At 35.1% G+C, this 72,089-nt stretch overlaps 1 long non-coding RNA gene across 2 annotated transcripts; it reads right to left on the bottom strand.

The window, feature by feature from the left end:
- Positions 1 to 20,551: 20,551 nt before the first annotated feature.
- Positions 20,552 to 51,762, bottom strand: LOC141540855 (uncharacterized). 2 transcript variants are annotated; one of them, XR_012481592.1, is made up of 4 exons: positions 51,500 to 51,762; positions 33,518 to 33,752; positions 26,448 to 26,613; positions 20,552 to 21,199 (listed from the first exon to the last, which is right to left on the bottom strand). It is a non-coding gene; the product is annotated as an uncharacterized LOC141540855 (long non-coding RNA). The 2 variants fall into 2 exon arrangements; XR_012481593.1 differs by having other exon boundaries at positions 33,518 to 33,581.
- Between the last annotated feature and the right edge of the window lie 20,327 nt (positions 51,763 to 72,089).

The raw sequence follows: 72,089 nt of genomic DNA, 5'->3' as shown, positions 1-72,089 counted from the left end.
GGAAGGAGGGGGAAAATTAGAACAAAAGGTTTGGCAATTGTCAACGCTGTTACCCATGCATATATCTGGTAAATAAAAATTATAAAAATTTTTTTAAATTAAAAAAAAATAGTCACTGCCTTCCCAAGGTTTATAGACTATTGAGGGAGACAATGTGAAAACAATTATATTCATACAAAATACATACAGTATATATGGAAGGTAGTCTCAAATGAAGGGAAAAGATATTGGAGATGTGGAGTTAGGGCAAGTTCAAACTTATCTCTACCCCTTATTCTAAGCTGTCTCAAAGCTAGTGTAAGCTATTCTAAGGAAAGTAAAGAGTGATTAGGCTGTATCCAGAATGTTTATAAAGGGTTAAAAAAAAAAAAAAAAAAAAAAAAAAAAACAGGAAATTTTGGCTTTCTCATAAAAGAATAATTCACTGAACATGCTTGAGGAGAGCAAGGGAAATACCAGACTCATACTTTATGAATATTAATTTGAACAGCTGTGTGGCAGATGAATTAGAGAGAGAAGAGACCAATTGATAGGGAACTAAAAATCGTTGAGATGATGAGGTAAAGAAAAGATATGGACTCTGTGAATGGAAAGAAGGGAAAATATAATAGTGAGACATTTTGGCTATAAAATTAATAGGACTTAAAATTAATTAAATATCAAGGTTGGAGGGGATTGGACAGTAAATGATAACTCCTAAGTTGTAAATTAGGGTGACTGAAAGATGATGTTGCCTTTGACAAGCATAGGGAAGTTTGGACGAGTTTGTTGTTATGTTTGTGTTAAGGGAGATGAATTATGTTTTGAATTATTGAGTTTGAGATACCTTTGGGATATCCAAGTGTAGATGACTAAGAGACTAGTAAGAATATATTACAGTCCTGGGGAGAGATGAATGATGAATATGTAGAATATGAATATTCTCTGAATAGGAGATGCTAATTAATTTTCTGTATTAGGTGAAAGGGTGATCTTTGCCTGAAGGAGTTACTTTAGTAAACTCAAATCCCAGAATATAGTCTGAGGTATCAAATGTAGGTTATGGACATTTTAAACCTAAACCTCAAACATCTTAATGCTGTTTCTTACAACAAAAGAAACAATGCCAAAATCACTACAATTATGAAGCAAAATGAATAGAGTATTTGATGTTTAAAATAAATAAGAAACAAGAACATAGGATTTTGTCCTTAGAACTATAACTATCTGTTAGGATTACTAGGTGAGAACTCAGGTTGTCTGGACAGTGACAAGGTGAGAATTCAGGTTGTCTGGACAATTACAAGGTGAGAACTCAGGTTGACTTGATAGAAGGAGCAAGCTCATTGGCTGAAGTGGTTCTTCCCAGAAGCCCTTGCATTATCCCACGCCCATTCTCTGGGAGGATAAAAGAGGCAACAGTGGGCCTGGAAAGCAGTCTGCCTGGAGAAGGATAAGAGCTGGAGGAGATTCAGAGCCAGGATTCAAGGAGAAGTCTCTGCATTACATCAGGCCTGACGGGGCTCTCTGCAGGAAGGGAAGTCACTTCTCTGGACAAGAGTTAACAGCAACTACCTGGAGACAACGGTTCACTACAGGAAGAAGAATCTGTCTGAGAGATTTGAGTAGACACAGCAGATCTCTTCCCAGAGAGGGATCCAGCAGCTTCTGGAGAAGACAGCTCGCTACAATTGGCGCCCAACGTGGGGCAAGGACTTTCCTTATCCTGACAAGAGGAGCTAGACCAGACCTTTGAAATTTGGTGCCTGGACACGGTCCTGATTCCAGTGGAAAAGCCTCCCATCCAGATCTCAGTCTCTCTGACCCAGAACCGTGAGTAACGAGGAAACTTTGTTAAAGATTAAGTGAGCGTGCTAATAGATAAATAAGGAACTTAACTTGTTAAGGGCTAAACCAGCAATCTCTTATAGCTGAAATGGGGCAGATGTTAGCTAAATTCAATCCCTGGACCTCAGCCTACTCAACCCCAGCCCCAGAAGCAACCTCAACTCCACCCTCATTCAGGAGTGGTACTATAGAGAGTATAATCAAGATAATTGAGGAGCAGAGTTTACTTGTAACCTGGGTACAGATTGCTAAACTCTTGGCTGCATTAAGACGCACATCCCCTTGGTTTTTAGAGGAAGAAAAGATAGATGTAGATAAATGGAAGCTAGTGGGATTTGAAATGAAAGAATTTCATGCAAAAAATGGGCCTCGTTCAATTTCTGCAGAGGTATTTTATATCTACAACATAGTTCAATTATCCTTAAACTATCAAACAAGTTGTAGGAGAAGGAAAAGTTTTAAAAATGAACAGAGGAGGAAGTGTGGAGAAAGAAGGAGAGATCAAGTTCTTGCCCTAGAGCAAGAGGATTTAAATGAGGAATTATGGTATGATTCTATTGAAGAAGCTTCAACCCTGCCTAGAAAACAGATTATTGACAGGCCCACATCACCCCCACCTTCAGAGGTGGAGGAAGAAGGAAGGGAAGAGGCAGAAACACAAACAGAATTGCCTGTGAACAGCCTAAGCCTATGCCAAGATTAGAAAAAGCATTGGTTAAAGCTAAGAGAGAAGGACAGGATATAAGTGATTTTATACATGCATATCCTGTGATTCAAAATATTGACTCTGTAGGTCAAAAAAGGAGAAGATATGCACCTTTAGATTTGAATAAAATTAAAGATTTGAAAAAAGGTTGTACCCTTTATGGGGCTACATCAGCTTATGTTAAAATGTTACTAGATGGTTTGTCTTATGAATGCCTAACCCCAAATGATTGGAAATCCATAGCAAGGATATGCCTGGAACCTGGAGAAAATTTATTATGGCTTGCGGAATTTCATGAATTATGTAAAATTCAAGTCAGATGCAATTTGGAAATAGGAGTTAACACACAATTCACTTTTGAGCACTTGGCTGGTGAAGGTCGGTATGGAGAGAATTCAGAACAGACTAATTATACCATGACAATATATGAACAAATTGCTAAGGCTGCAATAAAAGCTTGGGGTGTCCTCCCTGGACAGAAAGATCGCGGAGAGGCTTTCACTAAAATACAGCAAGGTCCCAATGAACCTTTTGCAGATTTTGTGGGACGTTTGCAAACTGCTGTCAAAAGAACTATTGGAGAAAATTCAGCTACAGAAATAATGACCAGACATCTGGCTAAGGAAAATGCCAATGAGATTTGCAAAAGAATTATATGGGGGTTAGAAAAAGATGGTCCTTTAGAGGAGATCATAAGACGCTGTGCTACAGTGGGAACAAATGCTTTTTACACCCGGACAATGATGAATGTGGAAAGACAGGGTCCCTCCTGGCAAGGGCCTTCTAGAGAAACTCGGCGATGTTTTCAATGTGGAAAAATTGGACATCTAAGAGCTCAGTGTAGATATGGAGATACAGTGAGAAGACAGGGTGAGAGAAGACCTAAAACTCCATGTCCAAAATGTCACAAGGGCCTCCACTGGGCCTCCGAATGTAGATTGACCCAGAGGAATGACAGGTGGGGCTCAGCTTCAGCCCCCCAAGTGGGGCATGATGGCAGCCGAGGTTACATCCAGAGAATTTTAAGACATGATCAATCAGCCAAAAGGCAATCAGATGGAAGAAAGGGATTGAAATTAGGAAAAATAGAGTTGTGTGCAGTAGAGACTACCGAGATACTCCCTGGAGAAGTGAAATCTGTTCCTGTTGAGCCTATGGATCCTTTGCCTCCAGGCACAGTAGGCTTGACCATTTCACCTTCTGAGAGTGCCTACAAAACAGTGTCCATCCATACACTGATGTGTGAAACTGGAGAACGTGTATCTAATATCCCAGTCACTAACACAGGCAGACAATGTGTGATTTATCAACCAGGAGAAGTAGTAGCATCAGGCTTATTGTTACGTACCCCTAATAAGCAACCTAGTGATAGTCGCCTAGATTCTGACTCCAATGAACAAAATCCAGTAATATATTGGACAGCAGCTGTGACAGCTGTATGCTTACTATTTATATAAACGGAATACCATTTGAAGGATTGGTAGACACGGGTGCAGATTGTACAGTTATTAGAGGTGCCAATTGGCCCAGTCACTGGCCAAAGATTAAAGCAGACACCTACATGTGTGGGGTGGGAGGATCAATAGCAGCAAAAGTTAGTGTTAGGCCTTTGAGATGGATATTTGAAGGAGAAACAGGAGCTTTTACTCCTTTTGTGGTTGAAAAAATCCCCATCAATCTGTGGGGAAGAGACATTTTACAGCAGATAGGATTACAAATAAGCACTTCAGCTTTTTAGGCAGGGCTGCTGTTGAAGGCCTACCTGCACTTTCACTGGTTCCTATTCAGTGGAAAACTGATTCACCAGTGTGGGTAGAATAGTGGCCCTTAAGAAGTGATAAAATTCAGGCCTTATTAGACATAGTGCAAGAACTACTTGACCAAGGACACTTGTGGCCTTCTCTAAGTCCTTGGAATTCCCCAATATTTGTGGTGAAAAAGAAATCTGGAAAATGGAGGATGTTAACTGATCTAAGAAGAGTAAATGAACAAATGGAAACTATGGGAACTCTTCAGCCTGGACTTCCATCTCCTACTCTGTTACCAAGAGAATGGCCTCTATGGGTTATAGACATTAAGGATTGTTTCTATTCTATCCCTCTACATAAGGAGGATATGAAAATATTTGCTTTTTCAGTGCCTAGTGTTAATTTGGCCGAGCCTTATAAAAGATATGATTAGACAGTTTTGCCACAGGGAATGAAAAACAGCCCTACTATGTGCCAAATGTATGTTACTGCTGCTCTTGCTCCAGTAAGAAAAGCCTTTCCAAAAGTAATATTGTTACATTATATGGATGATATTTTGGGATGTGCACCTGAGGAACAAATGTTAGAAGCATGTCTACAAAGGACTATGGAAACATTAAAGTACTACAAACTGCATATAGCTACAGAAAAAATTCAAAGACATGCTCCTTTTCAATATTTAGGATATGAAGTATATCCTAAGACACTCACAGTACAAAAGCTTTCTTTAAGAACAGAGAAGTTGAACACCTTAAATCACTTTCAAAAATTAATAGGAGATATCCAATGGATGCGTCCAGTGTTAGGCTTAACTACCAATCAACTACAACCTCTATATGACATTTTAAGGGGAGACAGTGCTTTAAATTCACCACGCCAGCTTACAAAAGAAGCACAAGAGGCTTTGAGAGAAGTTGAACTGGCTTTATCCAATGTGGTTGAAAGAGTCACTCAAAAACTCTTGGAAATATCAGTTTTTGCTACAAAAGAGGCACCCACAGCAGTCCTTCATCAAGGAGACAGAGTGATTGAGTGGGTGAACCTCCCAGCACAACCAGAACAAAGCCTTACACCTTACCCAGTGCTTGTGGCTAGGATTTTATTAAAGGCTATTAAGAGAGTAACACAATTATCTGGAATGAGCCCTGAAAAAATATACACATTCTATACTAACACACAAATTAATGTATGCTGTGAGACCATCCCAGAATGGCAAATTTTATTGGCCACCGCTCCAATTTTGCACATGGATCTCCATTAAAGATAACCCGGCTACTACATAATTGGCGATGGATCTGTGAAGAAAAGGTTTCTAAGGTTCCTCTTAAAGGACCAACAATCTTTACAGATGCCTCCAAAGAAAATATTTGTGCTGTATACTCTCGGATTTAACCATAAAGAGAGCAGTCAGGACTCCTTTTCAGTCCACTCAACAGAATGAATTATTTGCTATCATGCTAGCTCTTACTTATTACCCAGGAGACGTAAATATAATTACTGATTCAGCCTATTCAGTAGGTGTAGTACAAAGAATCGCCACAGCCCAAATAAAATTTGCAGCTTCCAATATTTATCAGCTCTTTAAGGAACTTCAAGAGCAAGTGAGAAAACATCCAGGCAAGATTTATATCTTGCATGTCCACTCATATAGTGGACTTCCAGGTCCCATTTTTGATGGAAATTCAAAGGCAGATAGCCTTCTAACCATGTTAGCCAGTAGTCCTTTATTTCAGGAAGCACAAGAATCTCATTCTAAATATCATCAGGCTGCTTGAGCTTTACGTTTACAATTTGGAATCACAAGAGAGGAAGCTAGGAGCATAGTAAAAAGCTGTACAGCTTGTCTTCCTTTCCACACTCCTACACTCCCTCCAGGGAAGAATCCTCGTGGTTTGAGACCCAATGAAATCTGGCAAATGGATTTGACCCATTATAAATCTTTTGGTCGTCTATCTTTTATCCATGTCGTGGTAGACACCTTTTCAGGATTCACATTGCAATGCCAGCAGCAAAAGAGACAGCCCGAGTGGTCACTGAATTCCTTATACAAGCATTTGCAATTATGGGTGTGCCACAAGCAATAAAAACAGACCATGGACCTGCATATATGTCCAAACATTTTACACACTTTTGTGCACAGTGTAAGATTTTACATACCACGGGCTTATCCTTTAATCCTCAAGGGCAAGCAATAGTAGAGAGAAGAAACAGAGATATTAAGACACTCCTCCAAAAACAAAAGAAAGGGGGAGCCACAGGTAACCCTAGAGAACTTCTAAATTTAGTTCTCTATACCATTAATTTTCTAATTTTTGGCCAAGATGCACTGGCTCCGGCAGACAGGTTTTATAACCCACCAGAAGGATAGTGTCCAGTGCGAGCATCTCCACTGTCCTTAGATAATTGCCAGGTGATGTGGAGAGATCCAGAAAGTGGTGAATGGAAGGGACCAGATAGGTTAACTGCCTGGGGGAGAGGGTTTGCTTGTATTTCTTCAGCAGGAGAAGGAATCAGATGGGTGCCAACAAGTCGTATTCGCCTTGTCCATCAGAGAGAGACAGAAAAAGAGAAAGACCTCAAAATAAAGGAGAAGATCTAAGAAACATCTTACACCGAAAGAGCATGGCTAATAAAAAGACTGTTAGAACTTTAAAACCAGCAGGAATCATTGGACTTCCTCAGACAAGATGAGACTAATGGACAATGGACTTATGGACATTTATAAATTTTCAATTTTTGATTATTTGATTATGTTATATACTTCTAGCATGTGTTATGTTACTGTGTTACTATGTGCTTATGTAATTTATGTAATTATCTGTAATACTTCCCATATTGATGGATTTATGTTTCAAGGTCATGACTGTCCTATGTTCTAAATCAAAAGAAAGGGGGAGATGTTAGGATTACTAGGTGAGAACTCAGGTTGTCTGGACAGTGACAAGGTGAGAATTCAGGTTGTCTGGACAATTACAAGGTGATGAACTCAGGTTGACTTGATAGAAGGAGCAAGCTCATTGGCTGAAGTGGTTCTTCCCAGAAGCCCTTGCATTATCCCACGCCCATTCTCTGGGAGGATAAAAGAGGCAACAGTGGGCCTGGAAAGCAGTCTGCCTGGAGAAGGATAAGAGCTGGAGGAGATTCAGAGCCAGGATTCAAGGAGAAGTCTCTGCATTACATCAGGCCTGACGGGGCTCTCTGCAGGAAGGGAAGTCACTTCTCTGGACAAGAGTTAACAGCAACTACCTGGAGACAACGGTTCACTACAGGAAGAAGAATCTGTCTGAGAGATTTGAGTAGACACAGCAGATCTCTTCCCAGAGAGGGATCCAGCAGCTTCTGGAGAAGACAGCTCGCTACAACTATCTCTTGTGAGATTTGGGTGAGAAATAGAGCTTCATGCACCACTTCACTGCACTTTTCCTTTGAATAAGTATTTTGAATTTGACCTAGATATCTTGTAGTAAAAATTGTGTCATATTGATCATATTGATTTGTTTGGTTTCTGTGGTATTTGTTGACATAACCCCTCTTCATTGAATCAGTGACTCAGAGTGAAAATCAATCAGTTATCATTTGATAGTTATCTGTTATATCTTTCTATGTACTGCATAAGGTATTGAAAATATAACACAAAAGTAAAACTTTCAGCTATCAAAAAAATGAAGGTACTTCAGAGTTTTCAATATTATCCACACCTGAAAAGAAATATCTTACTATTATATCACTGACCTGTGGTGATCCAACTTTGTTCAATCCAATTTTGTTCAAACATTTCCAATGATAAGAAACTTACTTCTTTCTGAAGTAACTCATTACATATTTGGACATCTTTAATTACTTAGCAATTCCCTGACACATCATCTTGAGTCCTAACTGTACCCCTATAATATTTATACATCCATCCTAGCATGATTTCCATCCCAAACTAAGCAGAATATATTTAATTCTTTAACTTCATGACAAGTCTTTAAATATAGAATACAACTATCATGCTATATTCCTATCTATAATCCAATGGTCCTCTAAACTTTTTAAATAGGGGACCAGTTCACTGGCTCTCAGGCTGTTGGAGGGCTGGACTATAGTAAAAACAAAACCTCACACCCTGTCTCCACCTCTCAGCCCAGTGCATTGCTAACTCTAGTTTAGGTACAATGTCACTTCCTGTCTGATTTTGCCATAACCCAGTGGCTGCATAACCTCCTCAGTGGGCCACATCTGGCCCAAGGGCAGTAGTTTGAGGACCCCTGCTATAATCTAATGCAAATCTCTGATCATGGTACAATTTTGCTTGACACTTTCTTTTTACATATACTATTTAAATTAATATTCAAGATAATTCTCTATAGTCTAGGGTGTAGTTCTGAATGGACTCTGATGTAATGACATCAAAGAAAAAAAATGTTAGGGGGTGGGAAAAGGTCTGTACTTGAAAAAGAGGAAAGGAAAAGTATAATGGGACCATTAGTTTACACAGAGAGGCTTAAAAGACCTATTACATTAAAGATAAAAAAGGGAGGGAGATAAGTATTGTCTGAAGCTTGATCTCATCAGTTTTGGCTCTAAGAGGAAATAACAATCATTCCACTGGGTATAACAATTTATTTATCCTATAAAGAAATAGGAGGAGAAAGAAGAAAAGAAAAGGAAGGGACAGGAGAGAAACAAGGGCAGAAATACTAAGAAAAAAATGGTAAGGGGGAAAGAGTTAGTGAAAGATAAAGAAGTGAGTAGAGTGGGTAAAAATATATGTGCAAGGGAAAGGGAAGGGGTTATAGATGAAGTACTTGGTGGGATGGGTTAAAAAAAAAAGACAAAAATAAAGACAGGGTGGAAAGAAAGAACAAAAGTATATATAGGAAAGCAAATAGGGTGGAGAAAAATTCAGAGCTGGTAATCATAACTGTTAATGTGAATGGAATTAACTCTTCTATAAAATGGAAGCAAAAAGCAGAGTGAATTATAAAACAGAATCCTACTATTTGTTGTTTAAAAGAAATACATTTAACATAGAAAGATACATACGGAGTAAATGTAAAAAGCTGAAATAAAATTTATTACACTTCAACTGAAGTAAAAAAAGAAAAGCAATTGTAATCTCAGATGAAACAAAAGTAAAATTAAATCTCATTAAAAGAGATAAGAAGGTAAAGTACTTTTTGATAAAGGGTATAGTAAATAATGAAATAGTAATGATAGTAAACATTTGTGTACCAAGTGGTAGAGCAGACAAATTCCTAGAGAAGAATTTAAGCCAGTTATAAAAAGAAATAGACAGCAAAACTATTCTAGTGCTCATTTGTTTAAATTTTTAAAAGTTTCACTTTTTAGTAAAATAATATATGTACATAATTTCCATAGTTCCTATTTTTGTTCAAGTAAAATTAATTTTGATACTATTAGTCCTCAAATTTGGATTTCAGCAAAGGCCTCCTTTTCCATCTCAGAATCAGCCAAAACTAAACAAAAAATAAATAAGAAATAAAATAGGGAAATTAATAAGATCATAGAAAAACTAGATATGATAGAGCTTTGCAGAAAATTGAATAGAGACAGAAAGGAATATATCTTTTTCCTGGCAGTACTTGGCACTTAAACAAAAATTGACCATATATTTGGTCATAAAATCTGTACAATCAAATGCAAAAAGACAGAAATAATAAATGCTTCCTTTTCAGACTAAAATGCAATAAAAATTATATTCAACAAAGGTTCAGAGACAGACTAAAACTCAATTGGAATTTAAATTATCTAATTCTAAAGAATGAGTGGGTCAAATAATTTATAATTTTATCCAAGAAAAATGACAATAATGAGAAAACATACCAAAACCTATGGGATGCAGGCAAAGTAATTCTTAGGGAAATTTTTATATCTCTAAATAACTACATAAATAAAATAGAGAAAGAGGAGATCAATGAATTAGGCATGCAATTAAAAAAGCTAGAAAAAAAATTAAAAACTCCAAATTAAATACCAAATTAGAAATTTTGAAACTCAAAGGAAAGATTAATAAAATAGACACTAAGAAAACTACTGAACTAATAAACAAAACTGAAAGATGTTTTTATGAAAAAAAAAACAAAAAACTAAATAAAATAGATAAACTTTTGGTTAATTTGATAAGAAAAAGGAAAGAAAAAAATTACCAGCATCAAAAATGAAAGGTTGAACTCACCACCAATGAAAAAGAAATTAAAGCAATTATTTGGAGCTATTTTGCCCAACTGTTAAGTAGCAAGTCTGATAATCTTACTGAAATGGATAAATATATACAAAAAAGCAAATTGTCCACATTAACAGAAGAGGAAATAAAAACTTAAACTGTCCCATTTTAGAAAAAGAAATTGAACAAGTAATTAATGAAGTCCCTAAGAAAAAATCTTCAGGACTAGGTGGATTCACAAGGGAGTTGTACCAAACATTTAAATAACTATTAACTCCAATACTATGTAAACTATTTGAAAAAATAGATAACAAAGGAATAATGCCAAATTACTTCTATGACACAAACATAGCACTAATACTTAAACCAGGAAGGGCCAAAACAGAGAAAGAAAATTATAGATCAATCTTACTAATGAATAGTGATGCAAAAATTTTAGATAAAATATTAACAAAGAGATTACAGCAATTTATCAGCAGTATAATAGCTCATGACCAAATAGGATTTATACCAAGAATACAGGGCTGGTTCAATATCAAGAAAAGTATTACCATAATCAAGCATATCAATAACAAAATCAACAGAAATCATAATATAATCTCAATAGATACAGACAAATCTTTTGACAAAATATAGCGTCCATTCCTATTAAAAACACTGAAGAGCAAATGGATAAAGGCAGCTTTCCTTGAAATAATAAGCTAATAATAACTCATAGTAAGCATTGTTTGTAATGGAGAAAAACTGGATGTATTGCCAAAAAGATCAGGGGTGAAACAAGGATGCCCATTATCTTCATTTATTATTCAACATTGTTCTAGCTTTAGCAATAAAAAAGAAAAAAAAATATGTTAAAGGAATTAGAATAGGCATTGAGGAAATAAAACTATCACTCTTTGCAGATGATATGATAATATACTTAGACAATCCTAGAAATTCATCCAATAACCACAGGAAATAATATACAGCTTTAGCAAAGTTGCAGGATATAAAATAAACCCACAACAATCATCAGTATTTCTGTACGTTACTGACAAAGCCCATTAGAAAGAGATAGAGAAATTCCATTTAAAATTACTGTAGACAAAATAAAGTGCTTGGGGGTCTACCTGCCAAAAGAACCTCAAGAACTATATGAACATAATTACAAAACACTTCTCACATAAATAAAAGCATATCTAAACAATTGAAAAAAATATCAATTTTTTATGGGTACACCAAGCTAATATAATAAAAATGACAATTCTGCCTAAATTGATCTAATTGTTCGGTGTTATATCAATCAAAGTGACAAAACATTATTTTATAGAACTAGAAAAAAAAAATTAAACAAAATTCATCTGGAAGAACAAAGTGTCAAGAATACCAAGGTAATTAATGGGAAAAAAAAAAAATAGAAAGGATGGTGGCTTAGCAGTACCAAACCTAGAACTATATTATAAAATAATAGTAATCAAAAACATTTTTGAATGGTGGATCAGTGAAATAGATTAGATATACACAATAATCAGAATTTATAGCAATCTTGTATTTGATAACCCCCTCTTCCCCAAACTCCAGCTTCTGGAATAAGAACTCACTATTTCACAAAAATTGCTGGGAAAACTGGAAAATAATATATCAGATACTCAGCATAGATCTACATCTCACACCTTATGCCAAAATAAAGTCAAAGTGGACTTGAAAATAAAAAGTTATACTATAAATAAATAAATGAGGAAAGCAAAGCAGACAAAATGAACAACTTTGATTACATCAAATTAAAACGGTTTTGCACAAATAAAATCAACAGAAACAAGATTAAAGGAAAGTACAATGAGGAAAATGTTTATCAGTATTTCTGATAAAGGTTCATTTCCAAAATATAAAAAGAACTGTGTCAAGTTTATAAGAATAGAAGCCATTTCCCAATTGATAAATGGTCAAAGGATATGAACAATTTTCAGATGATAAAATTTAAGACATTTATAGTTATATAAAAAGATGCTCTAAATCACTATTGATTACAGGAATGCAAATTAGAACAACTCTGAGATACCACCTCATACTCTCAGATTGGCTAAGGTGACAAGAAAAGTTTCTGATAAATGTTAAAGGGAATTTGAGAAAACTGGTATACTAATGCATTGTTGGTAGAGTCGTGAAAAATTCTAATGATTCTGGAGACCAATCTGAAATTATGCTCAAAAGGGCGATAAATTGTACATACCCTTTGCACTAACAATGGCATTACTGGGTCTGTAATCCCAAGGAAATCATAAAGGAGGGGAAATGACCCACATGTGCAAAAATGTTGTAGCAACACTTTTGCAGTAACAAGAATTGCAAAAGGAGTGAATGCCAATCAGTTAGGGAATGGCTAAACAAGCTATGATGCATGTAGGTAAATAAATATTATTCTATAAAAAATAATGAATAAGCTGACTATAAAAAGGCCTGGACAGATTTGCATGAACTGATGCAGAGCAAAACAAGAAGATCTGGGAATACATTGTACACAATAACAGCAACAATGTACAATGATCAAGTATGTCAGGCTTGCTTCTTCTCAGTGTTCAGTGATCCAAAGCAATCTCAATAGGCTTTGGATATAAAATGCTATCTGCAACCAGAAAAATATCTAAGGAGATTGAATGCAAATCAACAGATAGTATGTTCACTTCTTTTTTCTGTTTTTTTTTTTTTTTTTTTTTTTTTTAAATCTCTCCCATGGTTTTTCCTTTTTGTTCTTATTTTTCTCTCCCAACTTGCTTCATAAAGTAGTGTATATTAAAAATAAATAAACTTACTAAAAGAAAAAAGATTCTCTATAGTCTTAGTCCTGATCCAAAATGATTACTAGTTCTGTCCTCTTATCTAACCAGTCTATTTCCTCTAATTATAGATGACAGAAGGGCCTCTTACAAGACTCTAGGAGTTGACTTTCCAGAGATTTAATTTTCATCAAAGGCTACTGATTTGAAGTGACTCAACTAATACATACCTGGTATTCTCTTGTCTTCAATAGCTCAGAAAGAGTAAAAACTCACCACATCTAGAGAGATACCTCCATTTTTTGAAAACCCAATTTCATTTGCAATATAGCAAAAATCTTTCTGCTCTGAATGTTTTTCTGTTACTCTCACCATGCTAAAGATTATCATTAATGACTAATTATAATATCTGTTACTTATAGTTAATTTTGTGTTTGCTATGTTAACCTCAAACCAATCTATTAGTTAAAGGTTATTATTATTATTTTCATTTTATATATGAAGCTGAAATTAATAGAGGTTATAGTTCCATTAGATTTTTAAAATAAGATCTAAAGCTAGTTTATCCTGAGTATTGATTTGTCCTCAGTATAACAAACTGCATTGTAATAAGGATAGTGCCTCCTACCTGTTTTCTACTTGTCTACAATATGGCCAGGGTAATTAAAACTGCTGCTCTTCTTGGCAGTTCTCAATGTTAATAGTAGTGATGTCAATGTAGTGCTAAAATGCCATGAGGACCAATCCTGGCCAACATCATGGCTAACTATGTACCAAGCTGCTTGGTTGCTATCAGCACTATGCTGAGTGGCTTACTACAAGACTTGGATGTCTTCAGTACCATGGACAACAACATAAATTGGGCCTTAGCAAATTGTGACAGGAACCAAAACTTATATTTTTGAACTATTTTAACTACTCAACTTTGTGTGCTTTAGGATGCCACCAGCAAGGCTACTTGCTGCCTCTTGCTTCCATCCTTGTTAGACTTTGTGTCATTGCTTTTACTTCTGTCAATGCAGCCTAAAATTAAGTTTTACTTTGGATAAACCATGTAACCTCATTGAGCCTCCATTTCCCATTTCCTTATTTGAAAAATTAATAGGGTTAAGCGTCTATCTAATAATACTGCATAGATGCAGAACAACAGATTCCTCCAAACACTCTTACAATTTACATTAATCAAAGTTTTAAAATATTTTTAAAGCTCTTTGTTATAATTACCTTGTAAGATAAGTAAAACTAGTATTTTTTATTTCTGTTTAGTAGATGCTTAAGCATAGAATGGGATTGATATAAGGAACTGATCTAAGACATGTAACTTGACCTGTATTTTTGTTTTACCCACAAAACTATGATGCTTCTCATCATTATGCATTTCATATGGAATTATTTTTCATATGGAATATTTAATGTACTTACAACATTATTCTTATTTTTGTTGTAAAGGTATAGTTTTTCCATTTTATAGAATAAAATAAATTAGAGCCTATGTGGATAGTTCAAGGTCACATAGTTTATTTCTCAGTAAAAGCCAGGAATAGAACCCATATCACACAAAAACCAAATCAGAGCTTTGTTCTGTGGTAGCATATTATCTATGTTCATTCATTTAAAATATTGGAATAGATAGTATTAGGTTTCTATGGTCATGTGCTGTGGGATATGTTTGTTCACTTGCCTTCTGTATTAAAGTTATAATCCCTCCTACTTAGGGCTCTACATTATCTACTCTGAGACAAGCACCTCTAATGCTATGCCTTTCACACTTTCTTCAGACAAGGAGACAAACAAAAGTTCCATCTCAAGTATCAGGCTTCATGCCAAAATGACACAGATGGCATTGGAGACATAGCAGCCTGGTTTTCTGAGTGTTTGCCAGCTTTGACATATTGGTTGACAGCATAAAGTATTTAGACCTAACCTACCACCAAACCTCTTGTAATTTAAATCTAGTATATTTCACAGGAGTCCCATTGCATTTGACTGACCATGGAGATAAAGAAATCTGATTTTTTAAAATTACTACTTCACTTGTGAAAGCAAATACACACACATACACAATTTTCCTTCCCTTCCTTTCCCTTTCTTTTCCCTTTTTTCCCCTTTCTTTCCCTTCCTTTCCATTTTTGCCTACTTTTTTTTTTCCCTCTCCTTCCTTGCCCTACCCTTCTCAGCCTTTCCCTTTCCTTTCTTGTTTCCAGCAATGGAAGCATACAACTTTTTATTGAGCAAATGCTTCCCTTCAGTAACCTAATCCTTACAGCTATCATATCCCAAATTGAAGATTTAGAAAGTCTGAGGGAAAAATAATGAAAATATAGATTTGGACCATAGTTTCATTTTAACTTGGATTAAATCTCAATAAATTTCAGTAAACCCCTTTGGAAAATGTCTTCTTGTTCATCTTATGAGTCATTTGAAATTTTTCCAAGAAAGAGGAAAAAGAAGTGATTCATTGTGTATCCAGTGGCATTCAACAGTTAGTATCATGTGATGTTCTACAAAGAGGTAACAGATTTACCATTAATCAATTTGGATTTCAAAGATGGATTGAAAAAAAATCCATTCATATTCTCTCACTTGGAGAAAAAAGATACAAGTATCTATATTTGAATCTTAATTCTGATGATAAACATATATATTCATTATAATTTCTAACATTTATATAATACTTTCAAGGTTCTAAGGCACCTTATGAATATTATTCCATTTTATTCTCACAACAACCCTTAGAGATAGGTAGTACTACTTTAAAAATGAAGAAACAGAAGTAGACAAACATTAAGTGACTTTTCCAGGACCATAAAACTAGTAAATGGCTGAGGATTTTAACTCAGGCTTTGTGACATCAACTCTAATGCCATACCCTTAGCTGACAGAAAGTTGAGTATAGTAAAAATAATGCTGGACCTGGATTCGTTCAGCAAACATTTACCATGTCCCAGACATTTCATTAAACAGCTGGCTGAATGATATGGTTTTGAATCCCACTTCTGAGCCTTTTTAATTCATACAAGTGTCGGTGGCTTTAACTCTCTGGGAAGTTTTCTTATTTGCAAAATGGAGATAATAATACCTGAAGTGTGTGTCTTATAAAGGTAAGGTAAGGAAAAAATGAGATAATGTGTAAAACACTTTTAAAATCTTAAAAACACTTGTCAACCAGATAGAATCAGCCTCTAACCTGTGAATGACTGGAGCTGAACAGAGCATGTTAGAGTCATTAAAGAAATATTTAATTTCAAAGTGAAATGGCTTGCAAGGAAGGAGACATGTGCTGAAATCAACTCCCTAATGTAGACATGGCATAAGTCATTATTCTATCACTTTAGTCCAATAACTAACTATTCTACATTCATTTATTCATTTAATATATATTTAAGATTATCATAATTGACATACTACTGTAGTCTCCCATTTAGTCCACCTTTTTAAATGAATACTCCACATAGCTGCCTAAATAATGCTACTAATTGTAGTTTTTAACAATTTTTTTTCTTTTGTGATACTTATGCTTATGGCTGCATACTGAGTTGAAGCTCTGAAAATTTGGAAGGGTAACAAAAACAATGATACAAGTTTGATTCATACCAGGACTTCATGACTGATACATGTGTGCTTGTTCAAACTTGTGCGGTGCACATCTGAGATCAGAGAACAACTGAGGCTGGTCAAAGCAATATAATGATCATGGATAAGTCTAGGGAGTTTCTGTTGTTTTTCCAAACTCAGGGCACAGCTTGCTTGCTGGGACTTAGCTCTGGAAAACATAGTCTTGACACACTATGTAAATAAATGGATACTATTGTACGACAATGGGAATCTCGGCAGGTACCTTTGAAGAACTGAAAAAGCATTGTTCATGGAATATAGTAATATATCTCTGGGTCATAGCACCTCTACTTATTTGTCAAAAGACTGAGAAAAATTTGTTACAATTTTATGGATCCCTTGTTTCCTCATATCTCTGATGATATTTGATCTATTTATCTTCAAGAGCCACTATGAAGAATGGCTTGATAAACTTTAAGATATTATAAAAACATAAGTCATCATTCTGTCATTTTGGCCCAATGACTATTCTATATTCATTTATTCCATGTATATTTAAGATGACTATAACTGACACCTTGCACTATTGTAATAATCTCCCACTTGGTTTTTCTTCTGTAATAACTACTCAACATAGCTGCCTCAAAAATATCCCCAATTATAGTTTTTACCATTTTGCTCTCTTACCCAGAAATCTTCAGTGACTCTATAATACCAAGAATGCCTTCTCTAAACCCATCCACATATAGAAATCCCATTACTCTTTTGCAATTCAGAGTTTTTGATATTTCCCTTGGGGAATTGATAGTATAAGGGACTTCATCAAAGTAATCTAGCCACTATGGGTCAGGGGAAAAAAAAAAAAAAAAAACTGATAAATCAAGGATGTGTCTCTCAATAGCCAGCCCCCTACCCACTATTTCAAGCAGTCTCAGTACTCTACTGTAAAATACAAAATCTTTATACTAGAATTTAGTATTTCACAATATATCCTAATCCTACTAAGAAGATAACATTTCCTTTTAGCATAAACTCTAGCAAAACTGGTATACTTGTTTTCTGAAATCAGCATACTGGCTGTAACCCTAGATTACATGGTTACCCCCAACTCCAGAATTCCTAGAATGTACTCCTTAACTTCTTAATCAAAGAATATGCTTCTTCCTTTAAAACTCAGATCATATCTCACTGTTTATGGAAAGTAATTGTAATGTAGGTGAAAAGGAACCCACTAAATATTTTAACTTTTTTTGTGTGTGTTATTCTGTTCATATGGTGTCTATTCCCTAGCTTTGGCCCTTACTCAGACTTTGTCAAGTTTTTAAAACTTTCAAATGAATTTTCTGTTTCAAAGCTTCAAAACTAGAAAATTCAGTTTTCTGAGGAGGAGCCTTTGCATATTATTAAAACATCAACAACAACAAAAATAGAACTACTCTAGTCCTAAGGTTTTCTAGACTTGAATAGAACAATGTCTCACTCTATAACCAAAGTATAGTGTATTTGTGTGTGTGTGTGTGTGTGTGATTTGTATCAATGAATGTACACGTATTACTAGAAAGAGTGAGAAAGGAAGCTGTGTACTCTGGCTGAAGTTTCAGTGCATACAAAAAGGTTGAAGGAGTGAGAAAAGAAGCCTAAAAGTGAAAGCAAAATTGTTATCCCTGGGACAGGCCTTCTGGAAAGCACTGTGGAAATGGTGATTATTGTTTATAGTTGGTCATTCATTAGGTTGGCTTGAGTTGGATGGGAATAGAGTTTAGAAAATGACAATTGCGGTTTCTAAATTATTAGGTTTGGGAAAATAGGATGGGGCAGGAGCAAAGTGTAGAAATAACTGAGGATTGTGATCATGTAGGTTAGGAAAAAAAGAAAAAAAAAGGAAGGAAAGAAGGAAGGAAGGAAGGAAGGAAGAATGGAAGGAAGGAAGGAAAAAAAAAGTACAAGTACCTCTACTAGAAGCACTGTTTTTGTTTTAATTTAGTTTTATTTATTAATTTTTGAAATTATTTTATTAAATTTTGAGTTACAAATTCTCTCAAGAGCCAGTGTTCATGGAAATGGTTTTAGATGATTTCCAGGGAGTTGAGGATAATTCACTCTGCTTAAGAAGACATAAGCTAATTTTGAAAGAAATCCCTTTGCTGTCATCTACTATAATAGAGCCAATTTAGATAAATCCTTGAACTGGGATTCCTCATGCATAATATGTTCCACTAAACAAAGTGAAGCTGACCTGCCACATTAATAGTGTCCAAATGATTGCTTAGTTTCAGTGCCAGACTTTTTCTTAAAAAACTCCAATTTTTAATCTTGACAGCGCAAACAAAGACCAAAGAGGAAAGATTAAGAATATTCTAGGGACTGTGAAAAGTTCAAAGAGAGCTTGTATTTTAAATATGAACTACTTCTTGGGCTTTAGTGATGTTTTCATTATTTGATCTGTATGACAATTAGAATGTAATTTGGAATGATAGAGAAACTCAAGTGTGGTACTCAATGATGCCCAGCTACAAATGGTGACTTGAGTTACTAGACTAGCCCACATGAGAGCCCTGAAATGTACCCAGAGGGGAGGAAGACAGAGGAAAAAAAATGAATTTTACACTTTAAAAGAAATTAATAGTGATAAAACTTTCACACACTTTCACACATTTTATTCTCCCAATATAGGTGCAGAGGGAATTAATAGCTTTCTTTTACACAGGATGAAATGTTAGGGCAGTCTAAAAGATATATATCAGGCATGCTCAAAATATATCAAAATGCTCATAAACAAGGTAGTATGTGATCTAAAAAAGTAAAAATGAAATTGTTATAGAATTAATAATTTTCAGCTGAAGGGAACCAAGAGAATCATTATATCCTACCTGGTTCTAAGTACATTTGGAATACCATGTTCAGATCTACTTATCATGTCTAGAAGACTGCTGAATGTTCTAGAAAAAATTTTAATATGGGAGCCAATTTGATTAAGGCACTGAAAATTGTGTGTCATTGAATGAGTAGTTGAAAGAATTAGATTGTTGTTTGCTTGTTTTTTGTCATGGAGAAGAGCAGAGTTAGGGATAGATATGGCAGCTGTCTTCAAGTATTTCAAGTGCTGTCATATGAAAGAAGCATTAGACATATGTTTGATTTAATCCTAGAAAGGAAAACTATGGATAGAAGGAAGTTGCAAAGGGCCAAATTCAATCTTAATGAAAGGAAAAGAAGTCCATTGATGCTTCAGCTTATCCCTGGACCAGTTGCCAATAGCAAGATCACCATGTGCTTCAGTGAATCCCTGGGGAAATGCAGAAACTGACCTTAGCAACACCAGAAACCATCTGTCAATGGTGCTTGATAGCCATTGTCAAGGGTAGTAGACCCTAAGTCCTCCAGCAACACCTGCCACCCTCTCCCCAGTACAGCATGAAATGTGAAGATCCCCTGTGGGCCCTATAGTAAAATCAGTACAGCACTAGGCAAACATCCAGGGACTGTAGCTGCTGGCACAAGAAGCCTGAACCAGTCCCCCCTCCACCCCAGGAGAAATAATGGCTTGGAGCAGGATCTCTTATGCTTTAGCTAAAGCAAAATAAATAAATGAATTTAAAAGTAGGGGTAGCAATCCTGATTTCAGATAAAGTAAAAGCAAAAACAGGTTTAATTAAAAGAAGTGAGGAAGGAAACTGCATCTTGCCAGAAAGGCATCACAAATGAAATATGTATGCATTAAGTGATACAGCACCCACATTCTTTATTTTAATATTTTAATAGTTTTTATTTACCAAATATATGCATGGGTAATTTTACAACATTGACAATTGCCAAACCTTTTGTTCTAATTTTTCCCCTCCTTCCCCATCCCCCAGATGGCAGGTTGACCAATACATGTTCAATACGTTAGAGTATAAATTAAATACAATATATGTATACATGTCCAAACAGTTGTTTTGCTGTACAAAAAGGACTGGACTTTGAAATAGTGTACAATTAGCCTGTGAAGGAAGTCAAAAATGCAGAAGGAAAAAAATAGAGGGATTGGAAATTCTATGTAGTATTTAATAATCATCTCCTAGAGTTCTTTCGCTGGGTGTAGCTGGTTCTGTTCATTACTGCTCCTTTGGAACTAATTTGGTTCATCTCATTGTTGGAGAGGGCCTCATCCATCAGAATTGATCATCATACAGTATTGTTGTTGAAGTATACAGCGATCTCTTGATCCTGCTCATTTCACTCAGCATCAGTTCATGTAAGCCTCTCCAGGCCTTTCTGAAATCATCCTGTTGGTCATTTCTTACAGAACAATAATATTCCATAATATTCATATACCACAATTTATTCAGCCATTCTCCAACTGATGGGCATCCACTCAAGTTTCCAGTTTCTGGTCACTACAAAGAGGCTGCCACAAACTTTCTTGCACATACAGGTCCCTTATACTTCTTTAAGATCTCTGGAATACAAACCCAGTAGCAATACCAGTGCCCACATTCTTAAAGGAGAAGTTATATAATAGAGCTCCTTTCAGAGCTTGATAAATCCAACCAAAAAATAAATAAATAAAATAAACAAGAAGGAAACTAAGGAGGTGAAGAGAATATCAGAAAACTTGAATATAACAGACTTTTTGGAGAAAATTGAGTGGGAAGAGAAAGGATGGGATTTTTTTCTCAGAAGCACATGACACCTATCCAAAATTTTATAATGTTATAGAGCAAAACACCCTCAAATTAATGGAGAAAAGCAAAAATGTTAAATGTACTTCTGATCATAATGTAATATAAAATTATATTTCACAAAGGGTGGTGGAAAGATATATTAAAATTAACTGAAAATTAATCTTATATTAAAAAATAAATGAGTCAAGGAACAAAACAAAAACAATCAATAATTTAATTTTTCAAATGACAAAAATGATCCAATAAGCTAAAATTTATAGGATTCAATAAAAGCAGTACTTGGGAGAATTTTTTTTTTAATTTTTATATCAACATAAATAGAAAAAAAGATGGATGAATTGGACATGCAACTGAAAAAATTAAAATTATCACATGACAATTTGACAGATCAGACATTGGGAATCAGAAAACCCAATTAAGAGACAACACTATTTCTATGGAACTTTAGATAAATTGTTTAACCTTTCTTGAGTCTTAATAATAACAGTTCACATCACAATAGGACTGTTAAGATTTAGAAAATAATTTCCTTAACATAATTTTTCAAGGGAGGGATTATAAATGTTATCCTAATTTTACATATGTAGAAACTAAGACTTAGACAAGTTATTCGAATGAACCATGATGATCCACCTAGCAAGAATTCAAATTCCCTTTTTCTTAATTCCAAATTAATATTACATTTTATACCATATCATCTTATCTTAGTTTCTTCATTTGTAGATTGAACACAACAGATTTAAGTTTTTTGTTACATAAATTCAAATTATATTGTTATACTATTCTATTCTGTGATATGATTTGTATGATGTGATGTGACATGTTATGATGCTATGGCATTGATAATGTAGAGAAAGTTCAGAGGAGTTATTTTAGGGTAGTGAAAAGAATCCATGTCTTGACATTTTTTTAAGAAAATAAGTTTATATACCCTAGATTAAGTTCTTATTCATTTCAGTAATGGCCTCATGTTTCAAACTCTTAAGAGTATATTTTAAGTAATTGAAGATTTCAAACAAAGAGGTATTTTGGCCTAGCACAGCAAGCATATACAACTAGCACACAGTGACATCTAGTTTATTTGTCTTCATGATTTCCTCAGCTCCAATGGAAAATTGGTTTGGTCATCTAGGAAAGGAGGAGTTAATTAAAAAGGTTTAAGGACTCCACCAAGTCTGGCAAGCTGTGATTCCTTTTTGCTGACACTCATCAAGCCCTTGGATGAGTAAGAAACTATTTAAGGGAAACTGGGGTAAATCATATGGGCCAATTATATTGTGGAAACAGTTTTTCTTCTTTAAGGTAAAGCCCTCTCATGTTGTATGTGGAAGAAAGGAGCAGTATCAGGATCAGATAGTTCATAAGGTCCCTTCTAATTCACATGATGGATGAGTCTGTAATATGCATACATGTGGAGCTGGCTTTTGTCTAAAACTAGATAAGAGGTCAATACCATTGATTCTCAGAATAGTCTAGGTATATTTGGTACTTCCCCTCTATTTGGTACTTCCACTTGTGAGAGGGGGATGCAGGGTTCTCGAAGATATCATTTATAATACAACTTTTGGGTGACAGTTAATTTAGAGTTTTTGATGACTAATCTGTGGTTATTTTTAGGTACTTCATGTTTTCTCTTTCATCCTTTTAAAATGAAAGGTTCATTAGGAATCTTTAAGAGGGCCATAGCTTTGGTGATTAGAAAGTTAATAATTCCACTGTAGCCTCTTCTGGTGAGAATTAATCCAGAGTCCTGTATTCAATTCTGAAAAATACAGTTTAAGACAAATGTTGACAGATAGGGAATGTTCAGAAGAGAGCAATAAGGGTGGTGTAAAGCCCTGAGTCTTTGTCACATGAGTAATGCTAAAAAGAACTTGGCATATTTAGCTTCAGGAAGACATGATAGTTGTCTTAAATTATTTGAAGGAAAAAAAAAGAAATTGTTTGAAGGAAGAACATATAAAAAGAAATTGGACTTTATTTTAATCTGTCTCCAAGCAGCAGAAATGCATAGAATTGGGGTAAATTTAAACAGAAATGGGGGGGATAAATTTAGATTTTTTAATAATTAGATTTCCTGACAAAAAAGGGCCACATACTTTCTAGCAATTAGAGAAATCAAAAATTTGAATGATAGGTGGTTCCCTATTGGATATTTTCAAGTGAAGGCTGGATAATCAGTCTTTATAAGGGATATATCATGTTGTAAATTCATTTCATTTATAGGTTATAAGAGAGGATTATGAAGTCTCCACCAATTCTCAAATTCTGTGATTTGCAGTTTTTATTTTATTCTAGGGATAATAAAAATTTCTCATATAGTGAGTACCTAATAATGTTTTTTGGATTGAATCACGTACAGTTTATTGATCCACAGTGAGCTTCTCATTCATTAAATCCTCCAGACCTTTGGTTTAACAGAGGCTATCATTAATCCATGCCATCTTAATCTTGTCATTAAGTCAATTATAATTTCTTTATAGTACTTTGAATTTTTTCCAATAAATGGTATCTTATAAGATTTGGTCCATAATTTTCAAAATGATGTTATTGGATACGAGGTAATCAAAGGTCCTGTGGTGTGGGCCCATTTGGCAGAGTAAAGGCAGGGACTCACTTGAACTTTCCCAATTTCTCCTCCAAAAAATTATAAAATGAAACCATCAAAAGAATTATAGAGCATCACAACCATGAAAGATCAGAGTAAAATGATTTTTCAGCCCAAGAAAAACTAAGAACATGACAGAAAAGGCCTGTCTCACTGGGAAGAGAGTAAAGTATAGAGCACCACACAATAAAAAGGTCAAGCCAGCAGTAAACTTGGGGCATGCATGTGCCTCTGTGATGGGGAATTTGAGAGTTCTCAGCCAGGAGAATGTCAGGGACTCCAGCAACTGGTCAGAAGGACCATTCTCTCTCTCTCTCTCTCTCTCTCTCTCTCTCTCTCTCTCTCTCTCTCTCTCTCTCTTTCTCTCTCTCTCTCTCTTCTCTCTCTCTCTCTCTCTCTCTCTCTCTCTCTCTCTCTCTCGCTCTCGCTCTCACTCTCTCGCTCTCTCGCTCTCCATTACCCCTGCAATAAAATTGATGATTACTCAAAGAAAGATGTTGATAAAGAGAATGAACATAATTACACATTACAAATGAAGAAATTAATTAAGGAAATGCATAACTGGAAAGCTGAACTGATCATATGGAAGGAGAAAATGAAATGGAAAGAGAGGAAAAAAAAGGAGTTTATATATCTGCACGAAAGAGAAATAGAGCCAGAGACAGAGAGAGAAGAAAAAGGCACACAAAGACAGATTCAGATGACAGAGAAAAACAAAAAAAAGGCAAAAATGAACAGAGGGATAAAGACAAAGAAAGATAGAGATGCTTCATTGGAATCCACAAACTGTGATGTGTATTTGAAGAAAGTCTTCAACTTATTCTGTTACAAACCTGCACAAAAATTATGAGATGACACAAATTTGTAGGAATGAATAAATGAATTATTATCTACTTTATTTAAGGTGATAACCTATATTAAAAAGATCTTAGATCCTTTGGAGTTTATGACAAGTAATAGCAATCCACTTAGATTCAAATCTAAAATTCTGAAAATTTTTAACTCTAGGACCCTGGACTCATCTACTTAACCTCTTACTATCTAAATCAAATCTGTAAAATCTATCTTAGTCAGATGGTTTACTGTCTTTATTAATAGGGCTTTTTCCCCTGGACAGAATACTCTTTAACTCAGCTTTTTAAACTATAGTTTCTGACACCATATGGGATCTCATAACTTAATGGGGAGTCACAAAATTATGATAGATGTTTGGTTTGTATACCTATTTATATACCTATATAATCATGGTCATGTAAAAATTTCTTAGCAAAAAGGAGTTGTGAATGGGAAATCCTGTCCTATAATACTGATATCACAAGTTCTCTATCAATATATAAATTCAATTAATTATTTGACTAGTACATAGTATTGGTATTTATAGTATACAATTACACAAGATGGTAAATAAGAAGGGTGAATTAAATGATCACTATATTCCTCTCGATGATATATTAATCATTTCATTTGAATAGCTTTTTTTTTTTTTAATTCCTTTGTGCTTCCCAGTCAGGTGCAGCTATTTTGGGATGGAAGGCTAAGAAATGACAAGATAGAATACTTTCCCTGAGTTTGGGAAGATAAATCTGTGGCCATTACCAAGAGCAAAATAGAACTCTTGAGCATTGGTTGGTGGCTATAGGAAGCTGAAGCCAGCAACATAATTGACTGGAACCTGAGGAAGGGAAGCTGTTTTACTGACCTGAATGGTCTACAGATAGAAAAGTGAGGTTTCTTCTACTAAGGAGACTACAGATTCAGAGAAGGAAACACTGAGATGATCAGGTAAACATTTCTGAGCTGATGCCTCTTTGCAGAGACATTCAAGTCAATTTTTCAAACCCTAAATTTTTTCAAAAACACAATTTTTCAAACCTGTAATTAATCAAAGCCAACTAAGTATTCAACCTTGATATTGGAGACTGAAGTGGGGAGACATCAACAAGAAAAGGAAAGACCATCAAAAAGAGCGAATAATATATTGCTGTTTATTTTTATAGTTGTTTAATAGAACCATTGTTTGTTGATACTTGATAAGTTGTAATGGTTATAGGAGATTAGAGAACATATATATGTTCATTAGGCCTCTCACTCAATTTTATGATTTTGTGTAAATATAGATGTTAGAGGGATAGATAGACAGATAGATATACATACATATATATATATATATATATATATATATATAAATTTTATATAATTTATATATACATATTCACACATATATATATATATCATACGTATATATATGGGATATAAATACATACATACGTAGTTGTGCATATGTAACATTCCCAGTAGCCACACTCCAGGAAACCATCTTGGCAGAAGGGCTAAATTAGGTTGAGGGCGGTTGACAAGCCTCACATCTGTCAATGAGTTAGTGGAGTTTCTACCCCAAGCATGTGAAGACTTACCCCAGTGGAACTGATGGATCAGAAGTATTTGTTCCAATGATAATGATGGCTGAAGCAGCTACTTTTGGAGTATTTTGGCCCTGATCAGACATTAAAGACAGCAAGGTCATCCACCACATCCTGGTTCATCATCAGGCTTTTGCCTTCTCACTAGGCTTCATTGATTCTGGGGAAAAGAGTAAGGCTGATGATTGGGCAAACACTGTCTCAAGTAAATCCACTTCACATATAAATCAGCATATCACCCCTAGAAGTCACTAGTTCTCTACAAAAATGAAGGACAAACAATAACACAACCATAAACACTTATATATATCCACATATTTCTTCTTTGAAATTATAAACACACACATATACACATATTATTCCTAATATTATATATGTGGTTATATTTGTACATACTCACATGTGCATATACATATATATATATATATATATATATATATACATATATATATGTATATATATATATTCACCCATTCTAATATTAAATTTAAAGATGTCTTCTAGCATTGTTTTCTAATATGTAAGATGCAGGAATATATGTTGCATTCTTGAACTAGAATCCTGAAGTATGCTAGATGACAAAACCTGGCCCCTTACAAAATGAAGTACCTTATAATTTTATATTCCCCTCAAATGCCATATGAGCTCATTTTGAAGGAAATATAAACCTAGTACTTTGGGTTCTTCCTTCAGTCTGGATTAAATTTGTGACAGAAGAAGGAAACAGATAAGCTGAGTATGGAGATTGGGACATTTTAGGTTTTTGTGATATCTGATCATCTGCTTAGATCTCTTTAAAGTGATGTATATCTATGTGTCTCTGTGTGTTTCACTTTCTTTTTTTCTTCCTAATCAATGTAATTCAAATAGACTAAAATGATGTTGATGCTACTGTTTCGTTCTCTTGTGTTCCTTTTCTCAAAGTCTCAGTTTCTCAAAGAAAACTCCACTTCTAGGTCTGTAAGCTATCCTCTCACTTCCTCATCAATGAAATCATATAATGATAAAGAAATAAGTTAATGTTGGCTGTTAGAAAATATATTTGAATTAAGAAGGATGAAGCCCAATTAGAGATACTGTTCTCATTGGAATTCCTGTTGATTTTTATTTTTTGAAAGTATGTAGGAACACAAAGGAAAGAAAAAAGTGATTTTTGAAGCTCTAGATAGAATGGATTAGTAGGCAAAATTTTTTCTTTGGTCCATGCTCAATCCCTACCCAAGGTATATTGAAAAATTTCCTAAATCAGGATTTATAAAGCCCAAGTTCAAATCTCTTCCCTGCTACTGGCTAATAATAATATACATTTATATACATTTAATATACATTTAATATACATTTATATTTAAATTTAATGTTTGCAAATTTGTTTTTGTTAAGATTACTAAGTGAGAACTGAGGTTTTCTGGACAATTACAAGGTGAGAACTCAGGTTGACTAGATAGAGGGGACAAGCTCATTGGCTGGGGTGGTTCTTACCAGAAGCCCTTGCATTATCCCACGCCCATTCTCTGGGAGGATAAAAAGAGACAGCACTGGGCGCAGAGAGCAGATCGGCCTGGAGAAGGACAAGAGCTGGAGGAGATTCAGAGACAGGATTCAAGAAAAGACTCTCTGCATTACATCAGGCCTGACGGGGCTCTCTGCAGGAAGGGAAGTCACTTCTAAGGACAAGAGTTAACAGCAACTGCCTGGAGACAACGGTTCTCTACAGGAAGAAGAATCTGTCGGAGAGATTTGAGTAGAAGACACAGCAGATCTCTTCCCAGAGAGCGATCCAGCAGCTTCTGGAGACGACAGCTCGCTACAGTTTTAATGGACTAAACACTGGTATACGAGGTCAAGCAATCAATTAGTAGTCAGTTTTTATCAAGTCCCTTGTACAGTAGAGATTGATGAGGAACCTGAAGCTAAGGTAAGTGTTTTGCCCATGATCATACTGCTAGCTTTGTAGAGGTAGAATTCAAACCAAATCCCTAAGGACTCCATGCCTATGTAGACCTCTACTTGTGTGTCCTGAGCCATTTACAGAGTATTTCTAATCTTTATATGTTCATTGAAATGATTGAACTCCAGATTACAAATTTATGCTTGGGAAATAGTCATCTATATTCTAATCATAACAACTATGAAAAAGGTGACTTGGACTAATATAAAGTAATGAAAATACATTAAGAAATTAATGTCTTCACATCTCCAAAACTGTTTTCATTGTATATTCTGTTTCTCTGAATGAATAGCTTTCTATATATTTTTTTATTCTTCCCCAAAACTCCCATGTTTCCTTCTTGCCTGTGTCAAGGGAATCACCTGAGAGTGTTATCCCATATTTTATTGGAAAAATGGCCTTTCACAACCTATTCTCCACTTCTCTTCATCTCACATCAGTGAGATTCCATCCATCATTCTGTCCTGTTTCTCTCTGACATGAAGAAGAGATTCTACTGTTTGCTAATGCAAACTCTTCTGAATGCACAAGTAGTTCCATTTTATCTCATCTAATTATTTTCTCACTAATTTTTAATTAGGTAATATAGGCAGTTTACTGGCTTCTTCTCTACTGTGTGGTATACAGCACATCTACCTTGACTGCTTGGTCACCATCTTAGTCATTGTTTTCACTTCCTGCCCCCCTATTCTTTGTGATTGTGAATATGACAAGCTGCTAAATTGGACTCTGCCTCAATTTTAAGCAATAGGAATGAGAGATATTTCTAAAATGTTACTGGGATGCCTTCTCCTTCCCTCAGACAATTACTTTGAAAGTTTTAAACTTCTATTTTCTCTTGCCTTTTCCCTCTTCCCCTTTAAGTCTTATTAATTTTATTTGTTTTCCTCCAATCTTTGCTTCCATCTGTCTACTGTTGACGTCCTTTATCATGTCCTATTTTCTCTGAATGTCAGTCTCCAATCCTGCACATACCCACATTGTACTAAATCAAGTATTTTGGCTTATCTCTGTATAGCTGTTGCTATGTTTATGTTATTTCTTTATGGGGGGCAGGGAAGATTGTACCTTCTTTGACTCTGACCTTTTTTTTTTCCTTTTTCTCAAACTTTTACTGCTAAATGTATAGATAATCTTTTTGCCTGAAACATTTTTTAAATTACTTCCCCTTTTTTCCATCAGGGCTCCAGTTAACTTTTCAATGTCATATAATACATATTTCCAAAAAAATTTAAATTAGAAGATTCCAGTGTTTGAGGAAGTCTTAGGATTACAGATTAGCATCTTCATGTTAAAAGGTGATCATTTAAAAGTGTGCTTCACATAAAAAGGCAGTCTGGTGTTGTGGGAATTCCCAATATTCTGTAACAAGTGGTATTATGGAAAGAATATTGATTCTCTCTTCAGTTCCTGTAAGGATTCTGGAAGCTATGACTATGTTGGGACAACATAGAACACAGCTGTATATACTCACCCTATCTTTCTGACTAAAGATCAAAAGTTTGCAAAAGACAAAATGCATACCTTATTTAAAAGTGACAATTATATTTGTTGCACTTTTATTTGGAAAGAATGTCAGAATTCTCCTCTATGATTTTAGAGTTGGCAGAGATGATCTAGCTTTTCTTAGTACCCCTAGTATTGGTGCTATTAGTTTTTCAGTTAATGAAAAATTCAAGGAGATAATCATTAAGATTTGTTTGGTGCTTTTGACTAAACATTTTTGTAGCATTTAAAAAAAATTCTGAACTCATTAACACACACACACACACTCACACACATATACACACATTCATGTGCATCTATAAGGTAGTCCAGAGTAATAATTCTGTTTCTAACACTAAATAATTCAGCTTCTACCACTACTTGTCTATGAGTTCTTAAGGAAAATTACTTTTTTCTGTTCAGGAGGATCACAATGAAAAAAAATTATAATAAGATTATTTAGCATATTCAAATTTTCAAAGTACTTTACAAATATTATCTAATTTATTCCTCACAACAACTATAGGAGGTAAGTTCTATTAATATCCCCTATTTTATAGATGAGGTACCTCAATCAAATAGAAGTTAATTAACTTGTCAAAGTTACAGAGCTAGTAATTGTCTGAGATTGTATTTGATTTCAGATTTTTCTGATGTCAAATTCAATGTGCGACCAAAATGCCTCAATGGTAATCATAGTTTTACAGAACTTGAAGTTTGATCTCTGCTAATGTTCTACTTTTATGTTTCATTATGAAATCCAAGGATCTAATTTGTCAGATAAGGAACTGAATCTTGCTTGAAGTCAAAAGGTAGTATATGATAGGGCAAGTATTCATACCCAAGTTTCTAGGAATCCAAATTAATCTTCCTTCTATAATTACCTCCCATAAAGGGATATATTGATGACAATGATTGATGTATTTGATAAGTTCCTAAAGTTATTGTGGAAAGGAGACATAGAGGGCAAGGGATGGGAAGGAATGGGAAGGGATAAGAGGAGATGGGAAGGGAAGGGAAAGGAAGAGAAAGGAAAAAGGAAGGGAGAGGGAAAAGGAAGGGAGAAGGAAAAGGAAGGGGGAAGGGAAAGGGAAGAGAAGGGAAGAAGAAAGAGAAAGGAGGAGGGAAGGAAAGGGAAAGAGAAAAGGAAAGGGAAAGAGAAAAGAAAAGGGAAGAGGAAAAAAGAAAAGAGGGGAAAGGGAAAAAAGTTTCTTTGCCTCTGAAAACACTGAAGCTGGAATCACTCTGAATGAGTATTTTTAATTTTTAATTTAATTCAATTCAATTCAAATTTAATTCAAAAAATTTAATTCAAACATTTTCTTCTGTGGCTCCATGTGTCAATCCTACTGAAGATAGATAGCATTTAGAAAGAGAGGTCTAATGGTAGCTTTTGTTCTGTTTTAATTATCTGTTATATTAAATACAGAATTGAATAGTCTAAGGATGAAGCTATCTCCACTACTGAATTACCTCTGAATGAGATGAGGTGAGATCTCTCAAGACAGTTGCGAAAATCGAGTAAGGCTTCATCTACTTCAGAGTTCCAGTAGGCCTGAAGGACTCTGAAGTTTGAGCAAAGGGCATTGCCTTCCCCTCCTATGATATCATCTCCCTATTTCATCCAAATATGGGCAACTATGTACTTATTGGTCAAGTTCAATTTCATGGGTAGATCTCTCGTTTAGAATGTAAGACTCTCAGCCAATGAGGATGAGGGTCAGTGGTGGGAGGGGGCGTGTTGCATTAGGGATTAGAGGTGCTGTCCTGCCCACAGGAGACGCATCCTCTCTTCCATTGTCTACTCCAAGGGTGAGACGCCCTTCTCCTGAGAAGGTACAATAAACTTTGCTTTTCTCTAGAGCTCTCTCCAGCTTTTTTTATTAAATGGTGTTCCCTCACCATTTCCGTACCACACACCTCAAAGTAGGGAAAATCTTGACTTGGCTTTTTAAAAGCAGGAGGAAACTGAACCTCACTATGTTTTTAAAAAGGTCTCATGCTGTCAGGTGTCAAAATCCAATAAGCTTCCCTCTTTAAGAGGGAGTTATTTACAGTATATGGCTCCTGAAGGGGACACATTTACTGGTTCAGCGTCAATAATTTGAGAGAGGAAACATTTTCTCACAAAGGACAAAAAGGTTGTCAATATCCTGAGGTAAGTATCCCTTCCAGAGGTAGAACATTTTCTTTGGTTATTGCTAGAGGTAAAAATGAGCTTCTTCACCAATTCTGTAAAAACATGTAGGTTTTATAACCAATCAAAAGTTGAAGTTAAATTTAAATTAAATCTTGATTCAGGATGATTTCTGAATGGGATAAAGGAAGCAAATGACAGAACTTGAACTAACATTGAATATATACAGAAAATTTTATATACTTACATACAGAGAAATATAGACACACCTTTTTTAACCAACTTGACTCCGATATACCTCCATCATGAATTAGTTTACCAAACATTCCTCTAGCAGCCATCATTTTAGATAGTAATAACAGTTCAATGGATATCTAAAGATGTATATATGTGTGTACACATGTATGGTCACAGGCATAAAGGTAGATTTGTATACCGTAATATTCTTTCACTAATGCTTTACTCTAATCCTCTCTTATAATGTATGAAGGTAGCCCTGGCTTCTTGTAATCTGTGCCAAAACAGAATAAAATCAGGCAGGTTTTGCCAAGCTGAGAAAGACTCAATGGAATCCAGAGATCAATGACTACTATCTAAGGACCAGCCTTACTAACAGAAGGGTCACTAACAAAGTGTTGACCACAAGGGAATAAATTCACTTGACCATAACAATTGCTAAAATTATCTACTAAAGGAGAAATATGTTATTCTGTTTCAGTGGAGGAAGCATTCACAAGGAAGTATGGGGTTTTTGGATTATTATTTGTATGTATGTATGTATATGTACGTGCATGAATGTGTGTGTAAATGAAATAATATAGTAAGCCATTAAGCATGGGAAGGGTATTCCTCCTTTCATTTTTCTTTCTTCCTTCTTTCCTGCCTTCCACACGGCCTACTTCCTATCTTTCCTTCCTGCCTGCCTTTCATTTATTCCCAAATAATGCCTTTTATATTTATAGCTAACTTCATGTATTTATCAATGACAGCAAATGGAAATATATCCATGAAACATTTCTATGCACATATTAATGTTTTCTATTAAATTTAATTAATTACATTGATCTTTACAATAAACAAAGTTTGTTACATATAATGTCTCTGTTGATCTACTGTTGAGCCTTAAATTTAAAAGTTCAAGAATAAGCAATGACCTAAGATTATTTCTTTGACTTTCAATTTTATTAATAATTTCTCAGAGGGTTGATACTGGGTCCTCTCAGGATTTAAATATTTACTGTGGGGCATAAGGGTGGCATTTTTCTAATAATATAAATCATAAGCCTCCCACCAGAGTGTTTCTCCATTATCAGTTTACGTCAATTAGTCAATCATCAGATTGAATTGGCTTTTAGAAATAAGTATTTACTAGAGTGCTATAATTGTTACAAAGCATACCACCAAATAGCTGTAATGAACTTCCCCGTTAGTACATATAGGACCCTAGGGAAAGGAGGTTCAAGATTAGAGAGAATAATACAAAGAATAACTCACAGGAGCTGAAAGTCCTTTTTGCTGGAGTCTTCAAAATGTTCTCCTTAGGCACAGGGTATTTTTTCTAAATGGGATAATGGTAAGAATCTTGATTTTACATTTATTCATATTGTCCAATATAGCTTTGATTCAAGATGAAGATACAATTGCCAGCTTTTTCTATTTCAGGAATATTGCTTGGATGACTAGGGAAAGCCTGTATTCTTTCATCTTCTGAAATTGCATAACTCCTCGTCTGTGGGGGAAAAGGGTGATTTGATACTGAATGTCTAAGATGAAGATATTTAATCTTATCCTCCTAACCAATTCTTTTTTTTTTTTCTTCTTCTTCTTTTTCTTTTCAGGAACATGATTAGTATTTTTTCTAAAATAATAATAGCTTTTTATTTTTTCAGAATGCATGCAAAGATAGTTTTTAACATTCACCCTTTCAAAGCCTGGTGTTCCAATTTTTTCCCTTCCCCATCACCTCGCTCCTTTAGATAGCAATTATCCAATATAGCTTAAACATGTGCAATTCTTCTAAACACTTCCATTTTTAAAATGCTGCCCAAGAAAAATCAAATCAAAAGGGAAAATCAAACAAACAAGCAAACAAACAACAACAAAAATGGTGAAAACTATATGTTGTGATTCACATTTAGTTCCCATAGTCCTCTCTCTGGATCTCTCTCCATCACAAGTCTATTGGAACTGACCTGAATCACTTAATTGTTGAAAAGAGCCAAATGCATCACAGTTTAATCATCACATCATCTTGCTGCTGCATACAGTGTTCTCTTGGGTCTGTTCACTTCACTTAGCATCAGTTCCTCTAAGTGTCTCCAGCCCTCTCTGAAATCATCCTGCTGATCATTTCTTAAAGAACAATAATATTCCATAACATTTACACACCAAAACTTATTCAGCCATTCTTCAACTGAGGGGCATCCACTCAATTTCCAGTTCTTTACCACTACAAAAAGGACTTATATAAACATTCTTGCACATATGGGTCTTTTCCCCTTTTTTATGATCTCTTTGGGATACAGATCCAGTAGAAACACTGCTAAATCAAAGGGTATGCACAGTTTGATAGTTGATACACAGTTTGGACATAGTTCTAATAACCAATTATTTTTTAAAGTCTGGACTTTTTTTTTCTCCTCACATAAACATTTTGGGTTTTTAACTGTTTTGTTATTTTATTAAAAGTAGCAGATCACAACCAAATTTCTCAGTCAATCTGAACAGACTTTCTTATGTACTCATATTAAATACATTTCCACTAATTCATTGCAGGATTTATTCACATATTGCTCATACTTCTGATTGATTGATTATATTGAGATATATTATTTAAAAAAAAGTCTCATTCCCTAGAGTCTTTGCTTACTTTAAATAGGATTGGAATAACTGATAACATCATTCAATGATCTCCAAAAGATATATTTTCATTTTATAGATTAGGAAATCTAAGCTAGGAAGAATTAAGTTATTTGTCTAAGTGAATTGTTGAACTGGAATTTGAATCTAAGTACCCTGATCTTAGAAAATAAGAGAGCTTACAAGGGACTACAGAAGGATGACTATCTTAAGTTTCAGAGGAAAAAATACTAGTGCTATTTGTAACTATAGACCATTAAGTTTTATCATAGATATTTTCAATATAATACAAATTATTAAATAAATGGTTTTGAGAAATTCAAAGAATTTAACCACTGTAGAGATTTAGTATAACTTAATGAAGATTATGTCATAAAAGAAAAAGACTTTTTTTTTTAAATGATACATTATGAAAAGTTAATGTGCCATAATAGATAAAGCACTCATTGCATAGTAAGGAAGAACCAGGTTTAAATTTTGTCTTTGATAATTACTTTTTCTAAGAGTCTAGGTAAGCCTCTTGTTGTTTTAGAATCCAAATAATGGTAAAAATAGGACCTTGTGTTTAATATAACAATTCATAAAGAACAATTGAAGTTTATTGAATAAAGCACTGATGTGGTCAAATATTAAATTGGGATGTATACACCAGTGAAATCATGGTTCTGCCCTTTAAGTCTTTAAATGTTACTACTAAAATTTTTAAAAAGAAACATGTCCTTGGTGTTTTATAGTTACACACACACACACACATACACTATCCAATTTAATTATTATAACAACCCTTATAGGTAAGGAGTTCAAGTTATAAAATCCTTGTTTTGTTTTGGAGGGGGATATAATTACCAAAGGTCCCATTAGATAGATTAAATGTCCTAGCTGCATAGCTAGTTAACAGCAGAACTGAAGAAAAAGCAAAGATCTTCTGATTCCTATTTGCATGCCAGCCAATCAGCATGTGGCTTATTTAAAGAAACTTGTGACTATCTCCCTCTCAGTAAATTTAGTTGGAAATATCAAAACTGTCATTACTGATCTAAAGATATTTTATATTAAATAGCTTATTATTTGCTTTTCAGATAGACATATTTTACACATTATGGGTCAAGAATCTCATTGGTAAATTTAATCAACAATAATTCTCTTTCTCCCACTATCTTCCTGATCCAGGGCAGTATTTGAAAATGCCATTGCAAAGGAAGGGAAGAACTGCTCAATAAATTACTTCTAATGTGTGATAATTGGGAATTCTTTGCTTAGGAAAAAGTCCTTTCTTTTTTTTTTTTCCTTCCTTAAGAAACATACTTTCTCCCTATATAATTTGAGAAGTAAGATGGGCTTTTCAAACACTTTGAACTAGAAATTGAGGAACTAATCTTAGCTCTGCTTTTAAATAGCTATACATACTTGAGTAGCAATTTCTCTCTGACACTTAGTTTTCTCATCTGTATAATGAGCAGAGTTTCCCTTTAGACTTTCCTCTCACTTTCTAAACCTAAAGAGCTTCAGAATCCAAATTTATATCCACATGATCATAAACTGAAGAATAGTCTGGGTTTGAAACAAGGATTTTTCAGAGTTCCAAAGTCTAGGGAACAGAAATAAAAGAGAGGACCAAATATAGCAGCACAGATTGATAATGAGGAGATCAGATCTGGATCAGAAAGCTAAGTGGAAGAAATAGTAATGGACTGATTCTTGTTAAAAGTCATTTTTCCTTTTTTTTATGTCTATCCTTTGATTGCATTGTAACTGTGATTAACCTCCATTTGTTTTGAGTACAGTCCACCTCTTTGTATCCCCTGCTCTACATGGATGAAGGTTATTATCTCACACTTTTGAAGGCACTAGTAGAATGGCTAGGCTTATATCTTATTTTATATCCCATCAAAATTAGTTTCTCACTACTCTCTGACTTTAAGGCTTACAATAGACTTCCCACAGTAAGACAGCCAACAAACATTTATTAAGCACCTACTATATTCCAGGTGCTATACTGAGGGCTAGTGATACAAAGAAAAAGACAAAAGAAATTGATTCCTAATCTAATGGAGATAACATGCAAATTACTATGTACTGGCTATATATAGACAATGAATATAATACTAATCTCATTTTATAGTTGAAGTAAATAATGTTCAGGGAAATGATTTGTGGAGGATCATATTACAAATTAGAGCTGTGGTTAGAATTCAAATTCAGTTCTCTTTTGACCCTGAATTCACCCTTTTTTCTAAGACTGTTTCCTTGAAATATTCTTACTTAGAAGAGACATGTCTTCTAATCCTTGTTATTCTCATCATCCAAATTTGGCATGATCTTGTCTTCAAAGTGGAGACTAAACCAATGAAAATCTGATTAATATAGTTTATGATTTTCTACTCAAAGATTACTAGAGGAAACTGAGTTTCATAAACCAGCTAAAGTTTCATTTCTTAAGTTCCAGAGAGGAGTGGGTCAGCTGTTTTTGAAAGCCATTTTCCCTAGCTTTATGAAGTTACAGGGATGGCCGAAAATGAAGAGTAGTCCTTTCCAGGTAACATAGGATGAGTTGTAAAGTCTTGAAACACCTTTTCATTTAAATGTACATCCATTGGGGAGATCCCAATCATGAGTTATAGGACAAATCAAATGAAAAGCATATCTAAGGATTAAAAAGCCATTCCAGATGTTATTCCTAACATTTTAGCACAAAAATGGGGACAAAGTAATAAGCTTCTGAATAAGATAAACTGAGTGAAGACTTCTGATAAGAATGTGAACTTGACCTATGCTGTAATTGTGACGAGATTTTGCAATTTCAAGTTGAGGTATAGCTAAAAGCTGCAGGTTTTCCATTATCTTAGATTAAAACAAAAACAAAAACAAAAACATGTTTCTCCTCTCCCCCAGTCCCTTTTCATTAGCATTTAAGTACCTGCTACAGTAAAGGGTATGTTGTTGGCTAGTATTCTTTGTTTCTGAGTTCTGGGGAACTTCACAGCCAATGGAAGAAAAAGTCCCAAGGGAAGGTGAGGGCTTCTGGTTACAGTCTATATAATCTTGTGTTCTGCAGTTTGCACTTTGCACACCTCTACTGACACCTTGTCTGTTAGGAGTTACCCTTTCTCCCCAGATCATAATAAATGCTTTTTTGCTTTTTACCTTGGGAGTCTCTGATTTTAATTTGAGTAAGGTCACTGTCTTACATACTCTCTGTGTTACCAGGTTGCATTTTGCTCCTAACAAAGGATGTCTCAGAGAATTGCATCAGCTTGGCCCTGGTTAAATTCCAAACTCCAAATTCCCCAAAATCACCATATGAGATTATTAGGCTCAGTGAAGTTCAGAAAAATTAGCTGCCTTTTTTTTTTTTTTTTTTTTTTTTTTTTTCCCTTTTGATCACATAGTTTGTAACTGGAAAATTTTGATTTGAAACCAGAACTTCTAATGGCCTTATAATCATAAGAAATTCTTTTTTGCTTTTTTACTCTAAGAGGCTCTGGTTTTAATTTGAGTAAGGGTCTCTATCCCACACAGTTTTGGGGGTTTGTAAAGGATATTTCCTTTTCATGAGGGGTCTTTCCTCAAGCAAATCTATGGGCAGGTGCCCTTTGGAAAATTAGCCATTGGTCCTTGGATTCAACTCAGAAGCTCCCTCTTCAATCTGGTAAATTCCCAAAGACAGACATTTGGAGAAAGCAAAATTGGAAGTAGGCTAGAGAAGATAGAGGATTAATTTGACTCAGGAGATAAGCTAGCTAAGAAATGTTTAAAATCAGATAAGTTATATACAACTTAGGTAAGGCAAAAACTAGTGAGGGTCCCGGAGAGATTCTAAGCAGTTAGAGTATATAAGAGGACTTTCCCTTTGACAAGTTAGCAGCCTGGGTGACTGGGACTGAGATTGGAAGACTTTAAGCGGTTAAGGTTTATTGGGAAACTCTAAGCGATTCATGTCTATAAGGATTCTCTTATTTTGCTTTGCCCCACTTGTTCAGAGAAATTGTTGATCCCCAGAAGTAAATTAAAGGGAGCCTTCCATATCCAATCAGGTTGGTTCCTATGGCTGCAGCTCCTGAATTCTCTACCTTACCTCCATCCCAAGTAAGGACCAAGAATGAGAATTTAATTAATTTAGAAAAGCAGTTTGCATTTGTGTGTGTATGAACCTGTGTTTTTGTCTTCTGTATTTCTCTTAGGAAGCTGAATTACAAAGGAAATATGATTTTGGGGGATTTAAAAGACCTTGTTTTGTATGTAATTGGGCTTATGCAAATAGCTTTTAGCTAGAGAAAGGAAGGACTAGTTCTGATATAGGGAAAGTGTTTAACTGCCACATCAGAAAGAAAAAAAAAAAAAAAAAAAAAGAAACTGACATATTTCTGTGGAGCTACAACTGGCCAATTTGGGTCAGCAGAAATAAAGTTATAGAATTTGCTAAAATATTTTAGCAGATTTTGGGGGGTTTGAGACTAATGATTAAGTTGCTTGGCACTGTCTATCAGCTAACTTGAGTTAGTCTATGGTATTTTTAAGTAGGTTTGATTAACATGACTAAAAACCTCCTGAGGAACTGACCCTAAGGATTATAGAAAAACTGCAAAGGCCAGGCGGGGCAGGGGGGCTCTTTCTGGGATTTTTCATGCTTCTCTCCTTTGGAGAGGCTTGTGGAATCTGTCCTGGCTAGGCTATACTGGTGACCATGTCTGGCTTCTGGGGTTTGCGATGCTGACCCAACACCTTTGTCATGACCCTCCTGGGATTTCTGGCATGAAGGATGGACTAGTCCCTGTGCCCCAGACCTGAAGGCAGACAGCTCGGTTCAAATTTCTTTAACTCTCTCCCCCATAGAAAGGGACCTGTATGTGCCAAAATGTTTGTGGCAGCCCTTTTTGTAGTGGCTAGAAGCTGGAAGATGAATGGATGTCCATCAGTTGGAGAATGGTTGGGTAAATTATGGTATATGAAGGTTATGGAATACTATTGCTCTGTAAGAAATGACCAGCAGGAGGAATACAGAGAGGCCTGGAGAGACTTACATCAACTGATGCTGAGTGAAACGAGCAGAACTCGGATTCTGATTCTGAAATTGTATGAGGTAATTACTATTAACTACTGAATGCTAAAATTGTGAATTCTGATTCTACTATTCTGATATAAGATGTTAGAAATATGTGCATTAATGTCGAAGTATTGCTAAAAGTTTGCATCTCTATTTGATTTAAGTTAAGAAATTTAAATATTAAAACAAAGTTTAGTTTTCCTAAAGAGGTCACATGTTTGGATCTCCTAATTAGACCAAGTTGCTTTCTAAATTGTATTTTGGGTAATTTGTAAAGATTGTATGAGCTGTGCTTTAACATTTTCTCAGCCTTGCTGGATATGTGGCATAAATTTTATGAAATTTGATATAAAGTTCTTTAGATATTAAGGTTTTTCTTGCTTTCTCCCTTTAACAAAGAAGAAAAAGCAAAAAAAAAAATGGTGTATAAGAATATATGTAATTGCAAAATAAGTTGTATCTGAAAAGTGTGCAATATGTCTAAAGATAAATAAGAAGGGAATGAGGAGTTGTCCCTCTTGAAGGACTCCAGAATATTAAAGGATGGTTTTACTGAAATGACAGCAGTGGGAAAAATGAGATATTTAATGCTTATAGGGAACCATTTACATTTAGGATAGGATGGGTTGAAGTTTCCCCTGAGTTCTGCTGCCTTAAAAGGGGTTAGTAGAATAACTTTGAAACAAATTGTACCTAAATACAATTGGGAGAGACCAAAGATTGTGATAATAGAACATACTTTACTTTTAAGGTTTTATAAGAAATAATGGGTAGGAATTGCAAACTGAGTGGCAATTCCATATAACTGAGCATTTGCTTTCATCAGGGAAAATGGAAAGAGTGAATCAGATTCCTAAGCAAAGGATTATTAAATTGATGTTAGAGATTAAATTGCTTTGGACCAAATTGTTGCCTATTGCTTTGTTAAAGAATTAAAACTATCCCCAGAAGTGATTTTCCCCATACAACACTGATTTACTTTATTTGTGAAGAAATAAGGAAGGACCCTCTTTTGAAACAAAGGATAAGTTTTTAAGGAATTACATACTGGCAGTGTCCTCAACCCTTTCAGCCCTTAATAAGCAAGGATCGCTGGCCCACACAATACTTTTGGAGTTTGCAGTTCCAAGAGATTGGGTACTGGAAGTCCTGGAAGAAGCAAAGAGGGAAGGACCTTACCAGATGTTACAAATGACTTAGACAGTATAGTCTGGAGGCTGAGAACACCAGGGTTAAAGGACCTGTGGAGGAACCTGTGGAGAACTATTAAGAACAATTTATAATCTCTAAAATCAACTTTGCACCAAAGCAATTAGGAATGTTTTGATGGGAGGGAGATTAATTGTGCTTAGAGGAATTTTAACACTATTGATGTTGTACCTGTTATTTATATTTCCAGAGAAGCTTACAGAGACTCCATCATTAGAGGAAGTTGAACTAACATTTGTTAGGATGAAGAAATTATTTTTATTAATTTTGATAAGAGTTCTTTAGTGTGAAATAAGGGCACTATATTTTATATTCTATGTGTCATTTTAAAGCTGTTCTCATTGTTTAGGGAGATTCTGAGAAGACTGGTCTATTCTTTTATCCCTTTGAAAATAGTAAATACCTGAGAATGTTTGGCTATAAATTGGTTATTGAACATCTTAAAGTAAAATGATTTGTGTAATGTTGAATTTAAAATCATCTACTTAGATATGAAGATAAACTAAACTTTCTAGGATGAATCTTTTACTGTTATTAATTTTACAGTCAATACTAATTTAGGATAGGTGATTCTTGAGATCTAAATTTACCTGAAGCTTTGATTAATGAGATTTGCTATTTGCAATAAAATCTTTTGGGAGCATAGCTGATATTACTTGGAGTTTTGAATTCAGATATGATTGTCTAATGGTCATCAAGTCAGTAATCCACCATCTGAAAGGAATATGCCACAAGCTACTCAAAAAATTGTGATTTTGAATGGTTTTAGGTGGAAGTTAGTATCTGGGCAAAGTTGGGAGTACAATATTGGCCTCTAGTTAAGGTGGGATCTTTCTGACTCAGTTTCCCGTAATGTTCCTTTGAATAAGAACCTACCTGCTTATTCCTGACTCTGGCTATGAGTGTTATTACATACAATTGCCTACAGTCGAACTGAGGTAAGAATACTTTTTGCTATCATTCATATGCTCTCAGGCTGAGTCCCGAGAGACTAGTTTTTAATTATAATCATGCCCCTGCATTTTACTTTTATAGGAAATTTCTATAATCATGGTAAGTGGTAGATAGAAGTCATCAGCACAATTCAAATACCTGAAAATATGAGGTCATTACATACTAAATAAATGGGCAAATGAGTATTTGGATTGGTGATCTATCTATTTCTGACTTTCATAATAGGAAGGGTTACCTACACTAATTACTGGAGACACAAATGGTTGGGGTGATAGATGGTCCTAGAAGGGAATTGGGGGTACAGAACACCAATTTGTATGCGGAATAGGCTCATTAGACTTTTGGCCATAGTCAGAATAATTACTAACCAGATGAAAAGGTACTGAATTTGTTAGCAGACCAGGCCACTCAAATAAAGAGGCAATACTTAAGCATAGATTAGTACAACTACTTGTTGACTGAAGAAGGTGGAGATTGTGGGAAATTAAATCTATCCACTTGCTATGATGTGAAGGTTGATTATGATGTACAGGTAGTGAAAGAATTACCAAAGACATCAGAAAATTGGCCCAAGTCCCATTCCAGACCTGGTCCTGGATTTAATATCTCTTAGTGGTCTTGGTCTGGATGGAGCTGATAGAAACAGGTTCTTTGGTTCCTGCTGATAGCTTCAAGTGGAGTCATCCTACTCCCTGTCTGCCTCCCCCTTGTGATAAAGCTTATCACAAGGGTAACACAGATAGCACTGCCAGGATGGTAAAGATAGAACTCTTCCTGGAGGGGGAGGTTTAGTTAGACTTGGAGTATTAAAAGGATGAAGATGGACCCCAGTAGAGTAAAAGGACAAACCAGACCCAGGGGGATTGGAGTCTGAGGACAAGATGGCTGAGGACATGGATCAAGAATAGTTGATCAAATGTTAAAAAATAAATAAATACATAAATTTAAAAAAAAATTAAAAGTTTATTAAATAAGAGGAGGAATTGAATGGGATGAACTGAATGAAGACCTTTCATTAAAAATATGACTGGACCTATGTCCTAATGGTGACTTTGCAACGGCAAGTTGAGCTATAGCTAAAAGCAGCAGGTTTTCGATTATCTTGAATTAAAAAAATTATTTAAAAAAATCCTAAATTCGGGCGGAGCCAAGATGGCGGAGAGGAAACACACGACTCAGTGAACGTCCTCACTCCCTCACAACCAATTAGATAAATTAAGTCTCAAAATTAGCTCAGGACTGATAGATACCACAAGGACTGGAAGCACGACTTACCAGCTGAGGAGAATCTGGAGTTTCAACAGGAAAGGTCAGTTCTCAGGGGAGGAATAAGAAAGACCAGCACAGACGGTGGGGTAGGGGCACACTGCGCCCATTGCGCTGGGAAGGGCTCTGGGATCAGAGAAGCCACTGAGGTAAAGGAATCTGGCACAGGCTGTTAGCTCTTCTCTGCTAATTATTTAGCAGTTCAGAAGAGAAAGCCAAAATATTTTAAAACTCAGATTAGATTTTCCCCGGACCCTGGGGGTGACTCAGGCACCAGGGGGTGTGGCCTCAGCTACCTCCTGAGAATAGTTAAGAGATTGACAAGTGGGTGGATACGGCCCAAGGCAACACACACTGCCTGGCTTAGCTGGAGGGAGTGGAACTCAGCTCCAGGAAGTCCCAGAGAAGCGGAACCTTTGAACTAGGGACCGCGGTTTCTGGCAGACACTTCCAGTTTGAGCGCAGGGGCTTCTTACGTCACCTGCTGCAGACACCCACTCCCCACCCGGACACATAGGCTGGGCTTCTTGCTGTCTTCACTATTCTACGCCCTCGAAGCACAGTAGTGCTAATCACCTCTGAGGCACTCCCAGGGAGAGGGTGGGGAACTCTCTCCCAGAGCTCTCTCTTAGCTCCTGCGCAGGGGCCGCTGCATCCATCCGGTCTGGGAGGAAGCTGGTAAAGAAGTAAATAATTTCCTACCCCAGAGACAGACCCCAAAAGATTTTTTTTAAGTATGAGCAAAAAAGCTAGAAAAACCATAGATTCCTTCTATACAGAGAAAGAGCGGGTGTCCAACCCCGAGGAAGTTGACAGCAGAGAATCAGATAACAACCTAAAGGGGAACGATTCCTGCCCCCCATCACATAACTCTCTCCTAGAAGAAGCTCTTAAGAAATTGAGGGAGATCGAAGAAAAATGGGGAAAAGAAAGAGAAGTTATGATAGAGAGTAACAACGTCCTGAAATTGGAGTTGGAAAAAATAAAGAATGCACAGGAGATGCAGGGAAACAAAATTAGTGAATTAGAAAAGGTTAAAAAAACACAGGAAAGTAGGATTTCTGAATTGGAAAAGATAAAAAAGTCTCAAGAAAATAGAATTTCTGAATTGGAAAAAGAAAATAATTCTCAAAAAAAAAAAATTAGGGAAATGGAAAAAAACTCAATAGAGCAAAATAATTCATTTAAAAACGAAATTGGGCATTTACAAAAAGAACTAAAAACTGTGAAAGAAGAAAATAACTCCTTAAAAGTCAGGATGGAACAAATAGAAATGAATGATTCACAGAGAACCCAAGAATCAGTCAAACAAAACAAAAAAAATGAGAAGCTGGAGAACAACGTCAAATACTTACTGGGAAAATCTATAGACCTGGAAAATAGATCTAGGAGAGATAATCTGCGGATTATTGGACTTCCAGAAAACTATGACCAAAAAAAGAGCCTAGATTCTATTTTACAGGAAATTATCAAAGAGAACTGTCCAGAGATAATAGAAACAGAAGGGAAAGTAGATGTGGAAAGAATTCATCGAACTCCTTCTGAAATAGACCCTAAAAAAAGAACACCACGGAATATTGTGGCTAAGCTGCAGAATTACCACACAAAGGAGAAAATCCTGCAAGCAGCTAGAAAAAAACAATTTAAATACCAAGGTGCCACAATAAGGGTCACCCAAGATCTGGCTGCCTCCACATTAAAAGATAGAAGGGCCTGGAACCTGATATTCCGAAAGGCAAAAGATCAAGGACTGCAACCAAGAATGAACTACCCAGCTAAGTTTAGCATCTTTTTCCATGGAAGAAGATGGTCATTCAATGAAACAGAGGAATTCTATATGTTTCTAAGAAAAAAACCAGACTTAAACAAAAAATTTGATCTACATCCACAAGACTGAAGAGAAACAGAAAAAGGTACACAGAACCCTTGAGAACTGTAACTTTGTTGTGGGTATATAAAAAATACTCAAGGATAATTTGATTTTACTGATATAAAAGAAAAAAAGGGGGGTGTGGTAAAGGGAAGGAGGTCGGTTCAGAAAAAGGGGAAGGAGTGATAAAAAGAGGGAAACTACATCCCAGGAAGAGACATAGAAAATACACCATATCTGAGGGAACTTAGTGAGGGGGAGAATCATTGTGTGAATCTTACTCTCATCAGAAGAGGCTCAAAGAGTAAATAATTAACATATTTGTTTTTCAGAGAATTTTCTCTCACCTCATTAAAAGGGGGGAGAGGAAAAGGGGAAAGGAAAAGGAGAATAAGTGAAGGGACTTGGAGGGAGGGGGGAGGGATCCTAAAAAAAAAAAAAGAGGGAGGGTTGCGCGTCACAAGGGGGGTCTGTAAATTAAATATCGGGGAGGGGGATCAGGGGGGTCAAGGGAAAAAAGTATAATCTGGGGATAATACGATGGCAGGAAATACAGAATTAGTAATTTTAACTGTAAATGTAAATGGGATGAACGATCCCATCAAACGGAGACGGATAGCAGATTGGATCAAAAAGCAGAACCCTACAATATGTTGTCTACAGGAAACACACTTAAAGCAGGGAGATACATACAGAGTAAAGGTAAAAGGTTGGAACAGAGCTTATTATGCTTCAGGTAAAGCCAAAAAAGCAGGGGTAGCTATCCTTATCTCAGATCAAGCAAAAGCAGAAGTAGATCTCGTTAAAAAAGATAAGGAAGGAAACTATATCCTGCTGAAAGGTAGCATAAATAATGAAGCCATATCAATACTAAACATATATGCACCAAGTGGTATAGCATCTAACTTTCTAAAGGAAAAGTTAAGAGAACTGCAAGAAGAAATAGACAGTAAAACTATAATACTGGGAGATCTCAACCTTGCACTCTCAGATTTAGACAAATCAAACCACAAAACAAACAAGAAAGAAATTAAAAAAGTTAATAGAACATTAGAAAAACTAGGTATGATAGACCTTTGGAGAAAACTGAATGGCAATAGGAAGGAATATACTTTCTTCTCAGCAGTTCATGGATCCTATACAAAAATTGACCATATATTAGGACATAAAGATCTCAAAATTAAATGTAGGAAGGCAGAAATAATAAATGCCTTCTTCTCAGATCACAATGCAATAAAAGCTACATTCAGTAAAAAGTTAGGGGTAAATAGACCAAAAAGTAATTGGAAACTGAATAATCTCATCTTAAAGAATGACTGGGTGAAAGAGCAAATTATAGAAACAATTAACAATTTCACCCAAGATAATGATAATGATGAGACATCATATCAAAATCTTTGGGATGCAGCTAAAGCAGTAATAAGGGGAAATTTTATATCTTTAGAGGCTTATTTGAAGAAAATTGAGAAAGAGAAGATTAACGAATTGGGCTTACAACTTAAAAGGCTAGAAAAAGACCAAATTATAAACCCCCAACCAAAAATTAAACTCGAAATACAAAAATTAAAAGGAGAAATCAATAAAATTGAAAGTAAAAAAACTATTGAATTAATAAATAAAACCAAGAGTTGGTTTTATGAAAAAGCCAATAAAATAGATAAACCTTTGGTAAATTTGATCAAAAAAAAAGAAAGAGGAAAATCAAATTGATAGTCTTACAAATGAAAAGGGGGATCTTTCCACCAATGAAGAGGAAATTAGAGAAATAATAAGGAGTTACTTTGCCCAACTTTATGCCAATAAATTTGATAACTTAAGTGAAATGGATGACTTTCTCCAAAAATATAGGCTCCCTAGATTAACAGAGGAGGAGATAAATTGCTTAAATAGTCCCATTTCAGAAAAAGAAATAGAACAAGCTATTAATCAACTCCCCAGGAAAAAATCCCCAGGGCCAGATGGATTCACATGTGAATTCTACCAAACATTTAAAGAACAATTAGCCCCAATGTTATATAAATTATTTGAAAAAATAGGGGATGAAGGAGTCCTACCAAACTCCTTTTATGACACAGACATGGTACTGATACCTAAACCTGGTAGATCGAAAACTGAGAAAGAAAATTATAGACCAATCTCCTTAATGAATATTGATGCTAAAATCTTAAATAAGATATTAGCAAAAAGACTTCAGAAAATCATCTCCAAGATAATACACTATGATCAAGTAGGCTTTATTCCAGGAATGCAGGGCTGGTTTAATATTAGGAAAACTATTAATATAATTGACCATATTAATAATCAAATTAATAAGAACCATATGATCATCTCAATAGATGCAGAAAAAGCATTTGACAAAATCCAACATCCATTCCTACTAAAAACTCTTGAGAGTATAGGAATAAATGGATTATTCCTTAGAATAATCAGGAGTATATATTTAAGACCGTCAGTAAGCATAATATGCAATAGAAATAAACTGCAACCTTTCCCAGTAAGATCAGGAGTGAAACAAGGTTGCCCACTATCACCATTACTATTCAATATAGTACTAGAAACACTAGCCTCGGCAATAAGAGCCGAGAAAGAGATTCAAGGAATTAGAGTAGGAAATGAGGAAATCAAACTATCACTTTTTGCAGATGACATGATGGTATACTTAGAGAACCCCAAAGACTCTGCTAAAAAGCTACTAGAAATAATTCAAAATTTCAGCAAAGTGGCAGGATACAAAATAAATCCACATAAATCCTCGGCATTTTTATATATCACTAACAAAATGCAACAGCAAGAGATACAAAGAGAAATTCCATTCCAAACAAATGTTGAGAGTATAAAATATTTGGGAATCCATCTACCAAAGAAAAGTCAGGAATTATATGAGAAAAATTACAAAACACTTGCCACAAAAATAAAGTCAGATTTAAATAATTGGAAAGACATTCAGTGCTCTTGGATAGGCCGAGCGAATTTGATAAAGATATCAATACTCCCCAAACTAATCTATTTATTTAGTGCTATACCAATCAGACTCCCAAGAAACTATTTCAATGACCTAGAAAAAATAACAACAAAATTCATATGGAAGAATAAAAGGTCGAGAATTGCAAGGGAACTAATGAAAAAAAACTCAGAGGAAGGTGGTCTAAGTGTACCTGATCTAAAGCTATATTATATAGCAGCAGTCACCAAAACCATTTGGTATTGGCTAAGAAATAGACCGGTAGATCAGTGGAACAGATTAGATACAAAGGACAAAAAAGGGTACATCTATAGCAATCTAATCTTTGACAAACCCAAAGATTCCAACATTAGGGATAAAAATTCATTATTCGGAAAAAACTGTTGGGAAAACTGGAAATTAGTATGGCAGAAATTAGATATGGATCCACACTTAACACCATATACCAAGATAAGATCAAAATGGGTCCATGATTTAGGCATAAAGAGGGAGATAATAAATAGATTAGAGGAACAGAGGATAATCTACCTCTCAGACTTGTGGAGGAGGAAGGAATTTATGACCAGAGGAGAACTAGAGATCATTATTGATCACAAAATAGAAGATTTTGATTACATCAAACTAAAAAGTTTCTGTACAAATAATACTAATGCAAACAAGATTAGAAGGGAAGTAACAAATTGGGAAAATATTTTTAAAAACAAAGGTTCTGACAAAGGTCTCATTTCCAAAATATATAGAGAACTGACCCAAATTTATAAGAAACCGAACCATTCTCCAATTGATAAATGGTCAAAGGATATGAACAGACAATTCTCAGAGGAAGAAATTGAAACTATATCCACTCACATGAAAGAGTGTTCCAAATCACTACTGATCAGAGAAATGCAAATTAAGACCACTCTGAGATACCACTACACACCTGTCAGATTGGCTAAGATGACAGGAACAAATAATGACAAATGTTGGAGGGGATGTGGGGAAACTGGGACACTAATACATTGCTGGTGGAGTTGTGAAAGAATCCAGCCATTCTGGAGAGCAATCTGGAATTATGCCCAAAAAGTTATCAAACTGTGCATACCCTTTGACCCAGCAGCGCTACTACTGGGATTATATCCCAAAGAAATACTAAAGAGCGGAAAGAGACATATATGTGCCAAAATGTTTGTGGCAGCTCTTTTTGTTGTAGCTAGAAACTGGAAGATGAATGGATGTCCATCAGTTGGAGAATGGTTGGGTAAATTGTGGTATATGAAGGTTATGGAATATTATTGCTCGGTAAGAAATGACCAGCAGGAGGAATATAGAGAGGCCTGGAGAGACTTAAATCAACTGATGCTGAGTGAAATGAGCAGAACCAGAAGATCACTGTACACTTCAACAACAATACTGTATGAGGATGTATTCTGATGGAAGTGGAAATCTTCAACATAAAGAAGATCCAACTCACTTCCAGTTGATCAATGATGGACAGAGGTAGCTGCACCCAGAGAAGAAACACTGGGAGGGGAATGAAAATTGTTAGCACTAATATCTGTCTGCCCAGGTTGCATGTACCTTCGGATTCTAATGTTTATTGTGCAACAAGAAAATGATATTCGCACACATGTATTGTACTTAGACTATATTGTAACACATGTAAAATGTATGGGATTGCCTGTCGTCGGGGGGAGGGAATAGAGGGAGGGGGGGTAAATTGGAAAAATGAATACAAGGGATAATATTATAAAATATATATATATATATAATAAAAAAAAAAAAAAAGAAAAAAAAAAAAAAGAAAAGAAAAAAAAAAAAAAAATCCTAAATTGGAACTCCACAGCTAATGGAAGAAAAGGTCAGAAGGGAGGGTGAGGGCTTCTGGTTAGAATGTATATAATTTTGTGTTCTGCAGTTTGCACTTTGCCCTCCTCTACTGACACCTTGTCTGTGGGGAGTTGCCCTTTCTCCAGAGATCATAATAAATCCTTTTTTGCTTTTTACCTTGAGAGTCTCTGATTTTAATTTGAATAAGGGTTACTGTCCCACATACCCCTGTGTTACCAGGTTGCATTTTTCTCCTAACAAAGGATATCTCAGAGAATTGCCGCAGCTTGGCCCTGGTTAAACTCCAAACTCCACAATTCTCAAAATCGCCATGTGAGGTTATTGGGTTAATAAACCTCATTTCAAGGGTAAGTGAGGGTCAGAAAAATTAGCTGCCTTTTTTCCCTTTTGATCAGAGTTTGTAATTGGAAAAAAAAAATATGATTTGAAACCAGATCTTTTAACTTCAAATTTTCTTATTCTTTTTTAAAACATCATATTGCCTTTTGTTAGAATCTAGAAGAAATTATTGATCTATGAAGATTTGGTTGATATTTTTTGAGCCTTGTTTCCTTGCTTTTTCTGTAAATTCCTAGGTTCTTTTATACTGCTTATTCATCATAAATGAATAAATTACTTTCTCCCACTTGAGTTCATAAATACTAGGAGCAACTTCACACAATGCAAAGAATTTCTTAGTCTCTAGCTAATCCTTCTACTCTAGAACAGTATGCAGATTAGGGAGGCAAATTTCCATATTTGACTAATTGTATTTCCTTGAACTTTAACCCAATTTAACAAAGGAATGAATGAATTTGCAATTATCCTTTAAGTACCTTCTTTGAATAGCATCCAAAAGAATTTTAATGCAGATGCACACAAATCATCCCCTGTTCCTCCTTCAGAGAATTGCAAACTAGTGTCTCCCTAATGGATTCCTGGAAATCTACAGTTAGATGGGCTAGGTTCCAAATGTGTAGTCCAATATCCAGGAAATATAGTGCCAGGCTTGGAGTCAAGAAGACATATTCCTTAATTCAAATCTGACCTCAGATACTTAGTAACTTTCTGATGCTGGACAAATGACTTAACTCTGTTTGCCTCAGTTTCCCCATTTGTAAAATGAGAAACAGATCTAGTATCTTTTTCAAGAAAACCCTAAAAATGGGGACATGAAGAATTGAACAGGACTGAAACACACACACACACACACACACACACACACACACACACACACAAACACACACACAAACACACACACACACACACACACACAAACACACACACAGACACACACACATAGATTTTTTTAAAAACCAAAAATTGAATAACACTCTGCCATATTGTCTTAATTGAAGAATTATTGGGGGCAGAGCCAAGATGGCGGAGAAGAAACACACGACTCAGTGAACGTCCTCACTCCCTCACAACCAATTAGATAAATTAAGTCTCAGAATTAGCCCAGGACTGACAGATACCACAAGGACTGGAAGCACGACTTACCAGCTGAAGAGAATCTGGAGTTTCAACAGGAAAGGTCAGTTCTCAGGGGAGGAATAAGAAAGACCAGCACAGACGGTGGGGTAGGGGCACACTGCGCCCATTGCGCTGGGAAGGGCTCTGGGATCAGAGAAGCCACTGAGGTAAAGGAATCTGGCACAGGCTGTTAGCTCTTCTCTGCTAATTATTTAGCAGTTCAGAAGAGAAAGCCAAAATATTTTAAAACTCAGATTAGATTTTCCCCGGACCCTGGAGGTGACTCAGCAGATCTCGGCATCAGGGGGTGTGGCCTCAGCTCCCTCCTGAGAATAGTTAAGAGACTGACAAGTGGGTGGATACGGCCCAAGGCAACACACACTGCCTAGCTTAGCTGGAGGGAGTGGAACTCAGCTCCAGGAAGTCCCAGAGAAGCGGAACCTTTGAACTAGGGACCGCGGTTTCTGGCAGACACTTCCAGTTTGAGCGCAGGGGCTTCTCACTTCACCTGCTGCAGACATCCACTCCCCACCCGGACACATAGGCTGGGCTTTGCGCTGTCTTTACTATTCTACGCCCTCGAAGCACAGTAGTGCTAATCACCTCTGAGGCACTCCCAGGGAGAGGGTGGGGAACTCTCTCCCAGAGCTCTATCTTAGCTCAGGCGTGGGGCCGCTGCATCCATCTGGTCTGGGAGGAAGCTGGTAAAGAAGTAAATAATTTCCTACCCCAGGGACAGACCCCAAAAGATTTTTTAAGTATGAGCAAAAAAGCCAAAAAAACTATAGATTCCTTCTATACAGAGAAAGAGCGGGTATCCAACCCCGAGGAAGTTAACAGCAGAGAGACAGCAGATAACAACCCAAAGGGGAACGATTCCTGCCCCCCATCACATAACTCTCTCCTAGAAGAAACTCTTAAAAAATTGAGGGAGATTGAAGAAAAATGGGGAAAGGAAAGGGAAGCTATGATAGAGAATAACAACGTCCTGAAATTGGAGTTGGAAAAAATAAAGAATTCACAGGAGATGCAGGGAAACAAAATTTATGAATTAGAAAAGGTTAAAAAAACACAGGAAAGTAGGATTTCTGAATTGGAAAAGAAAAAAAAGTCTCAAGAAAATAGAATTTCTGAATTGGAAAAAGAAAATAATTCTCAAAAAAAAAATTAGGGAAATGGAAAAAAATTCAATAGAGCAAAATAATTCATTTAAAAACGAAATTGGGCATTTACAAAAAGAACTAAAAACAGTGAAAGAAGAAAATAACTCCTTAAAAGTCAGGATGGAACAAATAGAAATGAATGATTCACAGAGAACCCAAGAATCAGTCAAACAAAACAAAACAAAAATGAGAAGCTGGAGAACAACGTCAAATACATACTGGGAAAATCTATAGACCTGGAAAATAGATCTAGGAGAGATAATCTGCGGATTATTGGACTTCCAGAAAACTATGACCAAAAAAAGAGCCTAGATTCTATTTTACAGGAAATTATCAAGGAGAACTGTCCAGAGACAATAGAAACAGAAGGGAAAGTAGATGTGGAAAGAATTCATCGAACTCCTTCTGAAATAGACCCTAAAAAAAAAACACCACGGAATATAGTGGCTAAGCTGCAGAATTACCACACAAAGGAGAAAATCCTGCAAGCAGCTAGAAAAAAACAATTTAAATACCAAGGTGCCACAAAAAGGGTCACCCAAGATCTGGCTGCCTCCACATTAAAAGATAGAAGGGCCTGGAACCTGATATTCCGTAAGGCAAAAGATCAAGGACTGCAACCAAGAATGAACTATCCAGCTAAGTTTAGCATCTTTTTCCATGGAAGAAGATGGTCATTCAATGAAACAGAGGAATTCTATATGTTTCTAAGAAAAAAACCAGACTTAAACAAAAAATTTGATCTACATCCACAAGACTGAAGAGAAACAGAAAAAGGTACACAGAACCCTTGAGAACTGTAACTCTGTTGTGGGTATATAAAAAATACTCAAGGATAATTTGATTTTACTGATATTAAAGAAAAAAAGGGGGGTGTAGTAAAGGGAAGGAGGTCGGTTCAGAAAAAGGGGAAGGAATGATAAAAAGAGGGAAACTACATACCAGGAAGAGGCATAGAAAATACACCATATCTGAGGGAACTTAGTGAGGGGGAGAATCATTGTGTGAATCTTACTCTCATCAGGAGAGGCTCAAAGAGTAAATAATTAACATATTTGTTTTTCAGAGAATTTTCTCTCACCTCATTAAAAGGGGGGAGAGGAAAAGGGAAAAGGAAAAGGAGAATAAGTGAAGGGACTTGGAGGGAGGGGGGAGGGATCCTAAAAAAAAAAAAAAAAAAAGAGGGAGGGTTGTGCGTCACAAGAGGGGTCTGTAAATTAAATATCGGGGAGGGGGATCAGCGGGGTCAAGGGAAAAAAGCATAATCTGGGGATAATACGATGGCAGGAAATACAGAATTAGTAATTTTAACTGTAAATATAAATGGGATGAACGATCCCATCAGATTGGATCAAAAAGCAGAACCCTACAATATGTTGTCTACAGGAACCACACTTAAAGCAGGGAGATACATACAGAGTAAAGGTAAAAGATTGGAACAGAGCCTATTATGCTTCAGGTAAAGCCAAAAAAGCAGGGGTAGCTATCCTTATCTCAGATCAAGCAAAAGCAGAAGTAGATCTCATTAAAAAAGATATGGAAGGAAACTATATCCTGCTGATAGGTAGCATAAATAATGAAGCCATATCAATACTAAACATATATGCACCAAGTGGTATAGCATCTAACTTTCTAAAGGAAAAGTTAAGAGAACTGCAAGAAGAAATAGACAGTAAAACTATAATAGTGGGAGATCTCAACCTTGCACTCTCAGATTTAGACAAATCAAACCACAAAACAAACAAGAAAGAAATTTAAAAAGTAAATAGAAAATTAGAAAAACTAGGTATGATAGACCTTTGGAGAAAACTGAATGGCAATAGAAAGGAATATACTTTCTTCTCAGCAGTTCATCGATCCTATACAAAAATAGACCATATATTAGGACATAAAGATCTCAAAATTAAATGTAGGAAGGCAGAAATAATAAATGCCTTCTTCTCAGATCACAATGCAATAAAAGCTACATTCAGTAAAAAGTTAGGGGTAAATAGACCAAAAAGTAATTGGAAACTGAATAATCTCATCTTAAAGAATGACTGGGTGAAAGAGCAAATTATAGAAACAATTAACAATTTCACCCAAGATAATGACAATGATGAGACATCATATCAAAATCTTTGGGATGCAGCTAAAGCAGTAATAAGGGGAAATTTTATATCTTTAGAGGCTTATTTGAAGAAAATTGAGAAAGAGAAGATTAACGAATTGGGCTTACAACTTAAAAGGCTAGAAAAATACCAAATTATAAACCCCCAACCAAAAATTAAACTGGAAATACAAAAATTAAAAGGAGAAATCAATAAAATTGAAAGTAAAAAAACTATTGAATTAATAAATAAAACCTAAAGTTGGCTTTATGAAAAAGCCAATAAAATAGATAAACCTTTGGTAAATTTGATCAAAAAAAAGAAAGAGGAAAATCAAATTGTTAGTCTTACAAATGAAAGGGGGATCTTTCCACCAATGAAGAGGAAATTAGAGAAATAATAAGGAGTTACTTTGCCCAACTTTATGCCAATAAATTTGATAACTTAAGTGAAATGGATGACTTTCTCCAAAAATATAGGCTCCCTAGATTAACAGAGGAGGAGATAAATTGCTTAAATAGTCCCATTTCAGAAAAAGAAATAGAACAAGCTATTAATCAACTCCCCAGGAAAAAATCCCCAGGGCCAGATGGATTCACATGTGAATTCTACCAAACATTTAAAGAACAATTAGCCCCAATGTTATATAAATTATTTGAAAAAATAGGGGATGAAGGAGTCCTACCAAACTCCTTTTATGACACAGACATGGTACTGATACCTAAACCAGGTAGATTGAAAACTGAGAAAGAAAAGTATAGACCAATCTCCTTAATGAATATTGATGCTAAAATCTTAAATAAGATATTAGCAAAAAGACTTCAGAAAATCATCTCCAGGATAATACACTATGATCAAGTAGGATTTATTACAGGAATGCAGGGCTGGTTTAATATTAGGAAAACTATTAATATAATTGACCATATTAATAATCAAATTAATAAAAACCATATGATCATCTCAATAGATGCAGAAAAAGCATTTGACAAAATCCAACATCCATTCCTACTAAAAACTCTTGAGAGTATAGGAATAAATGGACTATTCCTTAGAATAATCAGGAGCATATATTTAAGACCTTCAGTAAGCATAATATGCAATAGAAATAAACTGCAACCTTTCCCAGTAAGATCAGGAGTGAAACAAGGTTGCCCACTATCATCATTACTATTCAATATAGTACTAGAAACGCTAGCCTCGGCAATAAGAGCCGAGAAAGAGATTCAAGGAATTAGAGTAGGAAATGAGGAAATTAAACTATCACTTTTTGCAGATGACATGATGGTATACTTAGAGAACCCCAAAGACTCTGCTAAAAAGCTACTAGAAATAATTCAAAATTTCAGCAAAGTGGCAGGATACAAAATAAATCCACATAAATCCTCGGAATTTTTATATATCACTAACAAAATGCAACAGCAAGAGATACAAAGAGAAATTCCATTCCAAACAAATGTTGAGAGTATAAAATATTTGGGAATCCATCTACCAAAGAAAAGTCAGGAATTATATGAGAAAAATTACAAAACACTTGCCACAAAAATAAAATCAATTTAAATAATTGGAAAGACATTCAATGCTCTTGGATAGGCCGAGCGAATATAATAAAGATGACAATACTCCCCAAACTAATCTATTTATTTAGTGCTATACCAATCAGACTCCCAAGAAACTATTTCAATGACCTAGAAAAAATAACAACAAAATTCATATGGAAGAATAAAAGGTCGAGAATTGCAAGGGAACTAATGAAAAACAACTCAGAGGAAGGTGGTCTAAGTGTACCTGATCTAAAGCTATATTATATAGCAGCAGTCACCAAAACCATTTGGTATTGGCTAAGAAATAGACCGGTAGATCAGTGGAACAGATTAGATACAAAGGACAAAAAGGATACATATATAGCAACCTAATCTTTGACAAACCCAAAGATTCCAACATTAGGGACAAAAATTCATTATTCGGAAAAAACTGAAGGGAAAACTGGAAATTAGTATGGCAGAAATTAGATATGGATCCACACTTAACACCATATACCAAGATAAGATCAAAATGGATCCATGATTTAGGCATAAAGAGGGAGATAATAAATAGATTAGAGGAACAGAGGATAATCTACCTCTCAGACTTGTGGAGGAGGAAGGAATTTATGACCAGAGGAGAACTAGAGATCATTATTGATCACAAAATAGAAGATTTTGATTACATCAAACTAAAAAGTTTCTGTACAAATAATACTAATGCAAACAAGATCAGAAGGGAAGTAACAAATTGGGAAAATATTTTTAAAAACAAAGGTTCTGACAAAGGTCTCATTTCCAAAATATATAGAGAACTGACCATAGTTTATAAGAAACCGAACCATTCTCCAATTGATAAATGGTCAAAGGATATGAACAGACAATTCTCAGAGGAAGAAATTGAGACTATATCCACTCACATGAAAGAGTGTTCCAAATCACTACTGATCAGAGAAATGCAAATTAAGACCACTCTGAGATACCACTACACACCTGTCAGATTGGCTAAGATGACAGGAACAAATAATGATGAATGTTGGAGGGGATGTGGGGAAATTGGGACACTAATACATTGCTGGTGGAGTTGTGAAAGAATCCAGCCATTCTGGAGAGCAATCTGGAATTATGCCCAAAAAGTTATCAAACTGTGCATACCCTTTGACCCAGCAGCGCTACTACTGGGATTATATCCCAAAGAAATACTAAAGAGCGGAAAGAGACATATATGTGCCAAAATGTTTGTGGCAGCTCTTTTTGTTGTAGCTAGAAACTGGAAGATGAATGGATGTCCATCAGTTGGAGAATGGTTAGGTAAATTGTGGTATATGAAGGTTATGGAATATTATTGCTTTGTAAGAAATGACCAGCAGGAGGAATACAGAGAGGCCTGGAGAGACTTAAATCAACTGATGCTGAGTGAAATGAGCAGAACCAGAAGATCACTGTACACTTCAACAACAATACTGTATGAGGATGTATTCTGATGGAAGTGGAAATCTTCAACATAAAGAAGATCCAACTCACTTCCAGTTGATCAATGATGGACAGAGGTAGCTACACCCAGAGAAGAAACACTGGGAAGTGAATGTAAATTGTTAGCACTAATATCTGTCTGCCCAGGTTGAATGTACCTTCAGATTCTAATGTTTATTGTGCAACAAGAAAATGATATTCACACACATGTATTGTACCTAGACTATATTGTAACACATGTAAAATGTATGGGATTGCCTGTCATCGGGGGGAGGGAGTAGAGGGAGGGGGGGTAATTTGGAAAAATGAATACAAGGGATAATATTATAAAAAATATATGTATAATAAAAAATTAAAAAAAAAAAAAAAGAATTATTACTTCACCTTTGTCCTTTGTACTCAAAGGACCAAAATGAAATTACAGTTTTGGGATCAAAATACATTGTGGTCAACTGTGGATGATCAGACTGATATGAGTTTGGGTGATTCTGCATAATGGGTTCAGGGGAACATTATGAATGTCTCTATAATTGGGCATCTTACATTTCTTTTGATCTGCTGGTATTCTGCTTTCTTCATAGAATTTAGCACCTTCTCACCATGCTGGGTGTTACTATTTACTCTGTGAGTATCTCCCAGGTTTCATTATCAACACTATAGTTCTTAAGAGAGACCTTGAGGGCATTCTTATCTTGCTTTTTTGACCTTCATGTGAGTTCTTTTCTTCTATGACTTTCCTTTTAGGAAATAGTGCATTTGGCTTTGAACTATTGGCCAGTCCATTGGAGTACTGCTCACTACAGCAGAATTTGAAGGGTTGGCAATTCAACTCAAGAGAGGACCTCACTGTCCAGTACTTTAACTGGCCAGGTAATCTTCAAAAATCTTCTTATGACAATTCAAATGAAAGTAGTTCAATTTTCTAGCCTAATGATGATAGACTGTCCAGGTTTCACAGGTCAGCGTATGGGTTCTGTGGACTTTGGTTATGGTGAGTCAGTCTAATACTTCACTTTCACACTTTCTTTCAGAGCCTCCCAGACACTGAGCTAGCTCTGGCAATGAGTATGTCAACCTCATCATTCATGCATACATCCCTGGAAAGTATACTGACAAGGCAAGTAAACTTATCCACAGGATCTACAAAATTTCTACATTTGTTATAATTGATGGCTGGTGGAAAGCCTCTGTTTTCTTTGCATTGATTATCAGAGAATAGAGTGGCAGAGAATAGGTCAATACTGGATTGTAATTCAGCCCTAGAAGTTGCATTGAGAGCCCAATCATTTGTGAAGAAGAAGGCTAGCAAAAATCTTCCTTCTATTTTAGTCTAGACCTGTAGCCTTTTCAAGCTAGTTTATCCCCAGTGTCACAACACTGATCCTTGACCCCATTTCAGTCTAGCAATATCAGAGAAAAAAAAAATCATTCTGAAAAGCATAAGAGCAAGCACACAAGCCTGCTTCATTCCACTGATGACTGGGATGACTGGGAAAGTATGAGAGCATCGTCCTTCATCCAGAATCTGTGTAAGCGTGCCATCCTAGAGCTGGCATAGAATAAAAATGAACTTCTTCAGGAAGCCAAATTTTACCATGGTCTTCCACAAGCTCTCATAACTGAAAGTATCAAAAGCTTGACCAGATGAACTAATGTCATGTGTTAGATCTTTCTTCTGCATCTCTCATATCTCCTCAGCTGCAAACATCATGTCAACCATTCCTCAGCCACACTGGCTCTCAGATCATTGTGGTCCTGGTGAAGAATCAATCTATTAAGGACAATTCTGGCAAGAGTTTTGCCAGTAATGACTAAGAGAGAGACATACACACACACCCTTCCCTTCCTTCTTGTGATTGTCACAGGATGATTTGTTTTCTTTTCCTTTATAGAGATAGACAATGAAGGCATCCTAGATCTCCTGGAGCTTAAACTCCTCTTGCTATATACTCTGGAAAAGCCAGCTAATGCATGAGCAAAAGAACTCTCTCAGGATTAAATTGGCAGCTGAGACTTTTAATCTAAAGAACTATGTTGGAATCTTAACTTTGTTTGCACTCGTGTGACCTTAAATACATTTCATTTCTTCTAGTTCTCATTTTGCACATTTGAAAAAAAGAGGGAATTATAAATATTTGCACAGTCTGCCTCATAAAACAATAGTAAGGATTACAGGACACATTGCAATGCAATTATTCTGAAGTTCAAAGACCTGGTTTCCTTCTATCCCTTCGCCACTTAACTACTTGCATGATCTCTGCCTTGTAGACCTCTGCTATGAGGAATCAGTGAAGAGAAGCCTGATGGCATTTAATATCTCTTCTTCAATTGAAAATTCAATTAGAGAGGGGCTGACTAAGGTACAGGGTCAATGGATTCAGCTTTGGCTAATGGTGATCTGTTGGGAATACTATGGAAGAGTTCAACCCATCTCTCTAGTATCATGTCCTTTTCAGTGATCAGTGTAGTTCCATCAGCACTGAGAACAAATTGCTCTTATCCATCCATTCAACTGATGTAGCCCATAGAGACAATTTTCCTAGGGTGTCGTTGCTGCTAATGCTGGAGCTTCTTGAAGCCACAGATGAGAGTCAAGTGATGTATGGCTAAAAATAGTGAATGAGCAAACCTGAAAAGGGCTTGGCAAGCCCCACAGCAGAGGCCCTTGTCCTTCCTGAACAATTCATACACACCTGTTTATTATTCAGTGCTATGAGGAAGAAGGCATTTAAAATATGGATATGGAATCTTAATGGTGTGAAGTAAGTCCTCTGAAAATTAGGCAAGGGTAGATACTTTGATATTTTTTGAATAAACAAAATGTCAAATAGTGATACTAGACAAGATAAATGAAGGCATACAAATTTGGGAGATAAATAAAAGTATGCAAAGTTCGTGGGGGTGGAGTCACAGGATGTGATTTAGAACATTCTGAGAACAAGAATTATAAAAGTGAATACTTTCCTTTATTTTGGATATAGACAACAAGATTTCTCACAAAAAGGAAAATATTTCATTATTCTTCAAGATAGTAATATCTGTATTTTTCACAGGTCCTGGCAGTACTTGCAGTAATTTGAAGCTCTTCAGAAATACTACCAATTTAGTCAAAGCTTGAATTTTTTTTTTTTTCAATTCTTTGTTGTCTGTACCTGTAGAGTACGAATGAAAACATCCCAGAGAAAACGAAATCTCTAAAAATTGAGTTTTGGAGCCCAGACTTTTAATCTAAAGAACTGTTTTGGAATTTTAATTTTGCACTCATGTGACTTTAAATAATACATTTAATTTCTTCTAATTCTCATTTTCCACATTTGTAAAAAGAGGAAATTATACATATTTGTACACTCTACCTCATAAGACAATAATAGTAAGGGTAATAGGACACATTGCAGTGCAATTATTCTGAAGTTCAAAGACCTGATTTCCATCTATTCCTGTGTCACTTAACTACTTGAATGATTTTGAACAAATTACTTAAGTTCCCTGGGCCTCCATTTCCTTATATGTAGGGATGACTTAAAAAAGGTAGACAGATGATCTTTTCAGCTCCAGATCTATAATCCTGGAATAGATGTATACGAGATCACTTATGGAAATCATTAGCCAAATAACAGGATTTGTTGTTGGTAGTATCCTTGTTGCTTTTGATATTGTTACTGGAATTATTTATTCTCTAGTTCAAATGAGACAAACATGCATGAAACCGTGCCTCTGAATGATTACATGTGTTTTCCCCAACCCCATAGTATTCCCAGTCTTAACAATTCTTCCCATTACATTCATAAAAGTTTCCTGAAGTCAAATCAGTTGAGTACCACTTTAATTCTAAGAGATATCTCTTTTGAAACAGAAGAAATGAGACTGTCCACTTAAGACAGGCAATATAAGACAGGTTTGTTGAGTGAAAGAAAACTGTTTCAGAGTTTTATCCTAATACTTATGCAAACTAGCTCAGAAGCTTAAAAGAACCAATGTACAGATGTGCTCAAGTGGAGTGGTTGAAAAGTATGATTGCAAAAATAAGAGACTTGAATATGTGATTAGGAGAGAGTACATCTATTCATTCATATGATCTATCCAGCAATAAATTCATGAACCTTACTTACCCACTTCAGCCATGTATCAAAAAGCCATGGATAGTCAACCATGCTGCTTTTGCTTCTAAATTTCTAGAAACAATGAATTTGTGATTTGTTTACTGATCATTTGTTTATCTTAACAATACCAATGTCTAGATTTATCAAGCTATGAAAACTTGGAAGGTCATTAAGTAATGGGATATTGATTTTTAGTACCATTGATCTAGGAAGAAATTTGGGCATTGGAATTTATTCCTCATGCCTAGTCAGAAATTCTTTAGGCTATTTAAACAGAGAAGTAATAGAATGAGATGGTCAGCCAAATACCATATAACAGAGATAATTTGGATTTTTAGAAAGGAGAGAGGTTTTTTTTTTTTTTTTTTTAATCACTAATCAACAAACATTTATCAAAACTTATTGTGTTTTAAATACTGTACTAAACCTTGGGGATAGAAAGGAAGGCAAAAACAGTTCCTACTTTTAATGATTTTACATCCTAAGGAAAATCCTAAATATGTAAATAAGTACATACAAAATTGATGAACAATAATATTAGATTTGCAAGTACAGTGATTTTCACAGAAAATTATGATTTGTTTGGTATTGTTAAATCATTTTCTTCATTTGTGTCTTCCTCTCTGTGACACCATATGGGGTTTCCTAGGTAGCCACATTGGACTGATTTGCCATTTTTTTTTCTCCAGCTCATTTTACTGATTTAAAACTCAGGCAAATAGGTTTAGTTACTTGCTTAGGGTCTGAAGTTCAATCTTGAATTCAGGAAGGTGTGTATTCCTGATTTCAGGTCCAGAAGTCTATCGATTATGCTTCTGGCTTGGTACAAACATGTAAATCAAGGTTATTTAAAATTACTTTTGTAATTTAAAGATATAATTGTCAGCATTAATGATAAAAACATGAACATGTTGAAATGAGGTCATTAGAGGACAAATTAGAGAATGGAACCTGTTAATGCATGCACTGGATATATTTGACACAAGGACACACACCTGATGGGGGACAGGACATGGCATAGACCTGGGGATAGTGAAAAGATATGTTTTTTTGAACTGTGTAGTCAGATTAATGTGAAGCCTTAGCATTGTTACCTTCATTGCAGACAGAAAAACAAATTTGGCTAATGTAAAATGATAGTTCTGACATAGAGTTAGAGGGAAAGGATTGATTTGTTGTATACTTTTACTCACCTGATCCCCACCCTCCAAAAAGGAGAAAAAGAAAGAGCACTATTTCTATAAGAAAAGAGGACCTAAAAGAGGTTGATTATTTAGTATTTCATTCTTGTACTTTTCTGAGTCCATTTAGATCATCTGTAATTGTTCTTTTTAGATTTTCTTTGGCCTATTTCTCAACTCCACCTGAAAACTAGAGGTAAATTTTGTCTTTTGCATATTAAGTTCCAAACCAGTCATTACTGAGGCTTCCACTTTCTGAGAGATTAGACCATTACCATTCTGCACAGGACTAAGGAGATCCTAATTTATTAACAAAAGAAAGTTATCTTCTCAAATAAATCATGAGAATTATTTCTAACTGTGTTTGAAAAAATGTGTACATTTGGTAGCTAATGGAGAAAGATTATACAGGTTTATTTAGAATGTCTAAAAGATAATTAAGTGTCAATCAACAATTAGCCTATTTGCCAATGTTATCTAATCTTAAAGACTTCAAATGTAGATACAATTGATTGGAATATTCTTTTTGTCTGATTTAAAAATCCACAATTCACTATAGAGTGCTATTTGTGAGCACAGACCCCAATGTCTGAAATAATTTTAGAAAGTAATTTATCAGGTCATTTGGAAAAGGAAAGTGAACCAAAAAGATATAGCTTTGCTCTTAAAGATATACTTTATTTTGGATTTAGACAAAGGTGCCCACACAAGAACATTATAGTTAGGCAAAGTTGTCTTGAAAGCAAGATACATTGATATATATGAGTAACTGTAAATATCCAATAAAACTTGGGTTGAACCAAAACACAAGCTTGGAGAGATCCATCAGAAATCCTGGATGTAATAACCTAAAGCAAGAATGCTTTGGGTTGATTCAGGACTTGGAGGAACCTCAAATTCTTTGCAGCCCACTCCAGAATTCCTAGAGTATTGCTAGCATGAAGGATATTTGGGATATGGAAAACTTTTAATCACATGAGTCTGGAATTAAACAGTATAATACTTTTACTTGATAATAAATCATTTTTACTACAGAGGGTGAAAAAATTGTTCATGGTCGGTTAGCTTTGCTGGCCAGGGGTCAGAGATCAGAAAGATAGAATTAACAGTTTCAATTCCTATTGTAGAAATTCAGCAAATTCATTTTCATATACCCAAGCAAATAAATAGTTATCAAGCACCCACTATATGCAAGGTATTCATTTGAGGAGATGTAGATAAACAGAACTTGTTTTTGGATTTAATTATCATCTCTATGTTGATGTCTTTCAAATCTCCTTATTCTACTCTAATTTCTCTCTCAACCTTTAGTCTTATATGCAACAATTGCACATTGACCATCTCAAACTGTGTGTTTCATTAACATCTTATATTGAATTTGTCACAAACTGAACTCATTATCTTTCCCCTAACACACTCCCCTTTTCCACACTGCTCTATTACTTTTAAGAGTATCATCAGCTTCAGAGTTACACATCCTAAAACCTATGTTTCATTCTGGACTCCGCTCTTTCATCCCCCATATACAATCTGTTGCAACAACCTACAAATTTGATTTCATTATCTCTTCCATATGCTCCCTCCTCTCTTTTGACATTGCTAGCACCTTGGTAGCCTTCTTCCTAGACTATTTCAATAGTATCCTGGTTGTAAGAAAAAATGATTCTGTATAGATGAATCCCAAAGGTACTCTTTTTACATTCTCATTCAGTGCCCAGTCTCTCATTTTTGACTATTCTTACTTAACCTCACCATTGTTCAATTTACTTAGGATTTAAATTCTTTGCATAGACTGCTGAAGACAGAATAATTTGGGAGTGCTAACATCAAAGTTAAGTCCCCTAGCCTCTCATTATGGAGGGAAAAAAAAGTACTTTTAATTATAATATTCATTCTCTCATTAATTGTTAACCAACAAGAGTTGTTTTGACCATCAGGGAAACTCCCCTTGTCCAAAAATACTTAAGCATTCAACAATTTCCACATGAAGTTTTGGTTACTGAAAGAAACCACTGATTTCAATTTATTATTTGTTAGCCTAATAAAGTGATTTTTAATTACCCAGAAACTCTGTCTCTTAGACTTTTTATTCATGTCAGTTTGTCTCCTTGCCTCAAGTCTCTCTCCACTTCATTCCATTTTCCCCTGAAGTCAAATTAATTTTTCCAGAGTACAAATCTAACCAGGTTATTTCCTTATTCAGTAAACTCCAGTGGTTCTTCATTTTCTCTAGGGATAAAATATAAAATCATTTGTTTAACATTTAAAAGCTTAGTAACTATCCTTTTCATTCAGTTTTTAATATTTTATTTAATCTGTGCCAAGTAAAATTTCAACAAAAGTTGAGACACAATTTTTCTCTATGGCAAGATAATATTTTATTAACAATAATGAGAAGACTGTAAGATGGGTGGTACTGGCCATTGCATGTTCAATTTATTAGTAAGGCTAGCAATAGCTCAATAAATTGGGCCAATGGCCTTTTCATTGACTTGACAATACATCATTTGGATGTCCTGTAGTAAAGATAAGATGACAGTTCAATGAGAAAGTGGATTAAGAATTAGCTAAATTCCTCCCTAATATTTCCTTGTTGGAGACAGGAGTAATTTTAAATTGGTAAAATGGATAAAACATTGGGGAAAATCGGCTGCCCTTCAGGTGTGGTTTATTACATCCTTCTCTGACACTTAAGGAATCCTAATTGCTTAATGAGATTCTGCATCCTCCAATCATCTTTGATAGAAAAAAAAAATAACAAGAACCAAAATCTCAGGTTCCTACTTCCATAACAGGTCATTGCTAACTTTAATGAGAAAAATCAAGAACAGAAGAGCTATCCTCTAAAAAGAGCCTAAATCAAGCAGGTTTTTGTTAAGGGATTAATAGGAACAGGTCACACTTTAAATTGGTTAACAAGAAGGGAGAGAGAAATAGGTTCTAGGAGTGGTTACACTCCTCAACCATGCCTTTAATGAACTGGGAGAGATCTCTTTTTTGAGGTAAGTTTCATTAACATCTTAAATTGAATTTGTCACAAACTGAATTCATTATCTTTCCTCTAACACACTCCCCTTTTCCAAACTGCTTCAATGAACTGGGAGAGATCTATTTTTGAGGTAGGTTAAAAGATGAAGTTTTTGACAAATAGGGGAAAGAGTGGATAAAAGAAAATATTAATTATTAAATTATACAGAATAATATTCCATATATTTTGTGATCCAGTGACCATGACTTTGCTTCCAATACTTTGTTCTTCCAACAAGAATCACATTTTCCAACTCCATATATTATGCTCCACTGATTGTCTTCCAAGTCTGCAATTTCTTCTCATTGTTTGCCTTTTTGCTTTTCCAAATTCCTTCAAGCCCCAGATAAAATCCTACCTTCTATGCAAGAAACCTTTCCCACAATTGTTTAATTTTGGTATCTTATTTCTATTGATTATCTATAATGTCTCCAGCACATATCTTTTTTATGCATTTGTTATTGGTTAGTTGTTTGCATATTTTCACTTGCATTGGCCTGACCTTCTTAAAAGCAGTGTTTGGGCAATGAGGCAGCATGTAGATTCAGAACCAGACATGAAGTCAGGAAGATTCATCAAAAAATTAGACATAACTTATACAGCTGAACAACAGCAAAATGAAATAAGAATAGGGAAAAAAATAAACAGACCAGAAATAATGAAGTATAATGAACAAAGACATCAGTCTGAAGACTAAAATTAAGGTTCAAAATTGGTGTTTATTTCATTTGTTTTTTCCCCCCAGATACAACAGGTAAATCACCATTAATTTTTATCTTGCTCTCTGGTACTGCATCTGGGGAATTGTTTCCTGACTTTACAACAATTTAAAGACTTTTTTCTTTTGAATATAGCTCCTCTTCTTGCTTTAGTGCATAATCAAGGATCTCAGTTTAGTTCTTACATTTCTGGGTTCTATTCAGTGGCAAGACTGGCTCCCTAATATCAACAGATGTCCCCTCATGTGAATTTTGAATAGGATATATACCAGATTTTTCCATGAATTGTTGAATCATGATTTCATGTGGAGTGCTTATGTTTTGGGGGACTTTGTGTAGTGGGAGTAAAATTGATCAATAATTCCCCTCTATCATCTTGACTAATATCTCCAAATCTTCATTACTCTCAAAAAAAAATCAATATTAGAATTATACGCCTGTAATGTTTGGGCTAGCTTTCTGGAGGTCCTTTAGACAAGTCTTGGTCTCAGTAGGATAAACACCCTAAGAATAGTCAGGAATAGAATCTAGAGTCTTTATTCTGGCCCAGTCTTAATCTTAATTGAGGAGTGCAGAAAGCAGGAGAGCCACCAGGAGGATGGTCAAAATGGAATGTCTCTTTTCCAGTCCTCAGCCCTTAAATACCATTATCATTACATCATACTGATTATATGTGAACTAGAGAACCATCATCTCATCAATAACACTGAGTTAACACCTTGTTGTAAGTATCCTAGTTTCAAGTATACTTCTCCAGAATTTTGGCTCTTTACATATACCAGAAAAAGAGAAATTAGAACTGAACCCATAAGTCAAAAAGCAATAACGTAGACCATATAATAGTTTTTGGTATTAATAGTAAAGAACCTTACTGTCCTCAATGAAGACCCCTCTCCCATTTAGTCTTCATGCTCTGGAAAGTTGTATAAAGCATTTTATAGGATTTTGTAGGATTGTCTTTTTGAAGGAATTACTTCTCTGTTGTTACACCCCTATAACCTTCCTTTTTATCATGTTACAAAAAGTAGTAGACATTGACTTTTCCCAGCTATGTGAGAATAAAAGGAAAGGTTTAAAGGTGAAGACCAGGTTTCCTTTTTCTGGGTTGGCTTTTAGTTGAGGAAATTTGAGGAGGAAGAGACTGGACAGAACATCTGAGTTTTCACACTCTTATTAAAAAAAAAAAAAAAAATAGTTTGACATTGATTCAATCCAGATAGAAAACTAAAGAATAGAGGGAACTGGGGCACTGGGCAAATTTCAGAAGCAACAATGAGACTGAGGAAGGAGGATTAAAATCCAGGGAAGATCTGTGCTATTAACCTAGAAGCTATTTGAAGTAGGAACAAGAGTTAGTAAAGTACAAATCCCTTAAGGTAGTAGGATAGTAAGCAAAAATGCAAAGAGCCAAAGTCTTGTATCAGTGGGAGAAAAGTGTGGGGAATTTTTAGAAGGATTAGTGAAGAATTATTGAAAAAAGGAAAAAAAAAGGTTAACCCTACAAGCGATCTTTACAAAGAAAACATTTAAGAAAAGTGGAGAGTAAGCATATAAATTAATAGAGGAGAAACTAAAATGAAAATGAAAGATGAATACTAAAAATTTCCAAATAAAGAAGATAACCAAAAACAATGAAGAAAAGGACAAAGAATGCATGATATCTTTTAAAGCAAAATTGATTGACCTTTAAGAGAATATGAATAGACACAATTTATGATAGTTCTCTCAGATGAATATGAAAAAATTGAAATATCAGAAAATCATAATACAGAAAACACACTAAGAAACAGCTTAGAATTTCTGAATACAGAAAACTAAGAATAAACAGCAAAAAACAAAAATAAAATTGGCATATATGGTTGTGAAATTTAATAATTCCAGTGACAAAAAATAAATTTTGCCAGTAGTCAATAGTATTATTATGGCAGAAAGAGACTATGTTGATATAATGCAGGAATATTCTGTACTTAAACTCACATAAAATCACATAAATATATTGAAATACAGTATTTCAAAAGGCAAAAGAACTTAAAATATCACTAGTGGTGCATGCTCTTTAAACCTGAGATTAACTATAGGGAAAAAAGATGGATGTTCAATAAAATAGAAACAGTTGAAATATTTCTAATTTTTTTTGAAAATATGTTATTTTACTTGTAAACACACCAAACAGAAATACCAGCAAGTTAAATGAACAAAATTGCCAAGAGAAAAAATAGAGAATGAAATATATTAATCCTTTACTAGGAATTATTTATAAAAACAAAATTTTAAAAAAATAGAAATAATTGCACAATCCAGTTGTATGGGAAAAATAGTAACCACTAACACTTCATCATATTTTAATGAACTTAACAATAGAGAAACCCTGCTAAAAACCTAATAAAGTATTAGAAAGTTCCCATTTTATGTATAACACAATAAAGATGGGATTGTCTACTGAAATCATAGCTACTTTCTGTCCTTGGATTAGCACTTTTTGCAGTTTTGTCTGCTTTCACAATATAAGATTATTTGGTCTTTTTCTCCTTTCTTCCTTTGAGTAACATCTTATCCTGGCAATAAATCCTACATTTCAAATACTTTCATTTTATTTCCCTGAGTGATCCCCTTTTTTTATACCCTTTCCACTATTATGAAATGATGTACTTATCTATCCAAATTACTACAAAATACTGCTGAGTGGTTATGTACTGCAACAAATTCTGTAACCCAGGAAGCTGAGTGTGCTATCCAAGAGAGCAGATTCCTTATCATCCCAATAAATCTCCTTATTTTCCATTTCGCCTCCTATCTTTGACCTACAGTCATTAGATCTCTAGTGAAGGGTAAACCTTTCCCCAAGTCAAAAGATTTCCTGACAGAGTTAAAAACAACACTAAATGCAGAAGGATTCTTAAGATGTTTGTTTATAAAAAATATATACAAAGATAAAATAGAAAGTGGAATTTGAAGAAATGATGGTGGAGAAACAGGTCTGAAATAGCATGAACTGAATTCCACAGAAATGAATCAAAAAGTTTCCAGGCACTGTGCTGAGACCTGGGAGTACAAATACAATATAAAAAGAAAGATAGGATATGCCCCCAAGGAACTTACATTCTAAAGGCACAGGATAATGAATAAAAGGAATCTAAAAGGTATAATGGGAAATAATAGAAGCATAATAGAGGAATGGGAGTTGCTACCTGGTGAGAAATAGATGGATGGTCAGAGCATCCTCCTTATATCCAATCAGAAGGAAAAGCCAAAGGGACTGAGGTGTGATTCAATCAACTAGATTGAACTAGGTTTTCTAAGGCATTATGAAGGATCTAGATTTCAGCAAGGTGAGAAACTAAGAAAGGATGAATTAATGTGTAATTGTGAAATAGAAATGAATGTGAGACACCTTAATCCTATCCTTGATTGAACAATGAACAGAAGCTAAATTCTTAAGTGGCTGAGTAAAAGAGAAAGAAGGGAGTTGTGGATTCTCCTAGGGCAGGGGAAAATATTGAACTGGGCAGGGATGGAAGAGTGAGATGATAAAAACAAGAGATAAGAATATTTTGAATAAAGTTACAATAAAGGCCATTTATAACTTAATGGGAAAATCATTCTACTAAAGAATAAAAAATTAAATGTTTGTAATGTGATGTGGGGTTCTTATAACAGTTCCAGTCTGGGAGAATTTGATACATAGTGATACCAGTGAGTACCTCCACTGGCAATATGTTGTCTAAAGAAAAGGGAAGTTTAAGTTTCAGGCAGTAGCCAGAACAAAAAAAGATTGGGAAGATATGGACCTAGTATATGTCCTACGGGAAAGGAGAATGTCCATAAAGAGGGCAAGAATGAGAATTGATTAAATTTTTTGGAATGCAAATTGATTTCTTCAGTGAAGTAATTACTCTTTTATTATATTATTATAATAAAACATCTCTAAGAGTTAGGCAAAACAGGAAAAAAATGATGATGGAGCAAGATTATTACACAGGTAATAACATGGAATTAATTAGAAGAGAGAAGTCCCAAATATAATACTTCAAAAGTTTTTTATTCAATTAGGAACATAGAGAGAATAAAGTAGTAGTGAATGAATATATTGAACTTGAATATAAAAAAAAGTTTAGAAAAGGGCAATGGAAGAGAATGAAGGAACAACTAAAACAATGATTATGACAAAAAAAAAAACTGAAAAAAAAGGCATTCAAAAAGGAAAACAAAAAGATAATGGAAACAGAACCAAAAAAAAAAAAATCAATGAAATATATAACAAAAGGAGATTTCAATATCTGACATAAATGAGAGATAGAGATAAGATGAGGGAAATCAGGAATAATTATATAATTAAATATAAGAAATAAATCAGTAAGCTAGGGTTTATGCATTTCAATTTAATATCTATCCAATAATCACTACATTTTCATTCAATTTATATAATCATTTCTCAGTTATCTAATCCATCTCTCTCTAAATTTAGTTAAATGTTTGCTGAAATTTAGATATGCTAAATGACCAATCTTTTCCAGATTCCATAGTCTACTCAAAGTTTTCATTTGTCACAGATCTGTGATTTTAATGGTGCAGATAATTCAGCTACTGAAACCCATTTTGTTTATATATGCATATAACAAATCATTTATAGAGATTTGCATGAATCTTAAAGGGGTAAATGACCTACCTGTGTTCAAATGGTTAATAAAAGTCAGACCAGATTTGGATTTAGGTTTCATGGATCCCTGTCTAGTACTCTATTTACACTGTCATGCTTTAAAAAGTAATAATAATGGCAGCTAGTGGGACAGTAGATAAAGTACTGATTCTGAAGCCAGGAGGCCCAGAATTCAAATCCAATCTCAATCATTGACTAGTTTACCAAGCAAGCCACTTAATCCAGATTGCCTTCTCTCCAAAAAGTAATAATACTATTTCCCTTGTTTTGTGTTTGATGAATATGAATCTCCATCAACAAGTGTAGTACCACAAGTATAGTTCCCTAACTTTTGTCCCCCAGAGAGCAACTGGCTATTTCTCTGATGTATTAGAGAAGCCAGTTGGAGTACTGGGTGTTTCTAGAATTGTAAATCATGAGCACTCATCAGTGTTATCCCTATTAATTATCATCTATTCTTAATTAAGTTTTAAAAATAGTAATTACTAAGGAGATAGGAAAGTTATTATAAAAATATCCCCACAAATTGAGGCTGCACTTTGTTTATGCCAAACAAACAGACAGGATTGTAATTTAGAAAGCACATGTGGCCATTGGGTAAAGTATCAGAATTTGCTTAGTAAAAACAGCTCATTTGTTTGTTTTTTCCTTTGTGAAGATATCTTGAAACATTCTTTACATGTAGC

Source organism: Sminthopsis crassicaudata, chromosome 1, assembly GCF_048593235.1.
Source record: "Sminthopsis crassicaudata isolate SCR6 chromosome 1, ASM4859323v1, whole genome shotgun sequence".
NCBI lineage: Eukaryota > Metazoa > Chordata > Mammalia > Dasyuromorphia > Dasyuridae > Sminthopsis > Sminthopsis crassicaudata.
The sequence above is the reverse complement of the archived record's forward strand: the minus strand, read 5'-3'. Positions and strand labels throughout refer to the sequence as shown.